The following is a 72,089-nucleotide window of genomic DNA, read 5'->3' as shown; positions in this document are numbered from 1 at the left end:
CATTGTAATACCTACATTAAAGGTTACATATGTCTAGTTAATAGTTCGGTCGCGTTCTGGAATAAATCTAACAGTGTAGTGATCAGGGGATGTAAAGGGCTGTGTTCAAAGTTTACCATCCTCTTATTTCTTCATCTTGGTGATAAACTGCTTGTTTTTTAATTGTCCTTTCGCTATTGTGTTTGCTGTTTTACAGCAAGTTTCAAATATTTTTTTTTATTTTATCACCGTTCCTGGCGTGTAAGGCCATCAGCCGTGATTGTGGCTATTTGCCTTAAAATTCTAATTCGGTACTTGTCTGTACGCAGTAAGCCTTTAAAACTGTAGTCAGTGCCGTTGCTGGCTTCCCACGCCTTCAGCTGTGTTTGTGGCGACTTGCCTTTAATACAAGGGTTGTTCGGAAAGTAAGGCACTATCGTTCGAGAAATGGAATCCACAGTGAAAATCCGATGAAGTTTTGCACAGGTGTGTTGGTCTGTGTCACTAGCATGCCCGTCGATCGCTTTACGACGTTCTTTTTAGTTCTGAGCACACAGGGAGCACATAAAGATACCTAGAACAATAGTGTCTCCCGCCACGTACGAGGGCCTGGTGAGAAATTTCATTTGAAGCTATGTAACCAACATTACATACTTGTAGTTCGCTTTCTTCTTCAAGACAATTTCCAGCCGCATTCTGCAGAGCAATGAAGAGGGTCCTACATCGTTTTCAGTTGGAAATGTTTGATTACCCACAATACAGCCAGTAGTTGTCTCCCTCTGAGTTTTATCTCTGCTCACATCAACCGCTGGCTATGAAGAAAACATTTTGGCACAGGCAGCGAGCTGTATGCCAGCGTAGAGAACTGGCGGAAAGCACTGGCGGCTGCCTTCTATAACGAGGTTACTGGAAAGATGGTACGACAAGGGTTTAAGTCGGATTGGCGACTATGGAGATAAATATCTGGAACTTGTTGCTAAATGTTGCAAATGAAGTAGTTTTGATTTCCACTGTGTTTCCTATTTCGCGACACATCGTTCCTTCCTTTCCGAATAGCCCTCGTATTTAAATACCTGTAACTTGTAAGTTGCAGCGAGTTTTAAACAATTCTTAATTTACTGCCGTTCCTGGCATGTAAGGCCTTTTGCCCAAATCACAATCACTTGCTTTTAAAACATTATCTGCTGTATCTGTATTTAATGGTGATTTGCTAAATTTTAACTCACTGAAAACACTATTATTTACACAGATGTTTATTCCTTCACTAATAACATGTGGTATTTTTATTTATTGTTGAGTCTTGAATTATTGGTTTCAAATAAATTGTTTTTAACTGTAAAAGGCAACCAATAGTAACTGATTACATCCCCGTCCAAATCGTAACCGAATCCTGCCTTCCCTTGACTACCAGGTTTCAACTGGTAGCAGAACGTGGTTACGATCGTAATATCGCAATTTCAGTTACTATATGTTTGATTTGTTAAACTGTTAGTGTTTTACGATTTCTGTCTTTGGTATTGTGTTATGTTTTAGGTGCTCAAATCTGTAATGGCCGTCAGGCAGTGCCCTGGGATCAGCCTGTTGAGGAAGGACCACTTCACTTATGAGCTGGCGATGAGACGCCAGCCTATTGAGCGTAGTGTTCTGAACTTAGCAGCCCGCATGCGTTCTACCGTTCTTCAGCTGGTTGACGTCACCCCGGATGTTGCGGTGAGACAAAGGCAGCCCTTCAGATTTTGTTTAAGGCTGTTAGGAGTCTTGAGGACAACACCGGCATTTTAGAGGGCACTCAACCTTGTGGTAGTCAGTAAGACAGGGTGCGGGCACAGTCGATACATTTAACCAACCGGATATCTGATTTAAGGGCATTAAAGTCAGAGGATCGTGACACGGGATCAAGCACTGAACTGGGGTCGTTGTTTAATAAATAGAAGTTTAAGGTCACATGTGTAGAGCTTGATGGGAAGACGACGGAAGAGCAGGTTTTGTTATTTTCCGAGTGGTGCGCTAGCGAGCCCGGGAATAATACCCTTATGTCCACCGAGGGGCTAGCCAGGGTGTTTACTAAATTGCCTAATCCGCTGGTGTATCTATTTCGACACATCACAGAATTAGCTGTAGACAGACTCGAGCAAATTGAAAGGTTCTATGGTTGTTGGTTCGCTTTGAGCAACACACTGATACGTTCGGCGTTTCGCATCAGGTAAACTTAACTCTATTGTATCCTTCAACTAGAGGTGAATTGAAGACCCTGTTATCCAGGGCCATGAAAGAAGGATTTTCATAGCAGCAGCTGAGGGAACTAGTGATCAGAGAAAGATTTACCCCGGGAGTTCGTAAACCGCTCGAGTGACGCTACATTTGGCAGATGCAGCAAGATAGGGAAGATTTGCATCAATACGTGGAAAGAGAAGACGTCCTCTTTGGCCTTGTTAGTCAACTTTCCAGACCGGGAGTTAGTTTCAGTTGTCATTAGGGGAATGCGAGCAGCGGAAAAGTCAGATTCTGTTTTTCATGGTCGTCCCTCCACTAGGAAATAACTTCGTGCCGCCGTTGTAGCGATATCCGCATTGCCTCTCTCGCACGAAAGACGCCGTAAAGTTAAAGTTCAGCCCGTGGGTGCCACCGAGGGGAACTCCGAATTACCAACATCAGCTGAGTCTGGTAAAGAGGAATCGAGGCGTTGTTTCAGGTGAAGTCGGACAGGGCATTTAGTTCGTAGTTGCTTTCAGCAGTGGGCACCCAGAGTCAATAAACGACGCCCAGCTGGGCAGCGACCCCGGGATCGAGCCTTTAAACACAGGTGTGCCCATGTCGCTGCTCGATCATTACCCCTATTGTCTTATAATGGTTCTCAATTAGGCCTTGGTTAAGAAGCTGCCGATCGATTTGATTTTGGGATTTGATTTTATCGGTAAACTTGGATTATTCGAGGTACACCATGTCCTTTAAGTTCGCTTGTGGTCAGAAATTTGGGTTCTGTGAGTGTACTAAATGTATTGTGCATCGAGATACGGGAATGCTGGCTGTTGATGCTAAGGTTAGTGAATTCATCTCACCTGCCTTGCATCCCTGCAGATCTCTGAACTATGTTGGAGAGGTTCCCATAGCTTCTCTGTTATAGACTGGGTGTTACTAATATTCTGGACTACCGTATTTGTCTGTCTGAGCATATTCCCGTCAGGTAGTACCCGTATCGTCTCTCACCGCCTAAGATGATGAGACTAAGGGAAAATATCTCCTAAATACTTGAGCAGGGAGATACTAGGTCTTCTACATCCGCTTATGCCTCCCCTATATTCCTCGTCCCTAAGGATCAGGCTAGACATTTGGCCTGTTGTTGACTATCGTTCTCCTCGAATCGGTTCCTTCACCCGATCTTCACAACTCTTTTACTTGGTTTGCCGGGGCTAATTGGTCGACTGTGCTCGACCTGAAAAACCCTATTATCACATTCCCTTAGCTGAAGAATGTAAACACATTACAGCATTCTGTACTGATTGGAGTCTGTTTCAGTGTATTAGGGTCCCCTTTGGTTCGACTACTGGCACTGCCGTCCTTACTCGTTTGCTGGGCGATATTTTTGGAGACTTCAAATTAGTCTGTGTTTAGAATTACCTGGACGATTTGGTAATTTATAGTCGTCCGTTTGAAGAGCATTTGGAACATACTCAGCAAGTTTTTGCTAGGTTTTAGGGGCAGGTTTGACTGTTAACCCAATAAGCTGACATTAGCCTGACACCAGATATCTTTCTTAGATCACCTAGTTTCAGGCGAGTGTATTCGCATTGATCAGGGGTGGAACGAAGCGTTGAGAGCCCTTCCACCGCCCACTAATAGCGAAGGATTGCCAAATTCTTAGGGATAGAGAAATTTTTTAGGCGTTTTGTCCCTAATTTTGCTCAGCTGGCGGCTTCTTTAAATGACCTGCGCTGAAAAGGGGTGCGTTTTGATTGGGGACGTGCGCAAGAGACTGCGTTTGAGCACATTAAGGCTCCTATAGCCGATCCTTTGGTTCTCGGAGTGCCGTAGTTTAATAAGAAATTTATTGCCTAAACCGACAAATGTAATGTGGGAATTTCTGTAGTCCTCCTCCGAGAGTTCAAGGGTCAAAGACAGCCATTAGCATATGCATCTCGCAGGTTAACCAGCGTCGAGCTAAAATATTCCGTTTAAGAATGTGAGGCATTGGCCGTTCTGTTGGCGGTGGATAAGTACCGATTTTATCCGAACATAGAGTGTTCCAGCTAGAGACTGACAATCAAGCCTTAAGCTTGGTGCTATCCAGGCCGCGTAAAACTGGCCATCTCGCGAGGTTCAGTTCGAGGTTAAGCACATTAGAGGCACTGAGAATGTGCTCGTGGACGACGTCAGCTGTATGTTTACTGAACAACCGTACAGTGAGGACGCCCAAGAAGCTTGGGAAGGCAGCCTTAGTTTCGTCGTGTTAGACGGTATTTCTCATTTGTTTAGTGACATTGCCGGCCAATAGCATCGAGAACCCATTTGGGGACCCGTTAAGAAACGACTTTCGGCGAAGAAGCGTTGGAATGAATACATTATCAGGAAGGACATTTTTTATGAAAGGGTTGGACCTGCCAAGGAGATTAAAATCTGTCTACCAGCCACCCTAGTACGCCCCGTTATTTTCACAACTCGTTGATTGGTGGGCATTTAGAAACCTGTAAGACCTTGCAGAAGTTTAAGAATCAGCTGACTTGGCAGTCTATTTGTAACCTCCCCCTCCCTTATCGACCTTAATGACGGTGAAAAATTAAACTGCGTGTACCTAATGTAAATTTGGGAAAAGCAATAGTCACCGACGTTAATCTGTCGGTAAAGAGGGAGGAAGGGTTTCATCTAAATGAAGGGAAAAATGTAAATGAAGTTGGTGGAAATTAATTCTGAAAAAGGGTAAAGTTAATAAAGAAAGTAAATGTGCGATCGTTACTTTAATAAATAACTAGCGTTAATTATATATTTGAGATTTTGGGAAAATTACTGTCACCAGTCCTATGGACAACTACTATAATAACTGAAAAAGATAAGTTAATGCACATATAATTAGCACTAAAAGAAAGGCAACTGAAGGTTGACCTGTGTTGTGTGATAACTTACTGTTTGTCAGAAGTGATGAATTCCGCTACACTCTGACATAATTTAGCGAAAGAATTAATAAAACCGGAAAAGTGAAAATTAATTTACTTACAAATTAATAGTGCCCTTTCTTTCTGAAGCGCCTCGAAATTAAATAAAACAAAGTTGGTTTTGGGGTACCTCAAGAATCATCTCAAAAGCAACTTAAATCTACGCAATTTAAAAATAAGAGATTTAACTTCAAACTTGAATCAAATGACTTTGAACAATTAACAATAGTAAAACTTTGTATGTACCAAGCTAAGTTGCAGTCACATGTAAGTTAAAATGTGGTAACAAAACTCGCACTCTTAATTTGTGTTTGTGTAATCTAAATATAGTTCTGTTCGGTTTTGTAGCCAATTATGAATACTTTAGCTGAACTTTGCAATTAAAGCAGTGAATTGGAATGATATTACTTTAATGCCGGCGTTTGAATTTCAACGACAATCGGGTTCATTTCGGAAAAGGAAGGGACCATGCTGGGTAATGCATTTGGGACAATGAGCAACAAAGGTTCATGCTAAGTTGCTGTATTTTAGTTATGCAAATGGGATAGTTTGAAAAGCTGAGGTCTGCCATACAGTTGTAAACTTTACGTGCTTTCAGTGTTCCTTGTTGGTTGATTGAAGGTTCGAAGTCGTCGATAGAGGAGGTGGCGACAATCACTTATTGACGGGCGTCGCTGTTGCAGAAGCTAGATGTTGGCGCGCCTTCTTCCCGATCTGGTCACCAAGCGAAACGGGATGTTGACGTCTGGCAGCTAATGTCCACCATCTGCGACACCGTGCCAGAAACTATCATAGCAAGTCGAGCGCAATTACATACTGCCAAAGCCCCGAAACCGCGGCAACTCGCGGGAGCGTCACTCTACACACCTGCTCCACCGCCCTACTCCAGCCAGACTCTGCTCTGCCCGCACTCCACGCGTCAGAGTTAACACTACCCAAGATCCTAAACACTTTGGGTCTCCACTAGACCTATATATGTAATCGTTCGATAGCATAGTTTTCCCTAGGCAAGACCCAGCGTAGAAATACGTATAATACTTACAAAACAAACCAATTAAACATTGACATAAATGCATATATATATATACAAATTGTAAAACAATTGCAATATATAAAAACACAGAAATATATTATCTTCAGGTAACAAAACAAGGAAAAAAATTATAGCACAATAGACAGAAATAGGAGCATATGCATTTTCGGCGTTACATATTGACCGAGATTTTAGAGAAATGGTTTATCGATGTCAGTTGTGTCCTTTGGCAAAACCGCAAAACGCTCTTCAATAATGATTCCTAAGTTCTGCGCGTGAATATTGCCGCATGGACAACCTCTATATCGATTATGAGGTGCCCTTAACTATCACCAAAAGAGGCCATCGGTATGTATTAGTTATTATTGACGCGTTTTCGAGGTTTACCTGGCTTCTTACGAGTCGTAATGTGACTGCTGCCGCCACTGAGCCGTACGTGGCTCGTCTTCCTGCCATATCTCATTTGGCATCCTGTTTTTCCTGTACTACCTCCTCGTCTGTTAGTTTCAATTCCTGGTGACACAGAGATGACGCCTTGCCTGCCTGTGAGCCCTGCTACATTATCTTTGCTGACTGCTATTACTTCTCAGTTGTGTGTTCGGAGATAGTTCTGATCTGTAAGTGAGCTTGGAGGCCCTGGCAGTGCAGTTGAGACCTGGCAGTGTTTGGCTTAGGACCGGCAAAAGCTCACTCGGGGCGCGGCTGCAATGAGGTCTGGCAAGCCATGACTCGCCCGACGGCTGCCGATACATATCATTTGAGTGCGATGGTCCTGTCAGACGACGTGTATGTAGGCCAGAAATCGCTTATGGTTTGCATTCGTTTGCCGACTTGTGATTCGTCCTTGTTATTGCACAATCACTGCTGTTCGAATTGTGTGTTCCTTCGTGCAAGTGTTCGTGAAACTGTGTGTAGCTTGTGATGTCGAATGCTTAGTTATTTGAGTGCTGTCTCTGTGCTGATGAGTGGCAGTCGGTTGTTTGGTGTGGATCAGCCAGGAAATCTCCGCACGGCGCAATGTCGGAGTGTGTGGGAGCTGTTCCGATTGCTACGAGGTTCATGGCTCACCGAACAAGGACATCGAAGTTGAGTGGTGTTTTAAATACCGAAGCCAGTCTGTTCACATTGTGCCGTTGGGTTTCATGGTTGGCTGTTGAGCAACAGCGGGTGTTCGAGTTGGCGACAGTTTGGCCACCATCCGTAGCAGTTTAACCCTATTTTGTTCATTTGAAGTCCAAGTGCACCAGCGGAATTTTCTGCCTTGTGGCCGTTAGCCTTCCGGTTACCTGCCATGGCCGCTGATGTACGATTCCGGCACTGTCTTTTGCTCACCGTCTAGTCGCTGTTCAACACGTGTGTGTATTTTTGACAGCTTATGCAAACTTGTTTGTGGGTGGCTACGCGCTTTAAATTTTGGCGTTGGAATTCCTTGTGTACTGGCCGCATGGAGAGCAGGTCGTCTTGTCAGTGGGTCCGTTGACTGTCTCTTTGTTGGGTTGCCTGCGGATTGGATATAGTTGTGCCGGCTACCTGTCTCCCCTAAGAGAACGTTAATATTTCAAGTGCAGACTCACCCTTGGAAACTTCTGAGCGCCACTGGCTGTACTGACTTTTCTTATTCGTGCTTGATTGTGTATTTTAATGGCTCAATGTCGATGGTTTGAATTTGTATGGTTGTAGTTGGGTTTTAAATAATGGTCCATCAGCCGTTTTATAGTTTAAAAGTTCCTTACTTGTCAAGTCTTGCACTGTTTGGGCCTTCAGCCTCATTTGAAATATTATTTAAGGATAAAACGTTGCGCTTTCTGCCTTATGAAAATTTTTTGTAGTTGTGTCTTAAATCATGGGCCTTCTGTCGTTTTAAAAATTAAAGAGCTTGTGCCCCTAAGCAATAGGATTGTGGGACATATTCAGTCTATAGTTAAGCTTGGAAATTTGAGCTGTAATGTTTGGGCAACTAAATAAAGTTATACGTGATCGAGTGTAACTGACAGCCAGTCATATTCTGCCAATTTCCACAATTACAACTACCTGTTCTGTCCTGCGGAATTAACCAGGCGTATGAACCACCATTGCACATTTCACTAACGTATTTAATGTTTTTGGGCCTCCTAAGCAAATCGTTAGTGATAATGCGCTGGCATTTCTTTGGGCTCCGTTCAAGGCCTTCGGCTTTCAAAGCTGTGTTAAGCATGAAACTGCCACCCCGTATTATCCGCAGGGGTCCTGATCGAAAAGGGTCAATCATAACCTTAAATCCGCACTGATTATCTTCAGTCAGAAGTCTCCCGGTAATTGGGATTCTAGTCTGCCTTGGCTTAGCTTTACCTTCAATACCGCCAGTCATGAGGCTTTGAAGCCTACTCTGGTTTCCTTGATGTCTGCTTATCCTGTTAATTGACCCTTTCGAACTTATGGGGGATTGAAGATCTAATTCCTGCGGAGAGCACCCCTCAGGTCGTCAAGAAAACTGGAATCGTGCGAGGTGCACTATTCTCAGGGCCCACTACAGAAAAGCTGGTCGTTAAAACCGTAATCGTCGAGCCTTCAGGGAAAAGCCGGGATATCAAGTATACGTCCCTAATTTTCCCGGATGACTGGTGCATGTCGGAAACCTTGGTAAGTATTCTCTTCGTTTTCATGGCCCGTGTATGATTATTCGGATTTTATGATCAGTTAAACTTCTGGTTAAGGACAACCGTAACGGTGAGGAATACTGGTTCCACCTACATCAAATTAAGTTTGGTTAGGCCCTTAGTTGGGTTTGCCCCTGGTTTGTTCTTGAGAGGGGAAGGTTGAGACGTGCTGTGGCTCGCGTTGGTGCTGTTTGTAGGTTCTGCCCTCTTTTGGAACCCAGACGCTATCATTTAGTTGGCACGGTGGTGATTGTTTGTCTTCTTCTCGTATTGAATGACGCAACTCGGTTTCGCTAGTATTCAGTGTCCACGAGTAGCAGCAGTGGCGATTATCGTTGTGTAGTAACTGTTGCCTTATCTTTGGGGATACGTCGTTGTTTTTCCGGGTCGTGTGAGTGGGCCACTTCAGTTGGGGACTCAGGAGGAGCCAGGTCCAAGCAGTGCCAAAACACGCCAGGACTGCTGGCGGCAGGCGTGGACTGCCGGATGGAAGGGCTGTGGTCAAGAGCGTGCACGATCTCGTCGTAAACCGGATGCAGCAAGCTTTAAGATGAGTGCATTTCAACCCAAGTAGAGAAATCCCCACCATTTTGATATCTCGTGATTTTCCAGTGACTTGGGTTCGTGTTGCCCTTCGTAGTGACGCCAAGGCGAAAAGCAGCGAACTCAGTGGTTGGGGAAGGAGGATCTTATTACCTTTCCTCAACATCTTATTACTATTTACTGCGTTTGACTTGTTACAATTTGTTATGTTCAACCAGCGGTAGTTTTTGTAGCCTGGTGTCCGTTAACGGCCCACTTACCTGCAATGGGGATTAGTGTATGTGACGTCAGTGTGCGTTTCCTCGTCTTGCCGCATCCGTCCCGTAAGTCGTGTAGTTTTGACAGCTTTCTTGATTGCAGGTCAGTTGCTCATTCTTCTACTCTGGTGGTAGTGATTCTTTTCTCGTTCCGGGAGCACTAAAACAGTATTCTTAGATCGTAGTGCAGACCGCTGGTTCCGGCTTTAACGTATTGTTCCATCGTTGCATTTGGTTTACCGGACGTCAGGTAGCTTCAGCAAGATTATCATTAGTCATTCGTTAGACTGCCACAAATTTGAGTTAGCATCTTGTAAAGTGAATTCAACTCTTTGCAGCATATCTCAGCGTTAGCGCAAGTGTTTGTTGCCGGACCTTCTCAGAGGTCGATTCCTGGAGTACGGTCTGTGGCCCCTTGGTTCTCGTGAGACATGTGTGTTCCAAAAGGAGGTCTGATGGCCACTAGTTCAATGTAACGCTCCTTACGCCCACGCCTTCTGCGTGTATAATCTGCTCAGTAGGCTTTAAGGGGCTCATGTACTGGTTGTTGTGTTTTATTATTGTATTATTTATTATACCTTGTAATGCTTCCTTCAATGGTTCAAATGGCTCTGAGCACTATGGGACTTAACACCTGTGGTCATCAATCCCCTAGAACTTAGAACTACTTAAACTAACCTAAGGACGTCACACACATCCATGCCCGAGGCAGGATTTGAACCTGCGACCGTAGCGGTCACGCGGCTCCATACTAAAGCGCCTAGAACCGCACGGCCACACCGGCCGGCTTCCTTCAATGATTATATATGTCTAATTAATATTTCTGATCGCTTTCTGCAATAAACCTAGCACTGTAGTGTTCAGTGGATTTTAAGAGTTATGTTACGAAGTTTACCAACATCTTATTTCACCCGTTTGGCGAGCTCTTGCTTGTTTTTTAATCAAGTTTTATTATTGTGTTTCCTGTTTTACAGCAGGTTTCAAAATTTTTTATGTTACTGCTTTCCTGGCATTTGAGGCCTTCAGCAGTGATTTTAGTCTTTTGCCTTACAATTCTGACTGGGTTTTTGTATTTTAGCAGTAAGCCTTAACACCTTATTTACTACTATTCCTGGCTTCTGATGCCTTCTGCTGTGTTTGTGGCGACTTACCTGTAATATTTCAATAGCAGTAAGTTGTAAATTGCAGCGAGTTCTTAAACAATTTTTAATTTATTGCCATTCCTGGCCTGTAAGGCCTTCTGCCCAGATCACAGTGTCTTGCTTTTAAAACATTATCTGCTGTAACAGTATTTAATGGTGATTTGCTAAATTGTAACACACTGATAACACTATTATTTACACAGCTATTTATTCCTTCATTAACAACATGTGGTATTTTATTTAGTGTTGAGTCTAGAATACTGGTTTAAAATAAATTGTTTGTAACTGTAAGAGGCAACCAATAATAGCTGATTACGTCCCCGTCCACAATCGTAACCGAATCCTGCCTTCCCTTGACTACCAGGTTTCAATATAAGTACTATCAGAAGTTCATCTCATGCCTAGAAACATTCGCTCTGCTAGAGCACTTAGCGGAACCGCGGTCAACATTTACAAATCTAAGGACCACGCAATAGTAGAAATGTTTGGTGACATTGTCGGGAAAGAAGTTGACTCCTTAAACTCCGACGCACACATTGCTGACGATGTCTTAATGTTGTCTCGTCTTGCTGTTATGGTTGTCCCTACAATGTATACTTTGAAAGATTTTTTGACATCTCTTCTTGATCCAAAGCGTCAGGCAGCTATCAACTTGTACTCAAACTCTTGCAATGCTACCCACAGGAATCCAAGCAAAGGCAATAGCTCAAGGCACCGTCCGTAACTTCATACTGGGAGAAAGTTTGCCGATGTAATCACTGTATCTCGGACGCTGTAATACTATGGCGAAAGGAAGAAACTTACCAGACATGAGAATAAAAAATAAGTGAAACGACAGAGGAACTAAAATAATATTACAGAGAAATGTGACTGGCTGACCACTTCGAAAAGAACCGGCGTGAGTCGCTGTGTAATACAGCGTTAAGGTGCTAAGGCTGGAGATAAAACAAGAAATTAAAGAGAAGTGATAAAAATCAGCTTAGGGAAATGTGACTGACTGGCTGACCACATACAAAGAACATTAGTCATCCGTTGGCTCAGTTAATTCATTAAGAACATCCTCCAAAAATTTTAGGAGTCCAGTTGGACATATCACAAAAATTCTAACCAGATTCATTCCCTTATAATAGAGGGTAGAGCCGTCTACAAATCTGCCGCTGCCCTTTGGTCTGAAAATAAGAGACAGTCTAGAAAATGTTACCTCCTTTGAACCGGAAGTACCGCCAACCGAAGGTCCTCTCACCGCAGAAACCAGCCATGCGTGTTAAGCCTGTGGTGAACGCGAAGAGGAGTTCCAAGATCCTCGTCCCGCGTGGCTGGAAGAAGGTATAATTCGGGCGCGTGCGGGCTTTGCCAGACGACGCTACTTTTCTGTTACTACTAGCCACCCTACTTCCAAACTACGAATGACTCTGTAGTTCAATATGTAATCGAGAGCATGCAGGGAAACGGTACACTGAACTGAGAGCCGCAATGGGCCCCCTTGGCTGCTGTGTCCACTCTTCCGTTTCTCTGGCACTCAGCAGGAAGACACCTTCACCCATAGCCTTTGTAGCTGGAGGAGGCTATCTTGTATATTATGGGCTACTTTATCTGCTGGGTAGAACTGCTGTAGAGGATGAAGGGTACTCAGCGAATCGGAACAGACAAGGAATTTAACTTTCAATACATGTCTCATATGCTTCAGTAACCGAACGACTCAGTCGGATGTTATGAACACAATCAAGGGTACAGCAGAGCGACCAGCGATGTAGCCTTGTTAAGACTAAGCCCTATATACAGCTGCTGAATTGTGATGTTCAGTTAAATTGTCATTAAATAATGTATCAAAAATATACAGAAGAATGCAACTTTTCCTTTACTGCACTAAATCTAAAATTACTCTGGGGCTCTACAATAACCTGGATCTCTGGGGCTCTACAATAACCAGGATCCCAGGCTGTTTCTGCTTGGTTCTGCATGCCACGTGATCAACACAAAAGGATTGTGGCACACACTTCACTTGGTTACCAAACAGTCTCGTTAGCCCTGGAGGATTGGTAAAGAGGCGTGCTATAGCTGACCGACCAGCGATACGGAATGCTGGTGAATTGGGAGAGGCGAGGCACTTACAAAACTGGCGCACCATGAGGAGTCCAGCCGGATGGAAAGCAGAGATTCACTAGCCTCAACACACAGATTGCCAGCATACTTTGTGTACCCATAGTCCAACCACGATCGCACGAGAGCCTTATAAAACTTGAGCGTATGTGCCCTGTCCACTTACCAAGACCTGTGTCTAAGACACACTCAGACATTCAATGCCTTCTGGGATCTTGCCTACAGATCCTTTAGGTGTCATACCAATAAGCATGTTGGTAAAAGACGACTCCCATAAACGTTAAAGAATCCTTAAAAGAGTCAGTGGCGTCGCTCACAAGCTATTCAGGTGATGTGAAAGAACGATTTAAATGAACACAGACACCCTTCTCTGCGGAAATGTGAGTCTCAGCAGCCCACAACTCTCACCTCTTCACCATTAGCTGCAACTGACGTACTGATTGAAGAAGACCGCGGAATACGAGGTGCATTCAAGTTCTAAGGCCTCCAATTTTTTTTCTATTTAACTACTCACCCGAAATCGATGAAACTGGCGTTACTTCTCGATGTAATCGCCCTGCAGCCGTACACATTTTTCACAACGCTGATGCCATGATTCCATGACAGCGGCGAAAGCTTCTTTAGGAGTCTGTTTTGACCACTGGAAAATCGCCGAGGCAATAGGTGCACGGCTGGTGAATGTGCGGCCACGAAGGGTGTCTTTCATTGTTGGAAAAAGCGAAAAGTCACTAGGAGCCAGGCCAGGTGAGTAGGGAGCATAAGGAATCACTTGAGAGTTGTTATCACGAAGAAACTGTTGCGTAAAGTTAGCTCGATGTGCGGGTGCGTTGTCTTGGTGACACAGCACATGCGCAGCCCTTCCCGGACATTTTTACTGCATTGCAGGAAGGAATTTGTTCTTCAAAACATTTTCGTAGGATGCGCTCGTTACCGTAGTGCCCTTTGGAATGCAATGGGTTAGGAATACGCCCTCGCTGTCCCAGAACATGGACATCATAATTTTTTCTGCACTGGCGTTACCCGAAATTGTTTTGGTGGCTGTGAATCTGTGTGCTTCGATTGGGCTGACTGGTGCTTTGTTTCTGGATTGAAAAATGGCATCCACGTCTCATCCATTGTCACAACCCACGAAAAGAAAGTCCCAATCATGCTGACGTTGCACGTCAACATTGCTTGGCAACATGCCACATGGGCAGCCATGTGGTCGTCCGTCAGCATTTGTATCATCCACCTGGATGACACTCTTCGCATTTTCAGGTCGTCATACACGATTGTTTGCACAGAACCCACAGGAATGCCAACTCTGGAGGCGATCTGTTCTACAGTCATTCGGCGATCCCCCAAAACAATTATCTCCACTTTCTCGATCATGTCTTCAGACCGGCTTATGCGAGCCTGAGGTTGTTTCGGTTTGTTGTCACACGATGTTCTGCCTTCATTAAACTGTCGCACCCACGAACGCACTTTCGACACATCCGTAACTCCATCACCACATGTCTCCTTCAACTGTCGATGAATTTCAGTTGGTTTGACGCCACGCAAATTCAGAAAACGAATGATTGCACGCTGTTCAAGTAAGGAAAACGTCGCCATTTTAAGTATTCAAAACAGTTCTCATTCTCGCCGCTGGCAGTAAAATTCCATCTGCCGTACGGTGCTGCCATCTCTGGGACGTATTGACAAATAACGTGACCTCATTTTAAAACAATGCACATGTTTCTATCTCTTCCCGGACCGGAGAAAAAAAAAATCGGAGGCCTTAGAACTTGAATGCACCTCGTAATTCACATGTAAGGAGCACTGGACAGGACTCCGTATTGTGGACGATATCCTGCTAAAAGCTGTGGCGAAGAAGGTGAATCATGTGACTCCTGGATAACACCAATCTCCTATCGGATACGTATTCTATTCCTAAAGAGGTGTCTTGGGAGGAAGGCTCGAAGGAAGACAGGGAGTTGGCTGCGAATTCACCACAGGTGAAGCTGACCGAGAATATTGTGCTTCCAGCTAGTGTCGCATGCTTTACTTATATCAAAAAAACATCCCTAGACCATGCTATTTACTTAGGAAACGTGCTCGATTTCAGACTCTAGAAAAATGAGGTTGTCAACACTTGATCGAGACCCCTAAACCCACACTGATAGCGGCTAAGGAGCTGCTTGCTCTCCAATACATAAGCCAGACACCAAAAGTGCCATTTGATAGTCCCCTATAGGATCGATGGAACAGTCATCAAGATTGTAATGGAAAACTGCAACGATGCGAGGAACTATTCCAAACTCTACTAACATCTGGTGAACAGCCGCCATAATCAATAAGTTAAATTTCTCAGTCGTCAAACTGATACGAACTGCAGGAAATGCCTACTGCGGAGGAGCTTCAGAGAGCTGTTTTTTAACTTCAGTGTGGGAAATTCCCTTCTAAAGGCAACAACACGGTTGCCTAACTGTTACTTTCCCTCCCAGTGTTTTACAACCTCTTATTGAAATGTTCGACTGAGGGCATTATGCCACAGGATATTCGTGACGCAAATATCATCACTTTGTTCGAAGCTAAAGGCGATTGCGGTGATTGCAGTTGCTACCGCAGTTTCGAGATCAGCGAACTATTTTTGATATTTTCACAGCTCGTCAAAATCAAGACAAATGCCGCGAGCAGGAGACCGCATTGGTCCTCGCTTTCATCAACTATCTTATGGTCGTGTTCTAACCGGTAATAGGCGGACCACAACGATATCTTCTCCTGTGCCAACCTCTTCATCTCACAGTAGCACTTGCAACATATGTCCTAAATTATTTTCTGGTTGTATTCCGCTCTCTTTTTTCCTCTAAAGTTTTCACCCGCTGAAGTTCCATGTAATGTCTTGAAAATTATTCCGTGATGCAACAGATGTGCTACTATCATGTCCCTTGTTCTCGTCGGTGTTAAGCATTTATTCCTGAACACATGTCAAATACTTCGATCATCTTCTTTTCCAGTTTTCCCACAGCCCATGTTTCATTGCCATAAAACTCTGTGCTTAAAACGTAACTCAGAAACTTCTTCCTTAATTTAAGGCCAGTATTTCATACTGGTAGACTTCTCTTGGCCAGGAATGCTCTTTTGTCGTTGCTAGTCTGCTTTTTGTGTCTTCCTTGCTCCCTCTGTCATCTGTTATTTTGCTTCATATGTATCACAATTCCTTAATTTCATATAACTCGTTTAAATAAATGTTGATGTTATTTTCCAACCGTTCTCATTTGTGCTATTTCTCATTAATTCAGTATTTCTTCGATTTACTCCATCCATAACACAGATGACACTGTCCATTCTATTCAAAACATCCTGTAATTCTTCGTCACTTTCACTGAAGACAGCTATGTCATCAGCGAATCTCATCATTGATTTCCTTTCATCTTCAACTTCTGTTCCTCTTTGAACCTTCCATTTATTTCGGTCATTGTTCCTTCGATGTACAGATTGAGCAGTAGTGTCGTAACACTTCAACTCTAATTTACACGAGTTTTAATCCGAGTAGTTTGTTCTTGATCTTCCAGTATCATTGTCCCCTCTTCCCTCTTGTACGTGTTACATATAACTCTTCCTCCCCTATAGGTCTTCCCTATTTTTCTCAGAATTTAGAACATCTTATACCATTTGACATTGCAGAACACTTTTGACAGGCCGACAAATCCTATAAACGAGTCTAGATTTTTCTTTCGTCTTGCTTCCATTATCAACCACTACATCATAAATGCCCCTCTGGTGTATTTGCCTCGCCTAAAGCCAAGCTGATAACCACTTAAGACACTTTAATTTTTTCCGTTCTTCTGTATATTATTCTTGTCCTCAACTTGGATTAATGAGCTATTAAACTGATTGTGCAATAATTCTTGCACTTGTCGGCACTTGCAATATTCACAATTGAGTGGATTATCTTTTTCGGAAAGGCAGATGGTACATCGTCAGACATTGTACACATCAACACAAACAGTGGTTTTGTTGCCATTTCTATCCATGCTTCCTGAAACTGCGTTGGAATGTTATTTATCTCTCCTGCCTTATTCGATCTTAAATCTTCCAAAACTCTTTCAAATTCTTATTTTAATACTGTACCCTTATTTTTTTAACTTCGATTCTTTTTTCTTATTTTCTCACGTCATCAAAAAAGTCTTCCTTTTATAAAGACCTTCAATGTGCACTTTCCACCTACCCATTCTCTCCTCTGCATTTAACAGACGAATCTGATTGCATTCTTAATGTTGTCATCCCCGATCATAACTTCACCGAAATTGTTTTAAGTTTTCTACACGCTGCGTCAGTCCTGCTGAGAATCTTTTTTTTTTTTTCGGTGTCTTCACATTTTTCATGTAGCCATTTCGCATTAACTGCCTTGCATTTCATTTCTAAGTGGTTAATTTCAGTATTCCTAAATTCCCCTGAACATTTTTGTAATTCCTTCTCTCATTCATTAACTGAAGTAATTCTTCTGTTGACAATGGTTTCTTCGCAGTAACTTCCTTTGAATCTATGATTTCTTTTCCAACTTCTGTGATTGCCCTTCTTAGAGACGTCCATACCTCTTCAACTCTAGTACCTACTATGCCATTCCTTATCGCAGTATCTATAGCCGTAGAGAACTTCAAGGTCTTCTCTTATTTCCTAAATGTCCCTGTATCCCACTTATATGCGCAATTATTCTTTCTGATTTGTGTCATAACTTTCAGCCTACTATTCATCGCTATTAAATAGTGACTGGAGTTTGTATTTGCTCCTGGGAACGTCTTACAATCCAATATCTGATTTTGGAATGTGTCTGACCATGACGTAATCTAATTAAAACCTGCCCCTATCTCCCAGTCTTTCCCAAATATAAAGCCTCTTGTGACTCTTGAACAGCGTATTCGCTGTTACTAGCTGAAATTTATTGCAGAAATCAATTATTCTTTACCCGCTCTCATGCCGGCCGGGGCGTCCGAGCAGTTCTAGGCGCTTCAGTCTGGAACCGCGCGACCGCTACGGTCGCAGGTTAGAATCCTGCGTCGGGCATGGATGTGTGTGATGTCCTTAGGTTAGTTAAGTTTAAGTAGTTCTAAGTTCTAGGGGACTGATGACCTTAGCCGGCCGGGGTGGCCGAGCGGTTCTAGGGGCTGCAGTCTGGAACCGCGCGACCGTTACGGTTTCAGGTTCGAATACTGCCTCGGGCATGGATGTCTGTGATGTCCTTAGGTTAGTTAGGTTTATGTAGTTCTAAGTTCTGGGGGACTGATGACCACAGCAGTTAAGCCCCATAGAGCTCAAAGCCATTTTTGAACTGATGACCTTAGATGTTAAGTTCCATAGTGCTAAGAGCCATTTGAACCCGCTCTCATTCCTTGTACCAAACACATATTCTGACGTTACCGTTTCATGTACTCTTATTTCCTCCGTCCCTTCATCCTCAGCTTGCGACATCGGTATGTGCAACTGAACTATCGTTGTCGATTCTGAGGAGAACAAACTTACCACTGAATCGCTCCTCACAGTAACTCACTCTCTGCCCTACCTTCTTGTTCAGAACGAATCCTGTCACCGTAACAGAATGTTATGTTGCTGTTCACTTCTTTCCATTTCACTTTTGTTACTTCCACTATATCTAGACTGAGCCTTAAAATTTTCTAACTTCCCTACTACTTTCACGCCACGACTCGCCGGACACTATTCTTTCGTTGGTTATTCAATCGTTTTCTCATGGTCACCTCCCCATAGGCAGTCCCCTCCGGAAGATCTGAAGGAAGGACTGATCGGGAATATTTTGTCTGTGGAGAGATCATCAAGACACTTCTCCAGTTATAGCCTTGATCATTGTTGTGTAAGACAATGCCCAGAACTTATGTCCACTCTTCCGCCCTACTCACAAGGTCATTGGCTAAATTAGTGGTGATTTCTTATGTCGGAAGTCTTCGGCCGCCAGTGCAAATGATTGTTACTGAAAAATTTTGCAGTGGCGCTGTTCCAATGCAGGACCCGGAACGTTTTGATTACAAATCAAAGGCGCTATCTCTACACCATTGGACAATCTTTTCTTTATGAGGCATTTGACACAGTAAGCAGGGAGCTGTTGCATACTTCAATAGTGAAAACAGGGTGTCCAAGCACCTGAAGACGTTCAGGGCTTTACAAGACGATATAGGTGCTACGATATCTGGAGGAAGCGTAACACATCCTTTTGTGGTGCGAGAATGAGTTGACCTAGTTTGTTCACGGCCGTTCCCGCGCAGGGCATATTCTCGTTTCTTCTTGAAGTTGCTTTCGACGAAACTAACATGCCCATCCTAGAATGATGGGGAACTTCACATCTGGCTACAGAGATCCCAGAGCTATCGTGCATACCTGTAAGCAAAATTATATTTCCTGATGATGCACCATTCGTAGAACATATTCAGGACGACCCTCAGTTGCCTTCGGACTTTTTAATGGGGCATACAACAACCTCTTTCCTATGACTTTGAGTGGAAAGGAGACTGTGATTACAGTGCCAGTGTACACGGATATGCTTTCCACAAGATTAGATGGCCACTTGTTCGATGCAGTCGACGAATGTTGTGTACTACTTCGGCTAGCAGGTGTCAAAAGGTTTTTCTCTGAGTGACAAATTAAACGCGGGAATTGTCAAAGTGGCTGACACTATTGGGAAGCTCCACGACAAGAGTTTCGGACTATCAACACCTCACGCTCACCACAAAAATGCTCACATTTGTGTTGAGCATCCACTTGTGTGGTGCTCCGACCCAGGCATCATACACTAAGGCAGAATATAAGATTCCGAGGCAACAGTGAGTACTTCAAGTACGTTTATTGTGTCCCTGAATGGGACAGTGGCCTATTGCTGGCAAGACCTATGATGGGATTGCCATCTCCGAACTCTACTCACAATAGCTCGTAACTCACCTAAGTAGGCATGGAACTGTATTTCCTGAATGCAGTACTTAAAAGTGACATGTAAAGCTAATACCTGAAGAACAGCCAAAATTTAAAAAAAGAGTAATGAACTATTGGTAACGTTCTTACACTGCAACCAGTCAGAGAAAAGAGACGACAGTTTCAGAGGAGTCCGTCTTGCATTTGCGGATTTTGAGAACGCATTCGATAGCGTGAATAGGGAAATGCTACAGAATATCATAGCCGATCGAGATTATCCATTTCAGCTCATAAATACAAACCGCTATAATGTGGATATGGGACATAGAACAACAATGAACACAAGCAAGGGGGTATAACAAGGGTGCTGTGATTCTCTGACACTTCAGTATATGTAGAGTTATCAGCAGTTGGAAAATGTTGAACATAAATGGAGATATTTTAGTTCGTGACACTAGATAACATATAATTTTTATGCAAATGACCTAACTCTGATCACAGACAAAGGCGATGACTTTGTAATGGAAATGTATAAGTTATGGCTGTGAGCTTAAGATTAAAAATGAACATTGTTGGTAGATATAACGCATGTGATGGCATATCAGGGCAGACTATCAGAATAACCGGAAATACACTCCTGGAAATTGAAATAAGAACAACGTGAATTCAGTGTCCCAGGAAGGGGAACTTTATTGACACATTCCTGGGGTCAGATACATCACATGATCACACTGACAGAACCACAGGCACATAGACACAGGCAACAGAACATGCACAATGTCGGCACTAGTACAGTGTATATCCACCTTTCGCAGCAATGCAGGCTGCTATTCTCCCACGGAGACGATCGTAGAGATGCTGGATGTAGTCCTGTGGAACGGCTTTCCATGCCATTTCCACCTGGCGGCTAGTTGGACCAGCGTTCGTGCTGGACGTGCAGACCGCGTGAGACGACGCTTCATCCAGTCCCAAACATGCTCAATGAGGGACACATCCGGAGATCTTGCTGGCCAGGGTAGTTGACTTACACGTTCTACAGCACGTTGGGTGGCACGGGATACATGCGGACCTGCATTGTCCTGTTGGAACAGCAAGTTCCCTTGCCGGTCTAGGAATGGTAGAACGATGGGTTCGATGACGGTTTGGATGTACCGTGCACTATTCAGGGTCCCCTCGACGATCACCAGAGGTGTACGGCCAGTGTAGGAGATCGCTCCCCACACCATGATGCCGGGTGTTGGCCCTGTGTGCCTCGGTCGTATGCAGTCCTGATTGTGGCGTTCACCTGCACGGCTCCAACACGCATACGACCATCATTGGCACCAAGGCAGAAGCGACTCCATCGCTGAAGACGACACGTCTCCATTCGTCCCTCCATTCACGCCTGTCGCGACACCACTGGAGGCGGGCTGCACGATGTTGGGGCGTAAGCGGAAGACGGCCTAACGGTGTGCGGGACCGTAGCCCAGCTTCATGGAGACGGTTGCGAATGGTCCTCGCCGATACCCCAAGAGCAACAGTGTCCCTAATTTGCTGGGAAGTGGCGGTGCGGTCCCCTACGGCACTGCGTAGGATCCTACGGTCTTGGCGTGCATCCGTGCGTCGCTGCGGTCCGGTCCCAGGTCGATGGGCACGTGCACCTTCCGCCGACCGCTGGCGACAACATCGATGTACTGTGGAGACCTCACGCCCCACGTGTTGAGCAATTCGGCGGTACGTCCACCCGGCCTCCCGCATTCCCACTATACGCCCTCGCTCAAAGTCCGTCAACTGCACATACGGTTCACGTCCACGCTGTCGCGGCATGCTACCAGTGTTAAAGACTGCGATGGAGCTCCGTATGCCACGGCAAACTGGCTGACACTGACGGCGGCGGTGCACAAATGCTGCGCAGCTAGCTCCATTCGACGGCCAACACCGCGGTTCCTGGTGTGTCCGCTGTGGCGTGCGTGTGATCATTGCTTGTACAGCCCTCTCGCAGTGTCCGGAGCAAGTATGGTGGGTCTGACACGCCGGTGTCAATGTGTTCTTTTTTCCATTTCCAGGAGTGTAGTTTTCAATAATGAAACACTGGAGCAAGTAGAGCATTTTAATGTCTAGAGGCGGCACCTCTTACGAATATAATCATGACGTAGAACAAAAGTCAAGCAAATATAGTTCTATATGTGGAACCTTCGTAGAATGTTTGCAGAATAAAGCCAGGAAAGAAGCAGGAGAATAGGCGAAAATGGAAGTATTATGTAGACTGTCCAGGAGGACAAAGATTCCCGGTAAAGTCCCTGAATCGCAAATTCATTGGAAGAAGAAATGTAGGCAGATCATGAAAGAGATGGAATATCGTAACAGATAATTTGGCTAATACGAGAAGTGAAGAAGGGGGAGAAGAAGAAGAACAAGAAGAAGAGGTGAAGAAAAATGTAAGGTCAACAGATTTCATCTGTGGTGACTTCGAATCATTTTAAGCAATACCTGGAGGGACCATGTGACAAACGAGATGGTCTTGAACGTTACGAAGCTATCGAGGATCGCTGCTACTCTTAAGAAGAGTCACTAGCAATGATTAGGTAACGGATATCGTATTGAGGACTTCAGTTTCCGACGTTCAGTGAGATACCAAGGGACCACCAGAAGGCGTGCATTGCTCTTTAAAGAGTCGAATCAAGCGCGATATGAACGCATTTGATGCTCACTGCGAAATGTGGGAGCAGTCAGCTGCAGACTACAGGAGACTTTGAAAACTTCCACGACGGTACCAATCTTAGAGATCCAGCTGCGAAAAGAGCGCATAGACAAGTGCCTCCGACCAACACTTCTTTCAGGGTGATATACGCTTGTCCCACATATGGGTGCCAAGTACGCTGCCTCTTTGCATTTCTGAGTAGCCAACGAATGTGGCTTGGCGACGCTACTTGAATGTTGATTGATGATGACGGTCACCTGAAGTCCCCTGCTTTGGGGAAACGATATCGCCATCTATCCGTGCATAGCGGAACTTCTTGGAATCACCCGTACTTCTTTATAAGTTAATGTTACCTGTCGCTATTACCTGTCTGGGTGTCAAGGCTAATTCCAGAAGATACTGTACGGCTTGTGATACGGTTTACGGTATTACTTAAAATAATTCACGAGGTAGTTTTATGCACTCAGGAGACAGCCACAAGGCTACCAGACTGCAGTATCAGGTGGTGCGAGCCACCACCGACTTCTCAAACGAACTGCAATGCAGGACGTATCAGTTATTAGATGGATACGACTGACATTGCACTACATATCAGATATTAAGCTGATAAGACCAGAATTTTTAGTTTATGTTTTTCGGTGTAAAAGGAAATGCGGGAAAAGATCACACATAAAGAGTAACTCGAACCGCTTTTGCTCTAGAGTCGGGTGTCAAGAGAACGAATTTTTTAAACCTGAATTTGTCAAACGAAGATTATTAAAGGGCTGAAAATATCAGTAAACCTTCTCTCCCACGAAATTTTTTTCGTGTAGATCTTTGTTCAGCTTTACCGTCTCGAAAATGGTTCCATGGATTACTTTGGACTAAAAAAACACACACGTACACATACCCAAACACACACTCACACACACACACACACACACACACACACACACACAGAGACACACACACACATACAAACAAACACACACACACACAATACCTCTCAGAAAGATTTTTAGTCACCTATTTTCGCTCTCTGACGATTTGCTACACAAATAATCTGTAGGCCATCCGCTGCTGGCAACGGCCTTATCTCGTTGAATACACTGCTTGTCATCAGATCACCAAAGTAAAGCAGCGTCTCCAGTACTTCGATGAATAACAACCTCGATACGCCGTTTGCTCTTTGCTGCTTTCCACTTGACATTACGGCAAGTGGGAGAAAGCGTGGTGTTCTGAAGTAACTAAAGTCCACACTTTGTGCAACCCTCATTCACTAAATTCCAAACCTCTCCACAGTATCTTACAATGCGGGAGCATGTGACACTCTCGATGGTGATTCATCGATTGTATTGGGATGATAAGTTTGACGGTCCTCTTTCTGCTTTCCGAGAGAAGCAGGCTATTTGCCGGCACCGCGTTTCATCCCTTCCCTTCTCACATAGGTATCCAACACGAGCTAATACATCGTTCTACACATCCATTGGAGTGTCATATACTAATAGATATACTTAAGCGATAACTCTCACTCTTTCCCAAGGAACCAACGAAAGGTGCCAGTGTTCACAGAGGACACCATTTCTAAATAGACTGCTGAAACTGCCCCTTGGGGTCTCCCAACCCGGAATGCCACAAGACTCTACTTTTCTTCAGTTGAAAGAGGTAATTTTTATTTAGATAGCACGCCGGAAAATTATGTCCATCATTTTGTCTATGAGTCAAATATTTATGCTAGTATTTGGTACATTTTAATCATTACACAGTTCACTGATACTGTAATGGCATTAAGATTACAAGAAAATGTACTGCGAAGAGTAAAGTAATATAGTTAGACTTTTATGGTGGTTCATATACAGAACATATGTGGTTTCTTTACACAGTTACACTGTACCATTTCCGTTTGTTACTATTCTGCTTCTTTGCATTTAGTTGCGTCCGGCTGTACTTTATTTTTTGGCATCCAACTCATAGACAGACCATTTCCAGACTGCATGCACTGGTTTTTCGGTGAGAACATTTACTTTTTCTACCTTCCTTGATATAACGCTTGGGATTTCATGAGAAGTGCTCGGCACAAAGTAATTATTTGTCTGTTAACTGAAACATAAACTGTTAATGTACACGTAACGGATAACCTGTGGGAGGGCTCAAGCAACCAAGGAAGTTGGCGGATATTTGCCATACAGTAAGACAGATCCATCGTTCACTGACTTTAGCAAAATTATTTGCGGACTGATTACAATTCGTCAGTTATGATAACTAATCAAGATTGCTATAAGGATTGACTTTGAGATTGACATTATCAGACTAAGAAACTAGAGATTTTCAATGATACATCCAATTTATTATGACACGCAAGCCAATACTCATTTAAAAAGAGGATATTATTTATTTTCTTTCTCGCGCTGAAGGCTAACGTATCTGACTCGTAAGTTAAAATATGCTCGGGAATAGGGCAGGAATGTTACGTTGCTACTGATCATCTCTCTACTGATGTTACTTGATCATCATGCTCGTTATTCGTTCTCATTCTACTGGAAATAGGCTGAATTACACTGATTAGCCGAAGAAAATGATACACTTGCCTAACATGGTGAAGTGCCGCAAAACGATATGGCATGGACTTGACTAATATCTGAAATAGTGCTGCATCGCTGTCCATAAATCCGAAAGAGCACGAGGGGGTGGAGATTACTTCGAAACATCACGCTGAAAGGAATCCCAGATATGCTCAGTAATATTCATGTCTGGGGAGTGTTTAAACTATGAAGAGCTTTCCTGGAGATAAACAGTTCTGGACCTGTAGAGTGCCACATTGTCCTGCTGGAATTTACGTAGTACGTCGGAATCCGCAATGGATATGAACGGAAGCAGGTGATCAGACAAGTTGCTTACGTACATGTCACTTGTCAGAGTCGTATGTAGACGTATCAGGGTTCCCATATCAGTCCCACTGCACACGCCCCACAGCATCAAAGAGTCTCCACCAGGTTGAACATTTCCCTGCTGACTTGCAGGGTCCATGGATTCATGAGGTTGTCTCCATAACCGTACACGTCCACCCGCCCGATACAATTTGAAACGTTACTTGTCCGACCAGGTAAAATGTGTTCAGTTTTCAACATTCGAATGTTGGTGTTAAAGGGCCCAGGCAAGGCGTAAAGCTTTGTGTCGTGCAGTCATCAATGGTACAGGATTTGGCCTTCGACTCCGAAAGCCCGCCTTTATGATGTTCCGTTGAATGGTTCACACGCTGACGCTAGTTGATAGCCCAGTATTGAAATCTGCAGATATTTGCGGAAGGGTTGCACTTCCATCACGTTGAACGATTCTCGTCAATCGTCGTTGGTCCCATTCTTATAGGACCTTTTTTCAGCCACCGCGATGTCATAGATTTGATGTTTTACCGGATTCCAGATAATCACGTTACACTCGTGAAGTGATCGTAAGGTAAAATCTCCACTTCATAGCTACGTCGGAGTTAATGTGTCCCATCGCTCGAAAGCCAACTATACGTCCAAACTCATTTAAATCTTGATAACCTGGCTTTGTAGGAACAGTAACCGATCTAACAACTGCTCCAGACATTTGATGTCTTATATAGGCGTTGCCGACCGCAGCTCCGTATTCTGCCTGTTTACATATCTCTGTATTTGGATACCTGTGCCTGTGTGAGTCTCTTTGGCACTTCATAGTAAATATCAAGTGAGCTTAGTTACTGGTAGTACTTCTTTATGACAGGAACACGCAATGAAATAATGTGTGGGACTAAAGGGACTAAAATATTCTTAAATTAAACACATCCAAAATATATTACAGCCTAATGACAATATTATGCAACGAATACATGCTACTCGCTATATAGAACAGATACCATTGTCATACAGTTAAGGCTAACCGGCTATTGACCTTATTCTGTGGGAATGCACACGTATTGCCCGAACTCTTAGGAGACTCGGTAAGATTGTCTGCCATGAGTAATGAGGGTAATGGGCTGGGGCACTACGAAAGTATCGAACTCTTAGGAGACTCGGTAAGATTATAATGAGTGTAATTGGCTGGGGCACTACGAAAGTAGTGTGTGGACATTAAGTTGGGAATGTGGGTCTCATTGGGAGCGTGCAAGGGAAACATCCCTGCAGTCGCACTATCTTCCGTGCCCTCGGTGGTTGAGATCGACAGAGTGTCTGCCGTGTAAGCAGGAGATCTCGCATCCGAGCCCCAGTCGGAGCACACATTTCCAACTGTCCCCGTTCATGTACATCAACGCCTGTCAACAGCGTAGGGTCTAGATTTAATTATCATTTTATTTGACAATCTTTTTCTTGTTCGTATCTGCGACTCGTCATCTCCGCTGCATCGTGAGTAGCATTTATCCTTTTCATAATTCTTCCATTATTCCATTCTGAATGTTCAATTTTTAATTGCATCCAAAAAAATTCTCCACACACACGTGTTTGTCTTAATGTGAATTTCAACAAGGACGCACAATTTGCATAGCTGTGCAGCCAACTCCACTTTGGAAGTCAAAGCAGTACACTGGAACCCCTCAACCGCTCTTGGAACATAACCAAAACTTCACACGAGACACACGCAAATCCCACACTGAATTACCTCAAGAACGTCCTCTACTCATTGATTTGTGCACCAAACTTCACGTAGGTGGTCGGAAATCAGTGACTGTTACATTTACTCATCCGTATGATCATTCACGGATTTACTATAAAATTCAGTTTCACAAGCATTTCCTATGTTAACCTAATTTAGGATGCAGGTGGTTGTGTCTCCTTGTGGAACTGCTCAGGTAGCACTGTAGAGACAATAGCCAGCAGAGCAGAAACAAAAAATTAGTCATCTGTTTCACAAGCCAGTTTACTTAAATTTCTCATTCAATTTACAGGCTAAATGACTTACCAGAAATCGTACTGTAATCCCCACTAAATTTTGTGTTACAGTGGCGAGGACGTAGTTGTATCGAAGACACTAAGTGAGGCCCGTGCTACAGAGAAAATACATTAGACAATATAATTTACGTTCATCATCAAAGGCAAAATGATTGATGACAGAAAATAAATTAAGAAAACGTGCTGAAGGCACCACAAGATTGAGCCGTGGTGCGCCTTTTCTGGCACACCAACTCTTTGGCACGACTATCGAATACCCGGCTGTATTACGATCTTTGTCCTGGTTTTGATCTGGCGGCGGATATTTGCGGTCGGGGAATTGGTCGTCGGACTCGCTACGAGGCGCTAGGACGTGCTTGAAGGGACAAAGGAGCGAATCACGCGGGCTCAGCCAGCAGCGGCGCGGCCGGACTACCTTGGAGGATGGTCACGAGTTTGCGGCGCGCCTGCTTGATGTCAACTCTGGGCGCTTCTCGTCGCATTGCTTTGGTGCCTGTTTTCTCGGACAGGCCCATTCCTCGAGACTATCTTGAATAACGCTCTCCATCGAAGGTGTAAGTGGTTTTGGTGCCTTCGTTTCGTGGAACTGTTTGCGTTGTAGCAACTGACACTTGTTGGTTGGTTGCCCCAGTATATGTGTTGTTGAAGTAAGAGCAGCCGGCAAGGTGTGTGATAGCATGGAAGCCATCATTCACTACTTCTTTTAAGGAAATGAGCGTCCCCAAAAGATGCAGTAACTGTTAGGTATTGTAGATATTAGCTCGTAGTTTAGTGCTGATTTTCTGCATACCAAACTTACACAATTGGCAATTACATTGCAGACCTACGCAACGAAATTAAAGTGAACAATCCTACTTTTATCGAGAAGTTGTGCATTTGAATAACGTGATATTATCTTGAAAGTATTTACATTTCATCTTTGTACACATTATCGGCTTTAATAATATCTATAAACATTGTTGGGTAAACTATGAGAGTGTAAGGGTCTGATATTAGTTTACAGCAGTGCATTTGTGTACAAGTCTTAGTTTAAATGTTTTACAGCATTTGATATTGCTGCAAAATTTTAATAGTTTCTATTCAAAGCACTTATTAGTTTTGTAACTTATATTGTTCATTGATCTCTTACCTTATATTAATTGAGTTTTGCTTGGTGTTTGCCATGTTTACTGCGGTCTGTTTATGTTCCATTTTTCTGCAAGTTGGGGTGTGTGAAAGCTTCGGTGCCCAGAAGTTGTGACGTGTCGTCAAATGGGAAGTGACTCCGGTTGGGCCTCGGCGTTTAGGTATTGTTTTGGACGGATGGTCTGCTACTTCCTGTATCTTAAGTTAAGTCAGCTCTTGCCCAGGGCCACCTGGCGTCACTCCCCATTTGATAAATATTTAACATATCTTATGTATTTAAAAAAATTAAAATTTCTTTCCAGTGAATTATATTAAGTGTAACGTACTTTGCAGGTTGTGTTATTGCTCAAAATTAATTTTATCTGAGCCAGCCTTTTAACATACTTCAGACCTATTGCTCAATAAGTAATTCTAATTCGCTGCCTGGTTAAGAAGGAAGCTGTTGGTCATTTTGGATATTGTTTTCAAGGCAGCCACGTGTTGATTGTATGTTAGCAGTTTTGAAAATGTGCTCTTTAATAAATAGTTATTTATTTATTTAGTGTTCCGTGGGACCACACTAAGAAGAAGTCTCTATGGTCATGGAACGAGCCAATACATGAAATTATAGCACAATAGTGGAAACAGATAAAATGAAATATAAGAAATATTCATGCCATAATTCTTAATTTTAAATAAAGAAAATCAACAATGTAACACTGGAATTTGCTTAATTTTTCAGCTCTTCCAGGAGCTCCTCGACAGAATAGAAGGAGTGAGCCACAAGGAAACTATACAGTTTGGACTTAAAAAAGTGTTTGGGCTACTGCTAAGATATTTGAGTTCTTGTGGTACCTTACTGAAAATCGATGCAGCAGAATACTGCGCTCCTTTCTGCACAAGAGTCAAGGAAGTGCATTCCACATGCTGATTTCATTTCTGCCTAGGATTAACTGAGTGAAAGCTGCTAACTGATGGGAACAAGCTAATATTGTTAACAACAAACGACTTTAAAGGAAATATATACCGTGAGGGCAATGTCAGAATTCCCACACTATTGAATAGGGGTCGACAAGAGGTTCTCGAACTTACACCACACATAGCTCGAACAGCCCGTTTTTGAGCCAAAATTTCCGTTTTTGAATCAGAAGAATTACCCCAAAAAATAATACCATATGACAAAAGCGTATGAAAACATGCGAAGTAGACTACTTTTCGTGTTGAACTGTCACTTATTTCAGATACTATTCTAATGGTAAATAAAGCAGCAATTAGTTTCTGAACAAGATCCTGAACGTGGTCTTTCCACAACAGCTTACTATCTATCCGAACGCTTAGGAACTTTAACTGATCCATCTCGCTTCTAATAAGCCCATTCTGTCTTATCAAAATATTGGTTCTTATAGAATTGTGAGTTAGAAACTGTAAAAACAGAGTCTTACTGTGATTTAGCATCAAATTATTTTCCACAAGCCACGAACTTATTTCATGAACTAGATTGTGTGATACTGTTTCAATGTTACACGCAAGATTCTTCACTACAAAGCTCGTGTCATCAGCAAACATAAATATTTTTGTATCACCTGTAATACCAGAAGGCACATCATTTATATAAACAAGAATTTGCATTGGCCCCAGCACCGACCCTAGGGCAACGCCCCACTTAACAGTGCCTCATTGGGACTGAACATCACTACCACTCTCAATATTGTGGAGAATTACCTTCTGCTTCCTGTTCCTAAAGTAAGAGGCGAACCAATTGTAAGCCACTTCCCTTACTCCATTAAGGTCCAACCGCTGCTGTAATATTTTGTCAACAGAGTCAAAAGCCTTCGTTAAATCAAAGAAAACACCTAACGTTCGCAACCTTTTATTTAATCAGTTTAAAACCTCACAGAGAAAAGAGAATATAGCATTTTCATTTGTTAAGCCATCTCTAAAATCAAACTGTTCATTTGACAGCAAATTATGTGAATTTAAATGCTCCAGTAACCTTGTATATACAACCCTCTCGATAACTTTAGCAAACACCGACGGCATAGAAATAGGCCTATAATTGCCAACATTATCCCTGTCTCCCTTTTTATAAAGTGGCTTCACTACCTAGTAATTTAATTGGTCAGGAAACCAACCACTCCTAAAGGAAAAGTTAAGATATGGCTACGTACTGGGCTAACATACATAGAACAATTCTTCAGTATTCTGCTAGATACCCCGTCATATCCATGAGTGTTCTTGGTCTTTAGTGATTTAAATATTAACTCAATCTCCCTCTTGTCAGTATCATGGGGGAGCATTTCAGGTAACAGTCTCTTAAGACTTTTTTTTCTACAAGCGCTACATGATTTCCTCTTGGGACTAGGTTTCTATTTAGTTTACCTCCTATATTCAGAAATTGATTATTAAATACTGTACACATATGGAACTTATCAGTAACACGGATATTCCCACTAAGCACTGATTCTATATCCTCGACCTGTCTCTGCAGACCAGCCACTTCCTTTACGACTGACAATATGGTTTTAATTTTATCCTGAGACTTAGCTATTCTATCTGCATACCACACACTTTTTGCGTTTCTAGCACCTTACAGTTTGTAATGGGCTGCTGCACTTAGATTGTGACTGTTTGTAACGTTTTGATATAATTGCCACTTTGTTCTACAAGATATTCTTATCCCTTTAGTCAGCCACCCACGCTGCCTGTTTGTGTTAGTACCCTGTTTTGAACGTTCTAATGGAAAGCAAGTTTGAATGAGCACGAGAAATATCTTCAGGAAAGTATATTTATCGTCTACTGTATCAGCACTATAAACATCTTGCCACTCTTGGTCCTTGATAAGGTTTACAAAGGTTTCTACAGCTACTGCATTAGCTTTCCTAGAAAGTTGATAACTGTATTTAACATGTGTTTCAGCACAAAAATCTCTTAGAATTAAAATTTGTGTGTGATTATCTGAAAGACCATTCACCTTTTTGCTCACCGAATGCCCTTCTAGTAATGAGGAATGTACAAAAATATTGTCTATGGTTGTTCCACTGTTACCTTGCAACCTCGGTGGAAAGAATACGGTTTGCATAAGATTATATGAATTAACCAGCATCCTTCTCCTTGCACAATAACTTATACTATTAATATTGAAGTCACCACATATAACTAACTTTTTGTATTTTCTATAAAGTGAAACAAGAACCTCCTCTACCTTTAGCAAATATGTTGTGAAATCAGAGTCTGGGGATCTATAAATAACAACAGTAAGAAGTTTAGCTCCATTAAATTTAACCACACCTGCACAACATTCAAACAATTTTTCAGGTTAGTACTTAGAAACATCATTTGACTCAAATGAGATACCGTTTTTCACATACATGGCTACTCCCCCACACCGCAAAGAGCTCCTAGAAAAGCTGCCAGCCAACCTGTATCCTGGTAAAGGAAGCCTCTGAATTATCTCCTTATTTAAGAAGTGTTCAGATATACCAATAATTTCAGAGTCAACGTCTATAAGCAGTTCTCTAACTTTATCTATAATCCCTTGTATATTTTGATGAAATATACTAATTCCCTCATTAATCGGATACCAAAGCTTTGTCGAAAGTGGTTTCTTTGTTAGAGAGTATTCCTCTAAGCAGGAATACGTATCAGCTGACTTCACTCTAAAAAAGGTGCAGTTCTAACACCCACAACGACCGAAATTTTCCCATGAGTGATCCCACCACCCTCCACCTATGCTGTCAGCTATAAGCTTTGCCAACCTCCCCTTTCCATACCTGTTGAGGTGCAGGCTATGTCCAGCGAAACCCGTCCTGCTGATAGACTCTACCGACACCACTCACTAAAATGTGACCCATGCCTTCTGTCATCAGCGCACCCCCAAGTCTCATGTTACTACGCCTGACGGCTGTATTAAGAGGAGGCTGATCGTGACGCTGAAACAGTTCCACGAAATGCACATTCGTGTTGCCCCATCCTTGTGAATACTATCACCATCCCCGCCAACAATCACTACCTGATCCTCTTTAGTAAAATCCCTACATAACCCCCCTATTTCAACAGTCACCTGAGCCAATTCTGCATTAGGCTTCACAATGCCGGTGACTGGTATTCACTCCCCAACACTTCCTGCACCTGCTGGCCTACACCTCTACCATGAGAACTACCTAACAGCAGAACCTTCTTCTTTCTTTTAGACTTTGCAACTGTCCTAGCCACCGTAACTGCTAAGGTCTGCTTCATACTTCCTACACCTACAGCTACTAGAGATTCCTCTCCACTAGACCCTGACAGTTGGTCATATCTATTGCAAACACCAAAAGTAAAATTATCTGAAAATCTCCCTCTCCTGGCAGATCTCTTGCCAACAACCAGCTCCCATTCCCCAACCCCCTACTCCCTCCTCATCCTGTCTAGCTCATCCTGTGCGTTTTCCAACTGCACCTGAAGGGCCCGGATCTTACGCTCCTGCACCTCTAACAACTTACTCTAGCTACATAACCTGCAGTTCCAGGAGTGGGTATCACCAGAATGCCCACTGGCTTCCCCACTGCATCCCCCCCCCCCCCCCCAGTGATAATAATTCGAACAAGTCTCACACCGTAATCCACTACTCACGAAACTACGCCAAAGCCCACACTTCTCACTCATGGTAAAACTTTAAAGTTATTGAAACAAGAAAACAACTTTATATAAGTATCGCTACTACAATAAGAAGATGTTAGAAGATGTTAAAAACTGACTACAATAATCACAAACTTGCTAGACAAGGGAAGTAACTACTATTATTGACAACATTAATCAACAACAAATGAAAATATATAACAAAAGACTAACGCAGAAAAAAATCAAACTTATAATGACACAGTAACGATACTGAAAGCAGTTCCCAAAAATTTCTTCTGAAATTATTTCGACAGATAATACCAAGAACACTGGTTGAAGACTACTAAGGTTCCGAAATAAACCACTATTGACGAACAATTAATTAGTACTTAGCTTTCGATGCGCCGCTACAGCTGCAACTGGTCAGCGTGGAATGTAAACACGAGTAAGAGGTTAAGTTGCTTGATACGAAACACTCACAAACATCAGGTTACAACACAAGAAAGGCAAAGGTGAATGAAGAAACCACTAATAAGTCCCTTATATAGTAAATATTATCACATAAACCGTTAAAAATATATGTCTGAAACATAAAAAATTATTGATCTACTAGATGTGTTTAAGGAGTGACATTATAGGTGCCTTGAACTTCCATTCTAATCCCGACTTCCTAAGTCACAATTTTGTATTAATGGATTGTACTGTGCTCTTTGCTCTCGACAAAGAAACGATCCTCTCACAATTTAATTTATATCTAAAATTAGTACAAAAGTTTCTCGTCATATAATCCTGACAAACAATGGATTAGTTGCACTACTGGCCATTCAAATTGCTACACCACGAAGATGACGTGCTAGAGACGTGACATTTAACCAGCAGGAAGAAGATGCTGTGATATGCAAATGATTAGCTTTTCAGAGCACTCACACAAGGTTGGCGCCGGTGGCGACACCTACAACGTGCTGACATGAGGAAAGATTCCAACCGATTTCTCATACACAAGCAGCAGTTGACCGGCGTTGCCTGGCGAAACGTTGTTCTGATGACTCGTGTAAGGAGGAGAAATTCGTATCATCACGTTTCCGACTTTGATAAAGGTCGGAATGTAGCCTATCGCGAGTGCGGTTTATCGTATCGCGACATTATTGCTCGCGTTGGTCGGGGTCCAACGACGGTTGGCAGAAAATGCAATCGTTGGGTTCCGGAGAGTAATGCGGAACGCCATGCTGGATCCCAAAGGCCTCGTATCACTAGCAGTCGTTATGACAGGCATCTTATCCGCATGGCTGTAACGGATCGTGCAGCCACGTCTCGATCACTGAGTCAAAAGATGGGGACGTTTACAAGACAACAACCATCTGCACGACCAGTTCGACGACGTTCGCAGCAGTATGGACTATGAGCTCTGAGTCCATGGCTGCGGTTACCCTTGACGCTGCATCACAGACAGAGACAGCGATGGTGTACTCAACGACGATCCTAGAAGCATGAATGGCAAAACGTCATTTTTTTTGGATGAATCAAGGTTCTGTTTACAGAATTATGTTGGTCATATCCGTGTTTGGTGGCATTGCAGTGAACGCACTTTGGAAGCGTGTATTCGTCATCGCCATACAGGCGTATCACCTGGCTTGATGCGTGATGGTATGGGGTGTCACTGGTTACACGTCACGGTAAATTCTTGTTCACATTGACGGCCCTTTGAACAGCGGATGTTGTTACGACCCGTGGCTCTAACCTTCATCCCATCCATGCGAAACCATACATTTCAGCAGGACAATAGGACAATGCACAACCGCATATTGCAGTTCCTGTACGGGCCTTTCTGGATACAGAAAATGTTCGACTGCTGCCCTGGCCAGCACATTCTCCAGATCTCTCACCAATTCAAAACGTCTAGTCAATGGCGGCAGAGCAACTGGCTCGTCACAATACGCCAGACTACTCTAGATGAAGTGTGGTACTGTGTTTATGTTGCATGAGCAGCTGTACCTGTACACGCCATCCACGCTCTGTTTGACTCAATGCCCAGGCGTATCAAGGCCGTTATTACGCCAAGAGGTGGTTGTTATGGGTACCGATTTCTCAGGATCTATGTACCCAAATTTGCTGAAAATGTAATCATATGTCAGTTCTAGTATAATATACGTGTCCAAGGAATATCCGTTTATTATCTGCATTTCTTCTTGGTGTAGCAATTTTAATGGCCAGTAGTGTACTTAAACATTAATGCACGTCATCCTATTCAACTCTTGCAAACTGCATGACAGAAGCCATTTCAACTCTCGCATACCGTACGACAGAGCCCATCGCAGCAACTGTCCAACCTCTAAACAGAGCAGGAGAGCCAGACCAGAAGCCGAACGCAGAACAATAGCGGAGCGCCGTTAACGGTCAATCTACTCTTCACTGAGGTGGAGTAGGGGATCCTACCAACCTTAGAAGACTCTACTGATACTGGTGCATCATTTACACGTTCCTACAAGAGTCACCTACAAGAGGCACCAAAATCTCAGTAAAGCATGCATCTCTGTCCTACATCTTTCCAACAGACGAACCCACAATCAAAACAAACTTTATTCCTGTAATTTATAGCAACATAATAAGGATATAGGAAAGGACGTATGTAATAAAGTAAATGAACACAGTTGCGCGCATCCCTTTTTTCAGAGGTTCACTGTACCAACTACACTTACGAGAATTACTACTGCATTACATACAGTCACTGTCACAGGGTACATTTTGACACAGTAATCAGATGGAACATGAAGTTCCGTCTCAGAATCAGCTATCAATATTAATTAAGTTATAGGTGTAATGCAGGCAAAATCACTCACGTTCAGAAAAAGAGATAGGACGTTTTCATTCACAGTACACGTACGTAAGTATGTTCTGTGGAAATCATTAGTATTTCAAACATGTCGGCTGGCGGGTTAAACGACGACATCGGTATCGCGCTATAATGTGCCCGAGGCTGTCGTCGCTATAAACCGAAATTAATGGGTCAATGTGACTTTAGCAGACATGTAGGAAATCTCGCAGTCATAGACGCGAACTATGCCATCAAATGAGTGAGTGTGAAAGAGAACGCATAATTGGCAGAAGAGAATTTGATGCATTCACCAGGAATATGCTGCTCGTGTGGGACGAACTGTTCGGACAGTGGTGTGTGCAAAATGATTTACGGGAGACTGTAGAACACGATGAGAGGGATCAGATCACACCATCCAGACCAGCTCCTGGGAGGGTCGACACCTAATCCGAATGGCTCTGCCGGTCAGATCTGCGCCTTCCTCGACTCTGGCGCAATACTGAAACAGTGTAACACATCGTACGCTGTCAAGGGTGAACGTCCGTTGCCGTTTATTACGGAATGGGTTTCGTGCAGCTCGTTCACTTGTACGCCTACCTTTGACGAATGTGCATAAGCATGCTAGATGGTAGTGGTGTCTGGAACGACGTCACTGAGGACAGGAATTGCATCAGATAGTGTTTTCGGACGCATCAAAGCTCTGTTTGTTTGAAAGTGACGGCCTTATTTTGGTTTGCCGCAGACACGGGGAGCGGAACGATAGTGACTTCAATCGCACAAGACATACAGTGCTAACTCAAGGCCTTATGTTGTGTGGTGCTATGGGGTACGACAACTAATCAGAGTTGGTGCATATCCATGGCACTGTGATTTGAATGATCTACGTGAATGACGTCCTGCGACCCGCAGCCATACCCTCTCTGCACCACTCCCCATAATCCATTTTTCAGTAACACAACGCACGACCACAAGTTCCAGCACGTACACGTGCTTTTTGGTGCCACAGGATGTCAGTCTTTTACCCTGGCACTCCTGCCTGTAATCTAAAATGTGTGGAATATGGTGTAACCACGCGTGCAGTGCAGTGATCCAATGCCAACCACCACAGACGAACTTGGGAACAATGTGAATTCAGCATGGATATCTGCACCACAGTACGCCATTCGCGCCGTACACAAGTCGATGCCGTCGCGTGTGGATCAAGTTATTAGGGCCGATGTTGGATCCTGTGCCATCTACACCACAGGACACATACTGAAGCCAGGTCACTGAAAAAGCTAATGATTTATGCCGAATCTAATCATTAAGTATTGTTAATACGAACGTCCTGTCCCCAATCGTTCAAGGTGTTCCGTTTTTTTCTAAACATGAGTGTATCGTCACACCTTCTTTGTGTCAAAACTCCTCATGTGGAATCATTGTGTGACATTTCTTGTACGAGGACGGGGCTCACAACCCGAACCACACAATAAACCTTCCACGCAACCAGTATCCGCCACAGGAGTTTCACGATTAGCTAACAGCCCCAGCATAACAGATACACACGTGCTTACGCCGGAGCCACAACTCAGCCAGTCTCACCGGCCGCCCCAAACCGACTGCCTCTCGCCGTCCCGTGCGCCCCAGCCGAAAACGAGAAGATGCTCATGCCCGGGGACGCACCAGAGATAACAAGCCGATCGCTGATGATCGACCAGTGTTCTGGCTCAGCCTCCACCCCCCCCACCCCCCACCCCCCAGCCCCTGAACGGAAAACCACCGGGATGGGTTACACAAGCAGGAACTTCCAACATTGCTAAGCTTGATTTGTGATATGAGCACTCTTTTTTCCTGGCCAGGTTGTTGATACTCTACACGGTAGGTCATCGGGTCGAAGACCAGAAGAACCTGATAGGGGCCCCCAGAGCGAGGCTCAAATTTAGATGACGCTTTATGTCCTTTCCCCTTTCGGGCACACGCCTAACAAAAACCAGGTCGCCCCCTACAATGTTAGTAGGACGACGCAAATTCTTGTATCGGGCCGCCTCCCTCTTGTGGGCGAGATCCATATTGGCCCTTGCTCTCTGCCTATTCTCGTGGATAATTTCTGCTGATATCTCCTCTGGCAACAGGTCCGAGATCGACCACAAGTTAGCAAGCGGAGAATTTACAGTATAGGCCAACGGTAAAGCGGCCGGGGTGGTTTGTTGCGACTCATCTATCCAATTTGGTCCGGCTCTTCTCGTGATAAATTATCAACGCTGATTTAAGGTTTCGGTTAAATCGCTCAGCGAACTGAGGCTGCGCATAATAGGGTGTCGTCGTGACATGAGTCACGGCTAGATGAAACAAAACCTTCGAAACTCTTTTGAAACAAAGCCAGGCGCATTATAGCTTACCAAAAGCTTGGGCGGACCAAACATGGACAAAATCCTCTGAAGATGAGCAATAGTATTCTTGGCCGAGACTCCGGTGCTCGGAAACATCCAGACAAATCGAGTGAAAGCATTAACCGCCACCAAAATTTATTTTACCCCGCCTGGGTACGGGGTAATTGGCCCACATAATAAAGAGGCGCTACATAGGACGTTCAGCACGTGAAGACAGAAGCATCGCCCGACGCGCGTTAAAACTGGGTTTAGCCATACTGCATTTCCTGCAGGTTCTCACCATTTTCCTAAGATCCCGATATAGGGTTAGCCATGTCAAGGAATCTCTAATCTTACTAATAATTTTAAAGACCCCCAGATGTCCTCCAATAACCGAACAGTGATAATACCTAACGACGGCCGGGATCAAGGATTTGGACAAGCAAATCTTAAACCTCTGGTCATAGAGAGTAGAAAAACACAAAATTCCTCTCCTAAGCTCGTAACCCAAGACAGTACCTCCGGCTTCCAGCCGCTCCCTGATTCTGTCCAACTCCGTGTCCTGATGTTGCTCCTCTTCCAAGTTCTTAAACAACTCCGGCACTTCCCCTAATACAGCAGCTACTAGAGCTTCATCTCGCGTGCCCGGTTGGAAACGTAGTTGATCCTCGCTAGCCTCTTCATCGGATTCCTCAAACACGCGGCTCAGGGTATCGGCTAGCACATTTTCGGTCCCCTTCACATGCCGAACTACTAACATAAAGGCCGACAAACGTACAGCCCAACGGGCAATCCGACAAGTTTCCCGCGGTCGCGCCAAAACCCAAGTGAGATCCTGATAATCGGACTCTAAAAGAAACTCGCGATTCTCAAGATATAACTTGAATCGCTCGGTGGCGAAGAGCACTGCTAACGCCTCCAACTCATAGGTTGAATACATCATCTCAGTGGCAGCAAGGGCATGTGAGGCATAACCGATCGGTCGGCGCTCTCTGTCCTGGTCCTGAAGCAACACGGCCGTAATACCGGAGCTCGAAGCATCCGTTTGAAGAAAGAAGGGCAAATCAAAATTCGGAACGGCCAGAATCGGGGCATTACTGAATGCAGTCTTAAGAGCATCGAAGGCGACTTGCTGGCTTCCAGTGCAATTAAAGGGCACCCCCTTCTCTCTCAGAAATTTCAACGGAGCCGCCATTTCCGCAAAACGGGGAATGAATACACTAAAAAAAATTACTATAACCACGAACCTAGCCACCCCCTTTTTACTCTTAGGTGGTCGAAAATGACGGATGGCATGGGTCCTCGAGCGATCAGCCTTGACGCCACTGCAGGACACGACATGGCCCAGAAAGGAGATTTCCTGCCGGGCAATCTCGACCTTAGAATGTTTAACAGTTAATCCTGCCTGTTCCAAACGAGCTAGCACTTTATCAATATGTCCTAAATGCTCTTAGAATGTCTTACTATACATGAGTAAATCATCCAAGTAATTAAAAACAAACTGAAACATTATGTCTCCGAAACAGTGTCGAGAAGCCTAGAGAGAACCGGGGCTCCGGTCGCTAAAACAACGGGCACGCGGTTAAATTCGCATAGATTCCAATCTGTCGTGAATGTAGTAAGGGGCTTAGACAACTCGGCCAGCGGGATCTGGTGGTAGGCTTGACTGAGATCCAATACAGTGAATTAACGCACTCCCGAAAACCTTGTAAAGCAGTTGTGCAAGTGAAGAGGTGGGAGCGATTTCAAGACCACCTTTTTATTTAAGGCCCGATAGTCAACCACCCGCCTGTAGCCAACTCCATTTCTTTTAGGAACCAAGAATATTAGGGAAGCGTATGGCGAAGTAGACGGCCGAATAACACCCTTTTCAAGCAAATCGTCAACTATATACCTGAACTACCTATATGGTGCTTGCCTCACTTGTTGATTATCGGTGACACTGATACAGTACTGAATTTTATTGGTGACCCCCAGCTCGTCCGTTAACGACCGAGGAAACTTCTCCAAGACTTGCAAAAACTGCGAGGCTTTCTGCTCGGTAAGTTGCTCAAGTTACAACCAGAGCCATTACTACTAGCGCTACACACCCGAAAATCCCTCCTACAATGGTTACAAAACTGAAACTTGGTAACTGGATATAATCGAAAATAGAGCACGCCTCCCACGTAATCCAACACCAGTCCAGAAAGCTCTATAAAGTTACTCCCCAATAGGATATCTATTCCCAAAATTCTCATTACACATAACTTAACAGGCCAAGAAAAATCGCCAACTCTGCACCTCACCTTCATTTTGCCAACCAGATCTAAACGCTGGCCGTTCACACCCCGACAGATTACCGAAACACTCCGCACCACGGGGAACTTACAAATGGTATTATATCTTTGGTACCACCGATAGTCGAGAAGAGATATATTAGTGCCAGAATCAATCAGAGCACACACCGGCTCATTGTTTAAACTTACGCAAGCGAACGGCAATCTAGCGTTCGACACAGCCGGGACTCTGTTGCAGGCCCTAGGCATGGGACCGCGGCGACCTCGCGTGCGTGCCAGCTGGCGTCAGATGTTCGACATTGCTCCCCCCCTTGACCTTGCACTCACGTGAGAAATGTCCCGGTGGTTACAACGGTAGCACACGACCTTAGCGGGAACGCTACTTGCAGACTCGTAAATCCTTCCCTTTTCCTTATACCCACTACTACCCGAAATTCCTTCACACTCCCGCATGACATCTGCTCGTGAAACCCCCTCGATTTCATGAACTAGCCGTTCCAAGCCTGCGTAAGAAACGGCCTTTCACCGAACAATACACGACTCCGATCTTACGGTTTCAACCTCAACACTGTACTTTAAACGACTTCATGCTCCAGAAGGCGATTGTGAAAGGCCAGCAGCACTGTTCGAACATCGGTTATGTAGTCACTCAGGGACTCCTGCTTCCTCTGTACTACATCTAAATCTACATTTATACTCCGCAAGCCATCCTACGGTGTGTGGCGGAGGGCACTTAACGTGCCACTGCCATTACCTCCCTTTTCTGTTCCAGTCGCGTATGGTTCGCGGGAAGAACGACTGTCTGAAAGCCTCCGTGCGCGCTCGAATCTCTTTAATTTTACATTCGTGATCTACTCGTGAGGTATAAGTAGGGGGAAGCAATATATTCGATACCTTATCTAGAAACGCATCCTCTCGAAACCTATACAGCAAGCTACACCGCGATGCAGAGCGCCTCTCTTGTAGAGTCTGCCACTTGAGTTTGCTAAACATATCCGTAACGCTATCACGGTAATTAAATATCCCTGTGACGAAACGCGCCGCTCTTCTTTGAGTCTTCTCTATCTCCTCCGTCAACCCGATCTGGTATGGATCCGACACTGATGAGCAATACTCAAGTCTAGGTCGAACGAGTGTTTTGTAAGCCACCTCCTTTGTTGATGGACTACATTTTCTAAGGACTCTCCCAATGAATCTCAACCTGGTACCCGCCTTATTAACAATTAATTTCATATGATCATTCCACTTCAAATCGTTCCGCACGCATACTTCCAGATATTTTACAGAAGAAACTGCTATCAGTGTTTGTTCCGCTATCATATAACCATACAATAAAGGATTCTTCTTTCTATGTATTCGGAAAACATTACATTTGTCTATGTTAAGGGTCAGTTGCCACTCCCTGCACCAAGTGCCTATCCGCTGCAGATCTTCCTGCATTTCGCTACAATTTTCTAATGCTGCAACTTCTCTATATCAGCAAAAAGCCGCATGGAACTTCCGACACTATCTACTAGGTCATTTATATATACTGTGAAAAGCAATGGTCCGATAAGACTCCACTGTGGCACGCCAGAGGTTCCTTTAACGTCTGTAGACGTCTCTCCATTGGTAACAGCATGCTGTTTTCTGTTTGCTAAAAACTCTTCAATCCAGCCACACAGCTGATCTCATATTCCGTAGGCTCTTACTTTGTTTATCAGGTGACAGTGCGGAACTGTATCGAACGCCTTCCGGAAATCAAGGGAAATAGCATCTACCTGGAAGCACGTATCTAATATTTTCTGGGTCTCATGAACAAATAAAGCGAGTTGGGTTCACACGATCGCTGTTTCCGGAATCCATGTTGATTCCTACAGAGTAGATTCTGGGTTTCCAAATTCGACATGCTACTCGAGCAAAAAACATGTTCTAAAATTCTACAACAGATCGACGTCAGAGATATAGGTCTATAGATTTGCGCATCTGCTCGACGACCCTTCTTGAAGACTGGGACTACCTGTGCTCTTTTCCAATCATTTGGAACCTTCCGTTCCTCTAGAGACTTGCGGTACACGGCTGTTAGAACGGGGGCAACTTCTTTCGCGTACTGTGTGTAGAATCGAGTTGGTATCCCCTCAGGTCCAGTGGACTTCCCTCTGTTGAGTGATTCCCGTTGCTTTTCTATTCCTTGGACACTTATTTCGATGAGTACTTATTCACTCACTAGGTGGTTTTTGTCCCAAGCGGTTAAGGTTTCCTGCAACCCACTCAAGCTATCGTCACTCAAGAACGGGAGCTACTTGACTAATTGAGTCAAGGAACCACTGGACAAAGGATAGAGCAAGTGACAAACCACCCTTGCTGGCGCATTTAACACATCAGCAATCCTCTCCAACTTAAATAAAATCCACAAAAACTTAACTAAATTCTCCATGGATTCAATCGACAAGGACTCAACTCCCTGAAATATGGACACCAAGGGGTTTGGAAGTTTAGTAAAATAATTATCCCCACTAGTCTGATCTCGTGATCCGGTGCCAGAGGACTCCATTGGCAAATTCAACGAAACGTTGACTCCATGATCACCCTACACCGCAGCGCTTTCCCATTCCAAAGCACTCAACTGAACTTGCAATTTCAAAACCCGCTCCTGTAACTTGTTTGCCTTATCCTTGAAACCCGGGCCACCTGAACATGATTACTAAGTCGGGTATTGAAGTGAGTGGTATGTACCTGCAGACGGTATACTTGCGAGCGGGAGGGAGAACTACCCGATAAGATATCTAAGTTTGACTGAATCTGATCCAGGGAGATGGCACAAGTCAACAAGGCGTCACCCACCTGACCGACGAACTCCGCGGAACCTGGACCGGGAGCGCCACCGCGTCTCGCAGCCGCGCAGGCAGCTCACCCACGCCACCGTCGTCAGGCTGCTCTCGGATCCGTAACTCTTACTGCAATTGGTCCTTCAGGCACCCAATCCCCATGACCGCACGTGCCGACGTGACAATTCTGTGAAATGTGCACAAGAACAGCACACAGCAGAACAACAAATTTACCATTAAAAGACAATAACAATTAATTAAAACATAAACCACGTACAGTAGCAGTAACCACAGAGCAACCACGCTCTGCTACCAGAACTGGTCCGAGCACGGGGCTCACAACCCGAACCACACGACACTGTTAAGTACAAATGAAGGACTGGGTCCCTTACTTCGATTGCACATAAGTCATTAAGTTCAATCCTACATATTTATTTCAAATAACATAAATGGAGTTACATTTGAATCTGTCTGAGAGTAAACAGGAATAAAAATACAATTTCAATATCACCTGATTTAATGCGTGAAGCACGAGTTAAGCCAATAACCAGATAATCTAAACAATTCTCCGTAATTCAAAAGAAGGAGAACAACAAAATTGAATCAGTACACCCCACTGACAAATATCCAAACAACCTTAGAATCCTACTCAAAAGAATACACTACATTGGGGACGGAACACTTCAAAATTAGTTCAATAACACAAATGCTTGCCCCAGAAAACTACAAGACATTAAATGCACTTCATTTGACGAATAACAAATACTCATTAACATTATGCCACTCCCGTTTTAACTGCAGTGTCCCAAAGAAAGAGGCGCTTATTCTAAAAGAACTATTTTTATATATGTTTAAATTACAGCATTAAGGAATTCCAAAAGATGTCCAATAGAGCCCTCACTCCCCCCCCCCCCCCCCCCCCCCAACCCCGTTTCACTCGAAGCACAAATCTTTCCCTTTCTAGGCAGAGGCTGAGCCAGAAACACAGAATGCCACAAAACCACAGTGAAATATTACAGGACACCCGGAAGCAGTTACAGACAATCGGTCGGCACCCACAAATAACACAAGCTAAGAGTCAGGCTGGGAGCACATCCTACGAGAAATTGTTCACACTATGCTCACCACAAACTGTAGACATACCGGCCGAACATCCGTTTGCGGTGGCTGCCAGAAGGACGAGGTAACCAACAGGGCCACGCCGTGCTTCTCACACAGGTACCTCAATTTCTGCAAACACCTAGGCCAACACCAACGCCAGACTCCCCTCTCACTGCAAGGCTTGCCACAGTTTATATGAAATGCCTTCCAGGCAACAAGTAACCGCCGCAGGAGTTTCACGATTAGGTAACAGCCCCAGCGTAACAGACATCACACATGTGCTTAAGACCGTCTCACACGGAGCAACGTTCGCCGCAAGTTTGTGAGATGGCGTGCATGCCTGCCGGCTTGCAGGGAAAGGAGCCGACCATCTTCCATGCCGATACTCTCCCACGATGCAAGATCAGCGGCACGTTGTATCTAACGAAGATGGCTGCTTCAGGTACTGATGTTCAGTGCAAACTGGCGTTATTAGCTGCTCTGCTGCTAAACGATGCAGAAATGCATGCTAATGAGAGAAGAAGAAAGAAAGAATGGACGAAAAACTGGATTGAGAAACGCTGGAAAATGTGTGCTCTCCATGCTTCATAAAGAGTTGACGTTAGTTCGCATAACACCTCCTTTTGTTTGAAAAGTACCACCATTACATTACTGTTTGACTTTATAAATATACCAATAATGACTGTTATATACGACTTTATTTTACAGGATAGAAGATCGTACATCTTTTGGAAATTTTATACGAATGAGTGTATTGGTATTTGAAGAACTGCTTTGTATGGTTTAGCCTCTGATTTAGAAAACAGACACGGTGATACGTCAGGCAATTACAGCCCGGGAGAGGTAAATGAGTTATTACATGTTCGAAAGGTAAAGTAAATTTTTATTTATAATCCATTGTAATTTTACGATCAATCTGAGAAATGTTTAATATGCGTCTCTAGGCTTGCTGTCACACTGCGTTTCCTAGAGACCGGAAACACTTGCAAAGATTTGGCCTATTCTACACGAATAGCGAACAACACGCTCTCCCGAATGATACCAGAGACTTTGACGGCCATAGCAAGCGTGTTAGGAGATAATACGATACAGGTAAGCCCAAGATAAATGTTGTAAGTATTTGCTACGATTTTCTTATTGGTATGGCACGACTGTGAAATGAAATGTAATTTGCAGTGTCCACGTGATCCTTCGAGTGGAAAGTTATAGAAGTTGGGTTCCACAGCCTCTGGCAATTTCCACATTGCATTGGAGCACTTGATGGGAAACATGTCAAGTTTAGGTCTCTGCGCTCTGATGGTTCATCATTCAGAAACTACAAAGGTCATGACAGCATAGTTCTTCTAGCTCTACAGGGTGTATACGTTGACAAGAATAAAAATACCTGGATTTTTCCCAGAATTCCCGGTCAAAAGTTCACTTTCTTCCTGGTGAAAACACGCTTTTCCCCTACCAATCCTTTAAATGATTATGGTTTTATACACGGTCTTAGAATTTCCCGGCACTTTAGAAACTGAAACTCAGGCAAAAAAACGCGTTTTGGAAATATCTTTGATGTGCAGCAACCTGCACGCTGCGTATTTTTGTATTACGAAAATATTCATTGAAATTCCACGAAACACCGCATGTTACTTGCCGAATCATTGAAATAGTGATTGCCATGCCGTTTTGTTAGCCAGTCATAGCTCATGTCACGTCATCTCGCCAGCTGATGACAGCGGATATTCAGAGGATAGGAACGTGATGTAGTCAGCCAACAGCAACATCACTATTACGTAGCACGAACACACAAACAGGGAAAGTCAATAGTTTAAATTAATATACATAGTGTTGCTACAAGAAAAGCAAAGCTTTCACGTATAATACTGACCTCAAGCTGCAAGTGAAGTTAAGGTTTCGCATATAATGTTGATTTTTTTGCGCGTGTTACGGTACACTTTTAAGATATATCACACAAAAGTGCCAATAGTTCAACTTACGTAAAAGGATATTTACTTTGAAAATAACGCTTTTCAAACCACTATTAGGAACATTTTCCCGGGACCCGTTAGAAGAAGGTTCGTTTCAACCGATGCGAGAGAGCGCAGATAACAGGCAACATGCGCAGCTATCGTGACGTAGTAATCCCGTTTGTACGTACGTGTAAAACAATGGAATATCATACATTATGTCATAAAAGAAACAAGACATCAGAGGATACTCCAATAGCATCGGAATTTCGTGAACCATATTAAAACGTCCAGATTTAAAGTGCATACTTAAAGTGCATACTTAAAGTGCACATTCATATGACCAGATTCCCAATGAAGTAAACCTCGACCTGTTATTAAGGTTTTCAGTGTGATTTTCGGGGTGTAAATTTCCTTGGAGCACCAGTAGTGTATTATATCATGTTTGGTTTTCTATTATGCAGTGAACAGTTGAAACTAGCCGGTACTGTGGAATTAAACATTTCGTTTTAAATACATTGACTGCCTCTGCGGAAAAGGTTAATGAAAGTCCAATTTCTTTAGCAAACAGACAAAAATAACTTCATTGTTCCGCAAGGCGATTAATGCTTGAATGTCAGAAAGGTAGACAAAAAATCTGAAACTAAAAATATAGGTTAGCCTTCGGTAATTATGTTCAAAAATGGCTCTGAGCACTCTGGGTCTCAACTGCTGAGGTCATAAGTCCCCTAGAACTTAGAATTACTTAAACCGAACTAACCTAAGGACATCACACACATCCATGCCCGAGACAGGATTCGAACCTGCGACCGTAGCAGTGGCGTGGCTCCGGACTGAGCGCCTAGAACCGCTAGACCACCGCGGCCGGCGTAATTATGTGAATGTATTTTAATTCACTCGATAGCTCCCGGCCAAAGATATCTGTTTTGTTTTCATTTGACGTGAGAGTAAACACGGGGGAAACCAAAATCAGTAAATGTAAACACGGGTCACGTGGAGACTTCCCACTAGACAGCTCTGCGCATGAGCCCCGGACCTACGATATTTGCGAACCGGGTCAATACTAAAAAAAAATCGAATTTTCAAAAATATGTTCATCTTGTAGCGCACATCTTTCTGAAAAGTCTTGAACATATGTGTTCGATGATATGTAAGACATTTTATTTGGTGTTAAGCATGAAAAAGAGCAATGCCACGCCCTTTCATAAAGTATTTTTGTACCGCACGTCACTGTATCTCGCTCTGTAGAATAGAAAAATGTATGTTTTGTAGTGGATGTCTTCAAACTACACGCAGGACAGTGGAAATTGATATGTCCTGTGGTGCCAATGCTGCTCACAGCCGGCCGGTATATTAATACCTCGCAGTTAATGGCATATGGGAGCATTTGTAATCGGGGGATCAAGAACTCCTCAGAAAATTTGAACTCTTTGTTGCCTGTTAGCTAATAACTTACTGTTTTGTGTGACATAAAATTAAATATAGGATACATAAAACCAATAAAGACAAGAGATAAGCAAGAAATTACACGTATCTTTAGCTCCTAGCAATTTCTTCTCTCTCATCTTGCTACAGCTTTACATGGCGTGCTTTCTTTTCTGCGAAAAAATCTATTAACTCATCAAAGTTCGTCAAAAGTTTTGCTACATGAGAAATCGATATGTAGTTATCTAATACTGAAAAAAGCTGTTAACACAAATAATACCCTAGCCTGGTGTGGTTTCTCTATCTGATTACGTCTATTTTGTCACTGTCTGCTAGATAAAATTAAATAGGCCATTTTTATTACACGACGATATAATTCACGAAGCACCAATATCAAAAGCCTATTAGGCATACTACAAGCCAAAAGCTTTATGTTATGAAATAGTTTCACATTTCATTCATACGCAACAGTCTCTCAAGCATGAGATCGAAATGTAGTAGTAAGAAATTTTTATATAAATTGGGAATCGTCTTATTTTTCCAAAATTTGTGTGATGCCCCCGTTTCTTCTCCTTCCTCGTTCTAACAAACAATCTTGTCATCACCAATTCTGTAGCTATTCCATTGTTTAAATTTCTTCGCCGATTAACTTCGCTAAACCTGCCAGAATCACAGGTTTAGTTATCCCGCGGTTATTTTCCGGTTAGGCGTTATTACATGTTCGCACAACACGTTTTCCGCGTTACTTCCAGAATAGAACTGAAGTGGCTCCTAGCGGGGGACTGTAGTTTAATTTTCTTGGATACGCCGATGACATAATACGTAATCTTTCTTAGCTGTTATACCTCTTAGTCGTTTATTCCCATTCTGGTAGTCTCAATCTATGGATTTCGATAGTAATTATAACGACGCTGATCCTTCGCAGAGCCAACCAACCACATAATCAGATTGTGATTGGCATTCATCCGTTCGGCTTTATTCCGCTCAGCTCGTACAGCCCCGTCCTCTTTTGTCTGCGGAAAGTTCATTTCTAGATGCGACGAAGATTCTCCTGACAGGGACATCACGTACACTATGCATGTGTTCAAAAATCAATTAATGATTCATTCAGAAATAAACTTAAAATGGGTTAAAAAATGTTCAATAACCAACAAGGAATCATTTCAAATTCATATGAATAATCGATAGACAAACGTGCGCTGGATGCTAGGCGCTTTGTAAAACAAGTTTTATCCTCAAGAATATGAATTTGGCGCCCCCTATTCCCGGTAGCATCTAGCTGCATGCTCCGACTGCTTCCGCAGTCAACAGACAAATTCTTGTAGCCAGAAGCAGGAGAATCTACTACTCAAACGCGACTCAACTGCGCACGCACATGAGCCCGCTCGTAACTGCTGAAACGAATCTAATGTAAACAGTTGTGATTTCACGCTCATTGGAGGCAATTTGTTGTTATGAAGCACTGCATAGTCTTTTTACAGCCTTTTCCACATTCTGAAGTTGGCAGACACTTGCATGAGCACTGTGTGTCGTTGTTGTATATGGCGTATTTCTTCTGCAATTTAAGTTATTTTCGTTATATTTTCTCTCTTTTATGTTTTATTGTTGAAGTATTATTCTGCAGTAGCGGGGTACAGTAGTATCCTTTGTTAGAGTATCGGTTCCTACCAGTCAAAAATGTAACTGAAAACTAAAACAATGAAAACGTCCCGAAATTATTAAGAATATCCCGGGTTCTTCCCGGTTTTCACCCAGATGAAAAAATTCTCGGGTTTTAGCTGGATCTCTCGGTTGTCCCGAGTCGTTTACACTCTGCTCTAAGATACTAATTGTAAATTTTTGTTCGTGGACATCGGCATAAATGGGAGAATGAGTGATGGCGCAATATTCAGAGAGAGTGCCTTGTTCATGAAACTCAGTAATGGTTCATTAAATCTGCCACTAAAGTCTCAACTTCCAGGTAGTGACATCTGTGTTTCCTACATATTTGTTGCAGATGATGCTTTTGCGTTAAAGGAAAATTTAATGAAACCATATCCTGAACGTGTCATGACACCTGAAAAAAGAATTTTTAACTACAGAATTTGTAGAGTATGCAGAGTTGTAGAAAATTCCTTTGGAATAATGTCAAACAGATTCAGAATTTTGCTGCAGACTATTCCACAATTTGTTACCAAAGTAGAGCTCATTACAAAAGTGTGTTGCTTGCTACATAATTTTGTACTTGCCAGAAACTCTCAAAGACATATCCCTCCAATTGTAGATGAATTAGCATGTCTTAGTGGCATTGCTGCTCAGGGTGCAAATCAGGGTGTAGCGAATATAAGAGAAATGAGACAACATCTGATATGGTATTTCAATACTGTTGGCAGAGTTCCACGGCAGGAAAGGTGTGTTCAGGAAGGAACAGATAACGGTTTAGTATGTTTATGAAACACTATCGTGAGTGTGTGTGTGTGTGTGTGTGTGAGAGAGAGAGAGAGAGAGAGAGAGAGAGAGAGAGAGAGAGAGAGAGTAGAGGGGGGGGGGGGGAGAGGGAGGGAGTGATATAAATTTATGTGTATCTCAAGCAATGATTGGAACCTGGGCAAGACCTTGAAAAAGTCTGATCTTATTTTACATAACAGCTTCACAATTAATTACCTGGGACATGTAGAGAGCCACGATTATCAAATAATATTTTTCTTTGATAGTTATGAAAAGACCTACTAAACATTTATGTATCCCTAATTAACAGTTTTGGAAGATAATATTGTGCTGACAGTGTCTGTGGTAGTAAGGTACTGCACAATATTTGTTACTGATTGATAGCACTTGTACGTTTATGCTTATTTTTATTTTACTTACTTATTCATGCATCATGAATTAGCTTTTCGTACTTATAGGGAACAACAGTGTCTGTAAGTCGAGAAAATAACCAACTTTTACAATAAACACTTGCATGCATAAGCAGTCGAAACAGATGCAGGTGCTGTGTGTCCTGATCACCCATATACAACAAGCAAAGAGTACTGTACCAAAATTTACAATTTAAGCAATCAATTTAATTTGGAGCACACAATTTAACTTTCACTTGTTTGAGTTCTGCATTTGTTTCTGCAGGTCTTTCAGTTTTGCCTCTGTGGTTATGGTAACGAGGTCTCTTAGTAACTGCCTCCTGATTTCACTGCACTTTGTTTCCTTTGAAAGGAAAGCAATGAATACCATGCAACTATTCATTGTTAACTCTGCCGAGGGTTGTTGGCGGTCTTGGATGGCACATATTTTATCAGCTATTACTTGAACAGTACTCATGTACCCATCACCAGGCCTCTTCCTTCTTCTATCCCTGCTCTGAGTGGCATGGGTAGATGTTGTTGTTGTTGTTGCTGATGTTGTTAGTGGTGGTACGTCTGCACATTGTTCCACAATGCAGACCATGCAGCTCATCCACATAAACACTATAACACTCTTCCATGTACTGATGTGGAGATGGCTGCATATCCACACTTTGGGAAAATGAGAGACTGCGTGTCTAAATTGCAGAACATTCTGAAATGTATTGCAATACTCTAACTGAATGGAATGCATAACATCACAATGAACAGCTGAGCATACTCAAGTTTTGTAATTGATGTAAGAAACAGTTATTACATAAGGGGTAACTTTACATTTTGATATTACAAAAGTGGGGGGGGGGGGGGGGGAGTTGCGGTGTTCTTTGCCCCAATTTCAGGGAAACTGAGGCTCCTTTTTCCCACTGACCAGTTTCATGAATGTAGCAACACAATATTTTCATTGCTGCCTTCGCACCTGAAGCAACTTGGGATGAATCTTAACACATTGAAAGGAATAGTGTTGTTACAGTGGGTATGAATGCAAACAAAAGCCAAGAGAACACCAATATGCAAATTACAATGCACACAAAATCTGAAAGAATTCCAGTAATCGATAACAAATGGAACATTTGCTAAAAATGTCACAAAATGCTTCTACATCAATGAAAGATACTATTAAACAACCTGATACAAGGAAGAAACCAGGCAGTGCTTGATTACGCTAGTGATGAAGACCTATCATAAGAACAAAGTGCACATGCGAAAGTTCATTTGAAGACTGGTAATCATACAGAAGAAACCATACCCAAACCACAGAGAAAATTGATACCTACCCACAAGCAAATTAACACACACTAGGGCTACTTTGCTCCAGTTTTTTAAGCATTTCCTTCAGGGTTTACTATGGTTCTTAAGTAGATTCGAACAGAATAACCTCATTTTCAAAGTAATTTTACAGAATTACTCCCCACTACATGATTGAGTATGAATAGCTACGGCGGTGGAGCATAGTATTCTAATTGTACATGAAATTCAGTTTTTGTCTTAAGTAAACATGTAACTTACCTCGTCACTTTCATTGTCATCAGTCACGGAATGTTGAATCAGTCCTATCGGTGCGCTTTTTGTTGGCAAGCAATGATCCGCCAAAACAGTAACTTATCATAATACCATAAAGATGGTTTGTTTATCTGCAAAATTGTAAGTTCATATTAGCATAGTAAAATGTACGTGGGAAAGCTAAACCGTAATCCATTACTATTCAAGATAATGTGCTTCCAAAATCGGATGAACATTAAATGTGATATTTCTAGGAAATAGTCTTAAATGTGTCCGATTTTTGCAAGTAGTGGGTTCCTACATACAACACAATACTCATAGTTTTGTACTTACGTCGTTCATCTCAGCACCACTGCTTTTAGATGATTTTACTTGGACGTACTCCACTTTAAATTGAGTATGTAAATTGTGCATTATGCCATAGCACTCCTTGCTCGTCGTATATGGTCGAACAAGTCATACGGGACTTGCAACTCTTTCGAGTGCTTCTGCACGCAAGTGTTTATTATAATATTCACAGGCCATTCCTTACTAATATCGGCTAGAATTTTTTTGTGAAAATGACTGCAGCAAGTGTTTCTTTCTGATATATTCAATTCTAAGTTTAACGTTTAATACATATGTTTGATATTTTGTCATTAACGATGATTTGTACGGGAGACGATCCCTCAGGCGCTCGTCGACTACTATCTCTGGCCGTACCCTGGCTGAAGCCTTCGGGTCAGGAACAAGACAAGACTTTCAAGTAGCCGTTAATGCTGTTATCCAGAGCAAAGGATGTCCGTTCTTTGTTCTTAATTGTGTTAGCGATAATGGAACCTGCGGCAAGTGAGGGCGCGGCGGAAGAAATTCTCTCGAAATTCTTTCGGCCATGAAGAGAATGGATGTAGATTCTTCCACAATGTCGCTTTAATTAAATCCAATCACATCGAATTAGCCGCTGGATTTCGCTCGGGGAGGCACACACAATACCGTGAATCGCATTACCGAGTTGCAGAATTCTTCATTCACTTAAAGGAGCGCCTTTCCCTTCACAACACGCAAATTGATAGAACTTTTCTCCAAGGACGATGGAACCGTTTCTTCGTCGTATGTTGCCACACTCAAAAATTTCACTCACCTTTCCGTCACAAACTAGGGCTGGAAATAATGAGAAAATAACGTAAAATTTAATTTTTGTATGACTTTTATTGAGAAAGACAAACAGAGTATTACGTTATATTTTTGTTTTACGGAAATAGTTCTTTCATGTTATTGCAAGATTTACTAAAACTGTATGTGCCTCTTTACACTGTCGCAAAATATATCGGGAAAATATTAGATAATTCCATTACACATTTCTTGACGTTATAGTGGGTGACAGAATATTCAATCACTTTTAGGACATGCATCTGGGATAGTGGCCTTTCCTCTTGCAGCATGCCGGTTATTAACTATGGTAAAACCGTCTAGGCGACTCAGTGTATCACTGTACTTGCGATACGCCCAAACATCAATTATGAATGTGTGATTACAAATATGATTTATACACTGCCGGAAGAAATAGTACACCTGTAAAGACGACGTCTATTTTGATACAATAAAGGCGTCAGCCACCCAGGGAATAATAGGTGTTCTGATAATGTTCTCAATGTCGTCCGCCAACAGATAGTGCAGCGGTATAGCTACCAGAGTGCCGTCTCTGTCTGCCCTTTAACAGGAATGCTCACAGCCATAATGCTTGGGAGTGAACACATTTGAAGCAAACAGGCAACCAGGCCACGGAGACGCACTCTCGTTTCCTAGAGCCGACTGAGCTACTTTTTTTAAAAGGGTTCAAACTGTGGTCTTCTGAGTGGCGTGATGGTCTTTTCGGAGAATTGCTGCACAAGTTGGACGCGCTGCTCCAGTTGTATAACGAGGCTGGTATCAGACGTCTAACACCTGCAATAGCGGTTCTGGACGTCTACAGATGCTCGTCAGGACAGACGTATTGTTAGGACAGCAGTGGCAGATGGAACAGCTGCCTCAGCACAGATAAAGGGGTCGTTGCAAACTGCTCATCAGCAGTAGCACTAAGGACGCGTACACCTCTATCCCTTCTTCCACTCACAAGACAGCATGGACGTGGCTGGCTCGACTTGGAACATAGTAATGTGCCCCGTGGTCATCAGCAATGAAAGATAATTCCACCCGCATGCAAGTGATAGCCATTTGGGCGCGCCACGTAGACCCTGTGAGCGCTGCCTTGTAGAGAGCATACGTCCAAGATACGCTGGTCTTATGGTCTAGGGTGCAAACAATTACCACTCTCATTCACCTTTGATGTTTCTGGAGGGAACACTTGAGTTGTGAATGGCTCGTGGTCATCCTATTAATTGTTTGTCATCTTCTGTTACGGTAGTGCTGCCTCGTTCTCTCATTTCATTTGCTGGCGGCACTAGCTTCCTGCCTTAGTTGCCCGTGAGTGGCAGCAGCAGCGCGTATCGATAAGCCCACTTTCGTACCATCTCTGGAGCAACCGATAGTATTTCCTGGTCGTCGTGTGTCGGGTAGTGAGTGAGTAGGAGACGCACCAGCAATGCAGTCGAGACGGAGCAGCAGTCGCGGACGGACCAGTAGTTCAGTCGTTCGGTTGGCGAGGAGCTGCAAGCAAGCCCGTATCGGGCGGTGTCTGTCTGGAGCCGCTGGCGGCGTGCACGCGCTGTTGGAGTGTGAGGTGCTGCTTGCGAGTGCTACGAAGTTAGTCGCCCACCTATCTTGGACATGAAATTGGAGTCCTCACTGAACTTAGTATCGAGCTTCAACTGTTTAAATTCCTTCGTTTGATCCTGGTTGTCGCGTTTTGGACATTCAAGCAAGCAACAACGTGTGTGTATTTAAGTCGGCTAAGATACCAGACGTTCTCCTTTGAAATTTAACTTAATTTACTCCCTGTTATGGAATTTCACCAGCGGCATCTTCTGCCTTGTGGCCGTTGACATTCCGGTTACCCTCCCTCGTCTTTGACGTAGTTTTAGGCAGTGTATTTTCATCGTCATTTTCTTGCTGTACAGTGCGGCATGTAGTTCGACAGCTGAGGTGTAGTTGGTCGTAGTGGGCGCTACTACTCTGTGTGTCGTGTGTTGAAATCTTCTGGTCGTTTGACTGATTGCGTGGAGTGGAACTGATTTGGTTGATTGGTCGGTCGACGGTCTGTCGATTTGGTTGCCTCCAGATTAAGAAGTCATTGGACAGGCTCTCTGTCTGACCTAAACGGGTGTTAGTGCTACTACCTCAGGCTGACGCTTGGAAACTTCTGATCGCCGTTCCTTGTCTGTTATGTAGTGATTTCCCTGTTTGGTTTTTTGTTATTCGGTTGATGTGTGACTTTCAGCTCAGTATTAATATCTCTTAAATTAATCTTCTTCTCCTGCCATTAAGCAATAAGATTATTATGCTTTCGAATAGGTCCTGCAGCCCAATATGCATGAAATGTTTTAAGATAAGGCCCTCTGCCTTTAGTTTGGAACTCCTCTTGTTGCTAATATACGACCTCCAGCCTTGTTCCTTTAAAAACAAATTGCTAACTCCTTCACCAGAACAAATTGAATATTTAGAAAATATTCTTGAGTTAAACCTTCAGAAGAATCTTCAATTTCAATTTTACTTAAGTCTTGTGTCTTGTATTTTGAATGTGGCCTTCTGCCGATCTAATCAGAGGAGGTCGATTAAAGTTTGAGGGTTTTGTATCCTTGTTCTAATATTGTGTGTTGATAAATGAAGTTTGTATGTTGAGTACAGCTGACAGGAACTCATTTAGGCCTCTTTCCACAGCCTAATCCGCTCTGTCCTCCTAACTCAGGCATTTCAACACTAACCAGCGCTCGGTAGGCACAGAAAGGTATTAGAGCCGTTATTTTACCATTACAGAAACATGAAGGTGATGTGTTGCTCCTACAGGATTGTGTTCGCCCACTCACTGCCCGTGAAACTCAACGGGGTCTGCATGGCATACTGCAGTTATCTGTTTGGCTTTGTTTCTTTCTTCAACATATCTTTCTCTGTCTACCTGAGTTCTAGTATGTTGCCATGTTTGATCCGCCTTCTTTTTCCTTTTACAGGCTGCCTTGACTGTGTCATTCCACCAAGCTGTTGGAATTATGAAAACAGCGAAAATTTCACTGGAGATTCATAGCATTTTTTACATCGAATAGTTTGTTAGGCCTATGATGGTCAAGCAGCGTTGTACCAGAACAACGCACGCGATCTAGTATGTAACGCGTGTTTAGTTCATTAGAAGGGTAACGGTGAGTCTGAGAGAGACCTCTTCCACAGAAAACCAGACGAAATGAAACACCATATATCTGAATATATGGACAGGGTGGAAGCAATTCTGTTCTTACACTCCAGCATTATCTGTTAACCTGAAGTACAATATGAGGCTTATCTGAACGAAAAGGGTATTTCCAAATAAATTCAAGAGTAGGATAAGTTAATTAAGTGGCCAAAGAAGCGGTAGAGTATATCCATATCTGAGAAAAGTTACAGGAGACAAATACTTTGCAGGGTATACGTTTTCATATTCCGAAAGCAACAACGATATAAGTGTTACAGGCTGAATTGCTGGAGAAATATTTGTTGTGGTGTGTTAGTGTACGTTTCCTTACATAGTACTTTAATTTCACATCCAAACTAAATATCGTGAAATTAATAATTTACTTCTGTGGGACTGTGATTTATGTGAAACACTGAATTTTATTTCTTTTATGATCGTCTAAATTTGCCTTCTTGGGCAATATCTAGCAATGTCTGACATTTTACACAGTTTTTACTGGGTGTTTTAAAAAGAATGACCTGATTTACGAACTCTATATTAATTGAAAAAAACACATACAAAAAGCGTGGGATACATTGCAAAATAGTAAGAAAACTTAAAATTCCTGCTCCGCTATTACAAATGTTCTACTGTATATATTCACCAGCAGCGGCATGAACAATATCTAGAAGGTATCAAAATTCGTCATAAATTTTAAACTACTTTTTGTTTGTACAACACTTATTGCTGCTGTTATTCTGTTTTTCTCTTCTTCTATGTCTCAAGGCAAAAGCAAATGACACACCTTCTTCCACATATCCCCACATTGAAACTTCGTATGGAGTCGTGTTTGACGATCTTGGAGGCGAAGAATAATGGGCAGTGCATCGGGGCCCCCTTGCCGTCGTTCCAGCGTTGAGCCAGTCTTACAAAGAAGCTAACATACGCTGGGGTGCCAGGATGGTGGAGCTCAACTCTGTTGGAAAATTAAGTCACCGTGGTCCTTCTGACGCTGTGCAAAAAGTGAGTTGTGCAAGATTTGAAGATAATTCATTACAATCTCTGTGTTTTCCTCAAAAAAGAAGGGACCGTACACTTTTTGACGTGAAATGGAGCAAAAGAAGGATCACTTTAGGTGAGACTCGTTCGTGATCAGCAATGTCTGGAGAGTATTGGAGTCCCGATATGCGTACGTTATGTCTACGAAAAGCCCACTGGACCGAAATCTTTGAATTACTTCTTCAAACAGAAGCACAGAAAACGCCTTCTCTTCAGCGGACGCCACGTTACGTTTAACTGGCTGCAAACTGAGAAGACTGACATCTAACGGAGATTTTCTAAAACCTTAGATCACACACTATGTAAAAGCAACCCACAATTCCTTGCCTACGCCTTACATGTTTCGTAATTCCAAAATCAGGTCATTCTTTTTGAAAGACGCTGTAAATAACATACAGCGTGTCTCCTCTAAGTGTAGTCAAGCGGAATTTCTCTGGTACATTAGGAGTCATTTATAGCTTCGTATTTGCTTTGGGCAGCTGGAGACAGTCCCAAACAAGCAGTGCTCTCACGTCTTCAAAGTGACTACCAGTGTCGACGGAACGCGTTGGTTTGTTCCACGTTACAAACAAAATTATATTTGAAGCCCAAATTTACGTGGCTATTAGATAGAGCTCGATATTTCTTTTTCAGTGTTTATTAACAAAACCCGAAGAAAAGCCAGTACTCCACAAGCGATTCCACAGCCAGCCCTGGACCGAGCTAACAACTACCGCGGATCAACCACTGCTACTGACATGTTGCTGGGTTGTTTCGCGTTTTGCTATCAACGTTCACACATATCGATAAAACCAAAATCGGGCCAGAATGATTTGGGACCCCTCTATCGAATAGGCACTTAAATTTCAGATCTATAAATAATTTTGTTTGTAATGAAAACAATCCGTCGATTTCTGTGTTCAAAAATTCAGTTAACACGTTTCTGAGAGGAAAACTTACAAAATTTGGATATAAAATTTGGTGTCTTACATGTTCATATGGCTTCTTTTATAGTTTTTCACCATTTTGTAACAGACCAGACTAAACAACAGGTGCCTTTAGGAGAAAGTGTGTGATTCTAGAATCCGAGTAACCGAATCACAAGCTTTTCTTTGGTAAATTTTCACCAGTATTGACACACTAATCACCATGGAAAACAGGAAAATGAAAGATACTGGAAGTATGAGAGAGATTCGAACTAATGAAAATCCATTGGTTAACATGATAAAAATGATGAAAGGAAATGAACTATTATTTTACGGCGAAATGTTTGACAAAGAAAATGACGGTGAAATGGAGCGACGACAGTCCAGTGTTTGTAGCCATTACTCTTCTGAGCACTGCTAAAGGTGCTAAGGGACAAAAAAATTGGATATATGTTGAAAAGCAGCATCAAACTGAAGAGTACGATGCCTGTACGAGAGGCGTTGATCTACTGGACAAGCAGAGATTACCGTATGGGAGGAGGACAAGGTCAAGGAATTAGTGGTGTTCATTATTCCACCAGATGATTGATATCTGTGTGGTAAGCAAATGAAAAGATCCGAAAAATGGGAAAGTCCAATGTTTTGGGACTGATATTCTGAAATCATCAACAAACTGCTGGTATCATTAACAAAAGCAAAACAAGGATAGTCGAATGTAGTAGAATTAAATCAGGTGAAGCTGAGGGAAATAGATTAGGAAGTGAGACACTTAAAGTAGATGAGTTCTGCTATTTGGGGAGCAAACTAACTCATAATGGTTGAAGTAGACTAGCAATGGCAAGGAAAACGTTTCTGAAGGAGAGAAATTTTTTAACATCAAATATAGATTTAATTGTCTGAAATTATTTGTACAGAGTGTAGCCATATATGGAAGTGAAACATGGACGATAAATAGTTGAGTCAAGAAGCGAATAGAAGCTTTCGAAAGATGGTGCTACAGAGGAATGCTGAAATTAGATGAGTAGATTACGTAACTACTGAGGAGGTGCTGAATGGAGTTAAGAAGAAGAGGAATTTGTGGCACAACTTGACTAGAAGAAGGGATCGGTTGGTAGGACACGTTCTGAGGCATCAAGGCATAACCAGTTTAGTAGTGGAGGGCAGCGTGGAGGGTAAAATAGTAGAGGAAGACCAAGAGATGAATACACTGAGCAGATTCAGAAGGGTGTAGGTTGCAGTAGTTACAGGGAGATGAAGAACCTTGCACAGGATAGAGTAGCATGGAGAGCTGCATCAAATCAGTCCCTGGACTGAAGACCACATCAACAACAACATGCTGAAATCTTTCAAAAACATCTTTCTCTTTCATTTATCACTCAGAGTATAACATTAATCTACAAACTTAAGGAAAAATATAATAATAATCGTTCTTTCAGGTAGTGAGTTAAGAGAGCGTTTGAATTTTAGCAGTCAACATTTCGCGGAAAACTTGTCCCGATTTTTTTCTCAAGTCACCTTTTCTGCCGCGGTTTCTGCAGAGTAGAGTGCTTCTGGTAGGACTATGTGCTATCGTGTCTTAGTTTTGCACTGACAGAGACATAGTTTTTGTTGTTGTCGTTGATGTTGTTGTTGTGAGTCAACGTGACCTCATATGATATTTAGTATTCTGAGATTCCTTGTTGATTCGCTGATGTGTTCAGTCCTCCTGGTTGGGTGATCTCTCGTAGACGGAAGTACGCAACATGCGACACTTCCCAATACTGAGCTATAATATGGATATTATCTGCAGTTTTCTATTCCGTGTACGATGATTTCTAGTAGGAGAGACTAGGTCAGACTTGTGAAGGATTTAGTGAAGATTCTCCAGGCTAAGAATCATCTCTCCTCTATAGTTTGTTACAATAGATAGACCATCTGCGGAAGTCAGACACTTCACGTTGAGTCTATGCTCCTGAAGAACTCAGCACTTGGGAAACAGCAACATGAAACTATGTCCCTAACACTGTATCACAACCACAATAGCTATGAATATGAAAATAGCAGACCTAGGGTTCTGTCATAATAAGATTGCAACACAAACGCAGGAGATATGAGTACAATCACCAGTGTGAAGGTCTACATACAGGAATTCGTATCTGTGATTGTTGTATCAATACTCACTGTGTAGCTGACGCATTCTTATTGAATTTACGACTAAGAGTGTATCTTTCTGCACTGGTGCTCAGAGCATGAGACGTTTACTTTTTTAAAAAAGGGAGCTTCAGGTATGAAAATTATTTCTTTCAAGAAGTGTTACTATATTAATATATTTGAATCTGTATTTACCTCCAAAATCGAGCAAAGTAATTGACGTGGATACTAGCTAAAGCAGTAATTTTCTTGATAGCCATCGTAAAAGGGTCTCGTGTGCATCTTCGCAGCAAACGAATAGTAAAAATTTACTCTGTGGTGGAAGTAACAAATTTAAATGCGTGTACATAAAATACGCAATGTTATTATAGTTACTATCGGTAACAACGCTTATCTGATGCTTATACAGATTTTATGGAAGGGAGGTTGTCAGAAAGAAAAGACAATGGATCGAAACTTTGCTGTAGTCTGTTTGAGGCAATAACTAATATAGTGCATGCTTGTCGGAAGGATAATAGAAAAGTAACATCTGGTTGTGTGTAATTGTGTGAGGATATTGGCAAAAAATTTTCTAGCCGAGTAGAGGAATTTGAACTACAACTAGAGGAACTAAGTACTAGTATTATCAACATAGCAAATAGAGTAACCTCTGGTAGTTCTTGTAAAACTACTGTACTTCATGTTGCTTCAGTTGACGCAGGTTTCATCGGATGTATATTCTTAAGCTTTGATCCCGACAAATTCATCCATTAAGTTTTGGAATAATTCTGAGGATGTTTTACCAAACGCATGATCAGGATGTGAGAAAATATCTTTTATTAGAGCTCATTTGTCTGGAGATGCTTTGGGATGGTCAGCTGACGTAGTAATTACATCATATTTTTCTCTGAATTTAAAGCAGCATTTCTTAAAGGGTACTGGTCACATAACAAACAAAAATATAAATTGAGAAGACTTTGGAGTGGCAAAAAGTTAACTCCAGCTCGTGAATCAGTTAGGGAGTTTTCTAGAAAGTGGGTTTCAAGGCTGTCGCAATTGGCGACCAGAAAAGGTGAAACCGGAAATCATGATCATTTGACGAGAAAGTAAGCTGCTTTGGTAGTTGCAGTGAAAGATCATTGACGCACGTAGAGACACTGTGGATATGTTCACTGAGTATCTGGAGTGAGGGGAAGGAGTAGCTGCTGTTGAGGAGCAGGAGCAGAATAATAATATGCCTTCCAACAATCATGTAAACAACTGAAATAATGACAGTGGCAATGTGGATACTAGAAGTATGGATGTTCAGAATACGGGATCTACTTAACGTGGTCAAGGTCGTGGTAGAAGAGGAAGAGGTAGACAGCCACCGTGGTTTCGCAACAATTATTATGACGATGGTAGAAATATGAATAGTGCACCGTTGAGAAAAGGCCGACTGCAGAATGTTACCCGATACAGATCTGAATCGAATGAATACGATAGACGACGTGCGAGAAACTATGTCCCGCCTATGAGGAAACTGGTGCTTACCAGGTGGTAACAGTAGCACAGCCAGTAACAAAAACCCAAACTGCAATTAAGCAGTACAAAAAACGTGCAGTGATAGTAATGTGTTAAACCACTCTCATTAGCTAGTTGACAGAATTTAGTTTTAGAAAATGGGACAAGAAGGATAAAGAAAACGATACAGATAATAGGAATAAACAAATCAAGTGGCTAAAATCAGATGACGACGAAGATGAAGCAAAGGCACGTGTCTTCGACAATAATAGCAATCCAAAGGCTTTAATTTAGGTTCATGAAAAAGAGTCACTCTTGAAATGTTTTGCGGAGGAGGAGTTGTTGGATGAATGGCGTAGCAATAATAATGAGCTCAGGCAATATATCCGCAGTACTGACTTACCAAAAACTCTAAAATCAGCGACAATATTATAGATAGCAATGTTGTCGATGGACGCAGTTCCTCAGGGGTAGAGAGTAATTTAGTTGATGTGCAGCAAACGGAAGTAGAGAATGTCGTCAGGTGTTTTAATTTAAAATTGTTGAACGGGTTGAAAAATGCAGCTGCGGATGTAAGGATTGATCACCCCGCGGATCTAAGCATGAATGTATTTGAAATTGAACAGAATTACTGTATTTGTAGAGGCTGAAGGAGGTTACAAGACTTTCATGAGTAAAGTATTGAAACTGGAATAACTCACCCTACTACAAAGTATCTCAGGAGTAAAGGGGTCTTCTGGATAGTGGCTCCGAAGCAATTGCTTTTTCCCAAGTATTCCTTGATTCTAGTCCTATTGAGAACCAGTTAACAGTCATGATAGTAAGTGATTTAGCAGTAATAAATGCTGCTAGCAATGTTTCCAGACCCCTACAGAACAAAGCTTTGATACTAATTGTTATAGGTACGAAGTACGTAAACTCACGTTGTAGTACCCGGTTGAGTTACAGACGTCGGTACGAAATTACGTAAAGTGCTGTGATCCGCTTCCTAGTCGCAGAAGGAATAACACCTACCGAATTTTTTCACGAAACGAAACGGATTACGGCGAAGGTGTCATAAAAACAGAAAGAGTTATTTAAGTGAAGTAGTGTGTACCTGTGGTCTAGGGATCGCCGGCACGGTAGCTCAGTGTGTTCGGTCGGAGGGTTAGCAGGCCTCTGTAATAAAAAAAACTGAGTTAATCGATCAACAAAGAACTTTCAAGGATGTCTTACGACGTCCGCCTCGAGCAGATGCAACGAACGAAAGCCAGTGCCTAAATTTTGATAAATAATCAGCATTGGCGGCCGTAGACTTCCGGCATAAGGAGTCAGCCTCATTCTACCAACGGCCTTGTCAAAGAGGACGGAGTAGCGGATTGCGGTTCAGGGCACTCTCTTGTCCTAGAGGTGGGATATTGCCCCTAAAGGCGGAAGAATCAGCAATGATCAACGACATGAGGATGCAGAAGGGAATGGAAACTACTGCATTAAAGACACGTAACGTGTATCCACAGGACATGTGGCCTGTAATTGAAGAGTGTCATGATGATCACTCCATTGGCAAAAGATTCCGGAATAGTCCCCCATTCGGGTGTCCGGGAGGGGACTACCAAGGGCGAGGTTACCATGAGAAAAATATTGAATAATCAATGAAAGGATAATGTTCTACGAGTAGGCGCGTGGAATGTCAGAAGCTTGAACGTGGTAGGGAAACTAGAAAATATGAAAAGGGTAATGCAAAGGCTCAATGTAGATATAGTAGGGGTCAGTGAAGTGAAGTGGAAGGAAGACAAGGATTTCTGGTCAGATGAGTATCGGGTAATATCAACAGCAGCAGATAATGCTATAACAGGTGTAGGATTCGTTATGAATAGGAAGGTAGGGCAGAGGGTGTGTTACTGTGAACAGTTCAGTGACCGGGTTGTTCTAACCAGAATCGACAGCAGACCAACACCGACAACGATAGTTCAGGTATACTTGCCGACGTCGCAAGCTGAACATGAACAGATAGAGAAAGTGTATGAGGATATTGAAAGGGTAATACAGTATGTAAAGGGGGACGTAAATCTACTAGTCATGGGCGACTGGAATGCAGTTGTAGGGGAAGGAGTGGAAGAAAAGGTTACAGGAGAATATGGGCTTGGGACAAGGAATGAAAGAGGAGAGAGACTAATTGAGTTCTATAACAAGTTTCAGCTAATAATAGCGAATACCCTGTTCAAGAATCACAAGAGGAGGAGGTATACTTGGAAAAGGCCAAGAGATACGGGAAGATTTCAATTAGATTACATCATAGTCAGACAGAGATTCCGAAATCAGATACTGGATTGTAAGGCGCACCCAGGAGCAGATATAGACTCAGATCACAATATAGTAGTGATGAAGGGTAGGCTGAAGTTCAAGACATTAGTCAGGAAGAATCAACTTGCTAAGAAGTTGTATACGGAAGATCTAAGGAATGACGAGATACGTTTGAAGTTCTCTAACGCTATAGATACAGCAATAAGGAGTAACGCAGACGGCAACACAGTTGAAGAGGAATGGACGTCTCTAAAAAGGGCCATCACAGAAGTTGGGAAGGAAACCATAGGTACAAAAAAGGTAGCTGCGAAGAAACCATGGGTAACAGAAGAAATACTTCAGTTGATTGATGAAAGGAGGAAGTACAAACATGTTCAGGAAAAATCAAGAATACAGAAATACAAGTCACTGAGGAATGAAATAAATAGGAAGTGCAGGGAAGCTAAGACGGCTGCAGGAAAAATGTGAAGACATCGAAAAAGATATGATTGTCGGAAGGACAGACTCAGCATACAGGAAAGTCAAAACAACCTTTGGTGACATTAAAAGCAACGGTGGTAACATTAAGAGTGCAACGGGAATTCCACTGTTAAATGCAGAGGAGAGAGCAGATAGGTGGAAAGACTACATTGAAAGCCTCTATGAGGGTGAAGATTTGTCTGATGTGGTAGAAAAAGAAACAGGAGTCGATTTAGAAGAGATAGAGGATCCAGTATTGGAATCGGAATTTAAAAGGGCTTTGGAGGACTTAGGGTCAAATAAGGCTTAAGGGATAGGTAAAATTCCATCAGAATTTCTTAATTCATTGGGGGAAGTGGCAAAAAAACGACTATGCACGTTGGTGTGTAGAATATATGAGTCTGGCGACATACCATCTGACTTTCGGAAAAGCATCATCCACACAATTCCGAAGACGGCAAGAGCTGACAAGTGCGACAATTATCGCACAATCAGCTTGACAGCTCATGCATCGAAGCTGCTTACAAGAATAATATACAGAAGAATGGAAAAGAAAATTGATAATGCGCTAGCTAGGTGACGATCAGTTTGGCTTTACGAAAAGTAAAGGCACGAGAGAGGCAATTCTGACATTACGGATATTCATGGAAGCAAGGCTAAAGAAAAATCAAGACACTTTCATAGGATTTGTCGACTAGGAAAAAGCGTTCGACAATATAAAATGGTGCAAGCTGTTCAAGATTATGAAAAAGGAGGGGTAAGCTATAGGGAGAGACGGGTCATATATAATATGTACAACAACCAAGAGGGAATAATAAGAGTGGACGATCAAGAACGAAGTGCTCGTATTAAGAAGGGAGTAAGACAAGGCTGTAACCTTTCGCCCCTACTCTTCAATCTGTACATCGAGGAAGCAATGATGGAAATAAAAGAAAGGTTCAGAAGTGGAATTATAATCCAAGGTGAAAGGATATCAATGATACGATTCGCTGATGAAATTGTTATCCTGAGTGAAAATGAAGAAGAATTAAATGATCTGCTGAACGGAATGAACAGTCTAATGAGAACACAGTATGGCTTGAGAGTAAATCGGAGAAAGACGAAAGTAATGAGAAGTAGTAGAAACGAGAACAGCGAGAAACTTGACATCACGATTGATGGTCACGAAGTCAATGAAGTTAAGGAATTCTGCTACCTAGGCAGTAAAATAACCAATGACGGACGGAGCAAGGAGGACATCAAAAGCAGACTCGCTATGGCAAAAAGGCATTTCTGGCCAAGAGAAGTCTACTAATATCAAATACCGGCCTTAATTTGAGGATGTACGTCTGGGGTACAGCATTGTATGGTAGTGAAACATGGACTGTTGGAAAATTGGAACAGAAGAGAATCGAAGCATTTGAGATGTGGTGCTATAGACGAATGTTGAAAATTAGGTGGACTGATAAGGTAAGGAATGAGGAGGTTCTACGCAGAATCGGAGAGGAAATGAATATGTGGAAAACACTGATAAGGAGAAGGGACCGGATGATAGGACATCTGCTAAGACATGAGGGAATGACTTCCATGGTACTAGAGGGAGCTATAGAGAGCAAAAACTGTAGAGGAAGAGAGAGATTGGAATACGTCAAGCAAATAATTGAGGACGTAGGTTGCAAGTGCTACTCTGAGATGAAGAGGTTACCACAGGAAAGGAATTCGTGGCGGGCCGCATCAAACCAGTCAGTAGACTGATGACCAAAAAAAAGTGTGTTTACTGGAGGTGGAACATATATTCATGACGAACAGAGTAATGCATTACCATAGATTTTTTACTGAAGAGTTGGTGTACGAAAGCATTCAAGAAGACCGTCGATTCAAAACGACTCTGAGCACGATGGGACAACATCTGAGGTCATCAGTCCCCCTAACGAAACTAGAGACATCACGCACACCTATGCCTGAGGCTGGATTCGATCCTGCGACTATAGCACCACACAGCGGTCCCGGACTGAAGCGCCTAGAACCACTTGGCCATACCGGCGGGCGAAGACCACCAATTGACTGTTCATGAAACGTAAGTAAGTAAGCTGAATGGTGAGAGTTTCCTGAGGTACACTGTGAACGGAGGTGAAACATGAATGGATGAGGCAAATAAGACGGACGCCACAGTGTCATCACACCAATTGCGCTTCTGCAAAAAAATTATAAAAACGTAAAACGATTTCGGGCGTAAGAATCATGGCTTCGGTGTTCTGGGGCCAAAAATGCATACGTCTGCTGGAATTTCTTCCAGAGGTGGAAACTATCTACGCACAACGATTTGGGAGACTCGGATACAACACGAGCATTCAAGACAAATGGAGGGGAATGCTGAAGTGGGGAGTGTACTTGTTGCACCACAAAGCCCATCCTCACACCGCCATAGCTACCAAGTCTGTCTTCAGTCTTTAGGTCGGAATGTTTTGAAACCCAGGAAACGTCTTCCACCCCCCATCCTTCCGTGATTCTGTAACCAGACTTATTCAAATGACCGTCTTCTCACTTCCCTGAAGGCACCCAAGTGTGCGGTCAAATTTTCAACCTACGATGAGGTGCAGAAAGGGCACAAAGAAGCTTGTGCCACAGTCTATTATGTGCCTTTCTTTTCCTCTTAAATCGTTAGTTTTCGAACCACGTCAATTCAGCCTTCTTCAACAGCGTAATGTCAGTTATGATTATGTGAACGTAAGGACAACACAACACCCATCCTCGAGTAGAGAAAAATCTCCGACGCAGCGCGGAATCGATTCCACACCCCCTGCGTTTAGCAAGCCCCACGTTGACCGTACAGCTACCGAGGCTGACACGAGCACATGCATGCAACGGGACGGCGATTACGTGGAACAACAGTCCGCAAGTGTATGAAAAACATCCTGTAATTTGCACTACTGGCCATTAAAATTGCTACACCACCAAGATGACGTGCTACAGACGCGGCGACACCTACAACATGCTGACATGAGAAAAATCCTACCGATTTCTCATACACAAACAACAGTTGACCGGCGGTGCCTGGTGAAACGTTGTTGTGATGCCTCGTGGAAGGAGGAGAAATGCATACCATCACGCTTTCGAGTTTGATAAAGGTCGAATTGTAGTCTATCACGATCACTAGCAGTCGAGATGACAGGCATCTTATCCGCATGGCTGTAACGGATCGTACAACCGCGTCTCGATCCCTGAGCCAACAGATGGGGACGTTTGCAAGACAACAACCATCTGAACGAACAGTTCGACGACGTTTGCTGCACCATGGACTATCAGCTCGCAGACCATGGCTGCGGTTACCTTTGACGCTGCATCACAGACATGAGCGCCTGCGATAGTGTACTTAGCGACGAACGTGGGTCCACGAATGGCAGAAAGTCATTTTTTCGGACGAATACAGGTTCCGGTTACAGCATCATGATGGTCGCATCCGTGTTTGCCGACATCGCGGTGAACGCACATTGGAAGCGTGTATTCGTCATCGCCATACTGGCGTATCACCCGGCGTGATGGTATGGGGTGCCATTGCTTAAACGTCTCGATCACCTCTTGTTCGCATTGACGGCACTTCGAAAAGTGGACGTTATATTTCAGATGTGTTACTACCCGTGGCTCTACCCTTCATTCGATACCTGCGAAACCCTACATTTTAGCAGGATAATGAACGACCGCATGTTGCAGGTCCTGAATGGGCCTTTCTGGGTACAGAAAATGTTCGACTGCTGCCCTGGGCAGCACATTCTCCAGATCTCTCACCAATTGAAAACGTCTGGTCAGTGGTGGCCGAGGGACTGTCTCGTCACAACACGCCAGTAACTACTCTTGATGATCTGTGGTATCGTGTTGAGGCTGCATGGGCAGCTGTACCTGTACACACCATCCAAGCTCTGTTTGACTCAATGCCCAGGCGCTTCAAGGCCAGAGGTGGTTGTTCTGGGTACTGATTTCTCAGGATCTATGCACCCAAATTGCGTGAAAATTCAATCAAATGACAGTTGTAGTATAATATATTTTTTCAATGAATTTCTTTTGGGTGTATCAATTTTAATGGCCAGTGGCGTATTTTACAGTCCGATTTTGTAAAAATCAGAATTAAAACGTTGTTCACTTACAATCTGAGCATACCTTGTATGTATTTTGCATGTGAGGTACCAGAGGATGTTCCCATTTAACGGTAACAGCAAGGTGAGCCTCTTGAAGTGACTACCTGTTCTCCAAAATTATCGCTTCACTTCCACAATCAAGAACAATAGTCGTCTTTTCATGCTTCTGCATAGTAATGGAAGTCTTTCTTCAAACAGAGCCATTCTGAGAGAATTTTTGATGTAAGCACATGCCTCCTACAGACAAAGCTCAACAAGAAACGTTCAATAGTGGCGTCCAAAAGGAAGGCTCTGAAATGGCCCTTCCAGTTTCAGAGCGGCCTCGGACGCACAGCATGTCAAGGTGCGCCACAGCGCAGCCGTGCAGTGGTCGTGGACCGCCAGCAGGAAGGAAGAGCCCGCCTCGCACTGCGCTCGCCGCCTACCGTACCGGCCTCCCCGCTCAGCTGCGCCCTCAGCCCGGCTCGACTCAGCTCTGTTATGTAAATTTGCCTGCTGCCGCGGCGCGCCCTCGCGGAACGCGAATAAAACGCATTAATTTCAGCATTACATTAATAAGGCCGGGCCGGGCCGTCGAGACTTCCCCCCTCATCCTTTCGCTCGGTCTCTCGCATTCTGGCTGGCAGCAGCAGCAGCACCGGCAGAACTCCTCAGGATGCTACGCGCCGCTGGCTGCCGGCATTCCGTCCTGTTAAACGTTGTGCGTAACAGCGATCCTCCGCACCGCCGGGCACAAGTGAGTAATTTCTTCCGCCATCGGATTTACAGATCTCGTTATTTATGCCCTGTACGCCGCAACGGGATTAAAAAAATCGTCACAAGTAGAATGTCTACCTCCCCTCTGGGTGTAATCCGTATCTCAGAAAGACCGTCAATTTCTTGTAGCCTTTGGTTAGATACTTTTAGTTACACTGCTTCTCTGCACATATACTTACTCTCCCAATTTCATCTCGGGTCCTAAAATGGTTATACGCAAAACGCCTCGAAAGTCCGTTAACCTCTGAAAATGGACTGAATCACTGAATAATATTGGTAGGGAGGCAAGACCTGACACACGTACCTGAAATGACACTGGGTTTCATTGAAACCGGACACAAGTGCAAAAACGACCAAGAGTGGCACTCGACAGCTACACGTCGGTGACGCAGCATGAGAAGCGTTAGCGTGACGACATTTTACACAATCGCATTTTTTAATTTTATTTTTATTTACGTATTAAGTTCCGTAGGACCAAATTGAGGAGCAACTCTCCAAGGTCGTGGAACGTGTCAGTACATGAAATTACAATATAAAAGTAATAACAGATAAAGATACATGTTCATGAAGCTTGAAACATCCCCTTAGAAAAATTTATGATTTTCTGTGATGATAAACCTCTTACATTATTTCATTTTCAAACAGCAGAGCAATACTGAACGTACTCAGACATTTCGCTCTTTACCTATTTTGATCAACACTAATCTGACACAATACTTTTAGCGCAACGCTTTTCAAAAATCCCTACAAAAGAATGGCCCTGACTAACAATAATGTATACCTTTCATCAATCACTTACCTCACAAAAATCTTCGTTACTCGAACTACTGCAATACAGCGAGCGCCAATACTGCCAGCTAAATAAAAGATTCTTAGTACTGAAGGCACTAACTACTGATTGGCATAGTTAGCAAATGAAATATTTTGTAGAGAACAAACAATGTATTTACCTTAATAGTGTTCAAAACTCATTATGTATATATCAGTTCATGACATCGGGTCTCACAAATTTACTGTCTCTGTGCAGATCATCCGCTCTCAAAACTCCGCCATCTCACTCCCCACATCCACCACTGCTGGCGGCTCATCTCCAACTGCGCAACGCTACGCGCTGTTAATATCCAGCTGCCCAACACTACAATAGCAAACAAAAATGCAAACCAGCCATAGACTGCACACAGCACGGACAGTGATTTTCATACAGAGCGCTACGATGCGTTACCAATAAAAAAAAAAACCTACACAGCTCACTTACAAGCTGTATAAAGTCAGAACATAAGTTTAAGTAAACGCTGTCAGCAATACTATAAGAATCAGCTTAATTTTTCAAGGATTTCCTGGACAGAATAGATTGAGTGACCTATAAGGAAACTCTTCAGTTCCGATTTGAAAGTGAGTGGATTACTGCTGAGATTTTTGAATTTGATTGGCAGCTTATTGAAAATGAATGCTGTAGTACACTGCAAACCTTTTTGCACAAGAGTTAAGGAAGCCCGATCCTAATGTATGTTTGATTTCTGCCGAGTATTAACCGAGAGAAAGCTGCTTATTCTTGTGAATAAACTAATATTGGTAACAAGAAACGACTATAAAGAATATACATACTGAGAGGCCGGTGTCAAAATTCCCTGAATCGTGAACAGAGGTCGACAAGAGGTTCGTGAACTCACACCACTTAAAGCCCGAGCCGCCAGTTTCTGAGCCAAAACTATCCTTGTAGAATGGGAAGAATTACCCCAAAATATAATACTATACGATATAAGCGAATGAAAATAAGAAAAGTAGACTAATTTTCGTGTCGAAGTATCACTCACTTCTGATACCGTTCCAATAGTAAAAATGGCAGTATTCAGTCTTTGAACTAGATCCTGAACGTGAGCTTTCCACGACAGCTTACTATCAATGTGAACACCAAGAAATTTGAACTGTTCAGTTTCACTAATCACATGCCTATTCTGTGAAATTAAAACGTCACGTTTTGTTGAATTGTGTGTTAGAAACTGTAAAAAGTGAGTCTTACTGTGATTTAACGTTAGTTTATTTTCTACAAGCCATGAACTGAGGTAATGTACTGCACTATTTGAAACTTAGCCAATGTTGCACACAACATCCTTTACTACCAAGCTAGTGTCATCAGCAAACAGAAATATTTTAGAGTCACTCATTTATATAAATAAGGAACAGGAGCGGCCCCAACACTGGTCCCTAGGGCACCCCCACTTGACAGCACCCCATTCAGATCCCACATCATAGCCGTTATCGACATTGTGAATAATGACTTTTGCTGCCCGTTGCTAAATTAAGAGGTGAACCAATGGTGAGCTACTACCCGTATTCCATAATGATCCCACTTCTGGAGCAATTATTTGTGAACAACACAATCAAATGCCTTAGCTAAATCAAAATATATGCCGTGTTCGAAACCTTTTGTTGAGCCCATCCAGTACCTCACAAAGGTCATCGGTGCCTAGACTTACACACAACATATTTTAACTTAACTAACTTACGCTAATAACAACACACACAGCCATGACGACGGGAGGGT

The sequence above is a fragment of the Schistocerca gregaria genome, chromosome 5 (assembly GCF_023897955.1).
Source record: "Schistocerca gregaria isolate iqSchGreg1 chromosome 5, iqSchGreg1.2, whole genome shotgun sequence".
NCBI classification, from domain to species: domain Eukaryota; kingdom Metazoa; phylum Arthropoda; class Insecta; order Orthoptera; family Acrididae; genus Schistocerca; species Schistocerca gregaria.
This window is presented reverse-complemented; position numbering follows the sequence as displayed.